At 45.2% G+C, this 72089-nt stretch overlaps 2 protein-coding genes across 5 annotated transcripts in view; one reads left to right on the plus strand and one right to left on the minus strand.

Moving 5' to 3' along the window:
* Positions 1-4154, plus strand: part of STAR (steroidogenic acute regulatory protein) — a 17370-nt gene extending 13216 nt beyond the window's left edge. The window contains exons 6-7 of the mRNA XM_088480454.1: positions 156-249; positions 3383-4154. Of these exons, the coding sequence (XP_088336580.1) occupies positions 156-249; positions 3383-3496 (208 nt within the window). The 3' untranslated portion in view covers positions 3497-4154. The remainder of the gene's footprint in view (positions 1-155; positions 250-3382) is intronic.
* Positions 4155-15988: 11834 nt separating this feature from the next.
* ASH2L (ASH2 like, histone lysine methyltransferase complex subunit) lies at positions 15989-52645 on the minus strand. Of its 4 annotated transcripts, none has more exons than XM_088480385.1 (16): positions 52517-52645; positions 50934-51000; positions 44405-44547; positions 44223-44311; positions 34883-34977; positions 34310-34405; positions 33967-34062; positions 33650-33722; positions 28529-28619; positions 26458-26675; positions 24151-24318; positions 21196-21389; positions 20995-21087; positions 19175-19273; positions 17841-17900; positions 15989-17227 (listed from the first exon to the last, which is right to left on the minus strand). In XM_088480385.1, the coding sequence occupies exons 1-16, from the start codon at positions 52600-52602 to the stop codon at positions 17120-17122; spliced, it is 1776 nt and encodes a 591-aa protein (XP_088336511.1). In that variant the 5' UTR covers positions 52603-52645; the 3' UTR covers positions 15989-17119. The 4 variants fall into 4 exon arrangements, with proteins under 4 accessions (XP_088336511.1, XP_088336514.1, XP_088336512.1 ...); XM_088480388.1 differs by lacking the exon at positions 52517-52645 and adding an exon at positions 52453-52497; XM_088480386.1 differs by lacking the exon at positions 52517-52645 and adding an exon at positions 52264-52357.
* Between the last annotated feature and the right edge of the window lie 19444 nt (positions 52646-72089).

Consider the following 72089-nt stretch of genomic DNA (forward strand, 5'->3'; position numbering starts at 1 on the left):
ATCCTGCATCCTGGGACTTGTTTGTAGCCCAACAAAAGCTGGAGACACACAGGTTACCTGCTTATAGAGTAACAACATATTCCTCATCCTTATGTATTGCAAAACAAAATACTCAATAACCTTTAAATATTGCAACATATTTTGCTACATTACAGGGCAGAAAATGGACCCACTTGTATGGTTCTACACCCTGTGCTAGAAGACCCATCAAAAACCAAATTAACCTGGCTTCTCAGCATTGACCTGAAGGTATGTTCCATATACATTGCTATTACTATCTATTATACACACTAAATGGAAACATGTCCTGTGATTATAATGATTGTCACCTACACACAGCAGAGGGATCCATTGTCTGAGCTGAACCAGCAGCATGCAGCCTATCAAATTGATTCATACCACTGACATCACCAAGATACTGCCCGATTACAATTCATGGGTAGGGCTGCATTGCTTCCCGTTGGTTGCAAAATTCTTACACCTACTACTACCCACATCATCCAAAATAGCACCACATGTCCTCAGAAGTCACAAGTTTACCAAACATGCCCCGACATGCCAATCAGACTACCTGACATGACATCAGACTTCTCCACATGCACCCCAGATCTCCCAACATTCCTTGTACATGCTATTAGTCCTCCTCCCAATTTCATTATTTTTTCCTTTCTCTGCATTCATTATTCCGTTATTGCTGTCTCCCATCTTTTGTTCCCAATCACTGTTAGACTGGGATTGCGGTCACAGCAAACGTGCTCCCTGCCAATCAGTGACTGGTGCTTTGAACTACATGGTTCACCAGTTCGTAGACCGTAGTCAAGTAACGTGTTTTAATGACAGGTTATCCAATATGATCAAATGCAGATGGATCAAATCCATTTATGTTTATTTAAATGCAATACTTCAATCAATTTCAAACTGATCAATTTTGGATCGAAGTTTGTATATTTGTGCAATCCAATTATTGAGGAACCATCTTGATTACAAAAAGTAATTGCAATGTATATACACCCATAGACTATCAAAGTAATTGTACATACATTGTTGTTTCTATGCGAAGTTCGATGTTTGGTTTGGATAGATTTAGAAGCTAGTATTTTTCCATAAAGGAATAATCCACTTTAAATAAAATGTAAAATCTATTAGTCTAAAATTGAGTTACCTGAAGATTAGACCTGTAATTACATGTGCTAACTGTTTCTAAGGGCTGGCTGCTCTTCTAATGATGTCCCGTGGCATCATAGTGCTGATCCACAGTATGCGCCATCTCAGATAACCTGTCTGGGACTATGGATCATCAGGGCTATGTCACTGTGGGCAGAGAAGCTGGATTCATACACACTGGTGCTGGTTGCAGTGTCTGTGGCACCCAGAGACACAATAGAACAGCAGCATGCTATTAGGAAGGACCAAGGTTGGCTCTACAGAGAGAAGTTACAGCGAGGTCATGTTGGGATATAATCTTGCTTATACAGGATGAAGGGAGCCGCTACCAATCTTCAACCAATCAGCTTCTAGCTAGCATTTATCAAGTACATTCTATAATTCTATAAAATGACAGCTAGGAGCTGATTGGTTGCTATGGGAACATCTCCACTGTTTGGGTTTTAAACATCTGGCATATATATATATATATATATATATATATATATATATATATAATGTGTGTGTGTTTAAATGACTGGACAGACCTCACTGATATGGGGGTTTATGTTATTCCAGTAGCCAGAGAACTAGGTCAATCAGGGAGCCCAGTACTTGCACATTCAGCCAGTGGTGCGATGATGTAGGAGATGGGGACAGTTAGGGTTAGGCTGCAGTAGGGGAGGGTTAGGCAGCAGTAGGGAAGGTGGGGAAGGGTTAGGATACTTACCTGCATGCGTCAGGATTTCCACCGTCAGGGATTATGCTGCCGGGATTCTGACTTCTGTCATTATCAGCACTGGGATCTCATACCCAACCCGCGTATGCTGCCAATGCAGAGATGTGCACAGCCCGGCGTACGGGCAGATATATGCTATGTTTGCAGGTTTGTTTTTTTACTGTAATTTAATTTACACAGATTTTGCTACCAACTCTGCATCAGTTCTGCATCAGTTCTATATATCTATAGTTGGTCTAGTGAGAAAATATATGTAGAGCCTGGGCTATGGTTTATGCACCACCAAGAACTCGTGTTTATATCTGTCATTGCCAGGAAATGTAAATATTTTGGTAACATTGTCAGGCGGAGATCAATAATGAAATAATTCAGCATATCACAATACATATAGCAGCTTGCTGGAGTAATGCCACGTATCCACTAGACGATATAATGAACAATTGAATGATAACGATATAGTTATTGTTCAATCATTCATTATATCGTTCAGTGGATATGCCGTCAACGACCAGTGATACGCGTTCCCGCTGGTTGACGACGTCACTCATCGCCCGTACTTGCAGGGCAACCTGACGATATTGTCAGGGCATGAGGGAGGGTGATGTCACTGAACGATATATCGTTCAGTGTGGGTGGTCAATGTCGTTAAGGACATGGAGCACACCACTGCCGGGGACACACTACACGATATCGCTCATGGAGCGAATCGTGCAGTTGATATGCTTCTTAAGTCCCAATACTTGAAGGAGGACTTCTAATTGAAATCACCAGGTGTATGTTCAGCAACACTCCTAATTCACATATATTGTGAATAAATGATGTTCCTTAACTGCTACTCTTTGGCAACATACCTATAGACTTCATATCTATATCTTAAGAAGGTCACTTACTCCAGAGAAACTTTCATGTAGAGAATATTTAAAATGGAGTCATCCAACCAGCAGCCTGCAGGGCAAAGGCAACTCTTCAACCAATTTCTTTCCTACCATTCTGAAATCTCCAAAGTCTGAATAATGACGTTAGCAGCTACATATGTGCGCTTTCAGTGCGCACACAGAGGGGTTTCTGAGTACCCAGAAACCACCCCTGACAGGCTCGAGAGCAGGCACCATGTTTTTAAGCAAGTCCACCTCACTGCAAAATACTGCGATTCGTGGGTCTGTCAGGAGGCGGAGCCAATATGACATGATTCCATTAGAATCACGACATTTGGCTCCGCCCCTACTAATTGACCTGCAAATCGCTGCATTTTGCCGCAAGGGGGAAAAGCCTAATGACATGATGCAAGGTAAGCGTGTATATATGGATGTATGTGTTTGTATATATGTGTTTGTATATATATATGTGTGTGTAAACCCCCCTGTAAAAAGCCTGCGTTTGCTCCTGACTTTCTAGAGCTTAATACATCTGCCCCACTGTGTGGTGAGTGTTTACACACTTGCCGTGTGTTTGTGCCTTATCTTCATATTTAATGTAATCATTTTTGTGTCTCTCTCGCAGGGGTGGCTGCCAAAGTCTATCATCAACCAAGTCCTGTCCCAGATACAAGTGGATTTTGCTAAACATCTCCGTAGCCGAATCACCATGTCCTCACCCAGCCTCTCACTCTGCTAACCTTCCATCTTCTACATATTCGTCATGTTCCTGACCTACGACAGCTGCTCCGAGATCCTAAATGTTGCTGCATAAAACAATTAGCAGTGTAGCATTTAAGGAATATTGTTTGACAAAGTGTTATGAGCCTCTGAAAGATATACCCAACTTGTATTGCTGACATTGATAAAAGTCATGTAAGATTTCAATATAATGAACATTTTGGCAGAAACATTGTCCTGTCCTCTACACAGCCATTTTGTGTGCTGATCCCTATGCAATCTATCCATTTCCTAGTGACCAGCAAAATGCATGCAGTACCGCTTTCTAGTGTCTTGGAAAGCTGGGTACACACCTGAAATATATATCTGCAGATGATGGTTGTTCATACACACTGAACAACCATCACTGTCATCTGGCTGGGGGCCACGTTGGCCCCCCTCCCCAGCGGCCTGTGCAGCAGTGTACGGGTGGTCGTCTGACTGCCCATACACACAGCATGACAGATATATATGCCAACTGCATGGCTGATATATCGGCCAAAAAGCGTAACCAGCGCATTAGGCTACATTCTATTGAATCTAATTTAACTCTGCAAAATGAAGGGGGGTGTGTGTGTAATGACACGATTCGCGCTGAATCACGCCATCATAGCCAGAATGTCGGTAAGTATGGTGTTAGGGTTGGCACCTAGTAATTATGATTTTTTTTCTTGTATATTTACTAAAGTGCGAGTTTTTAGTGGAGATGTTGCCCATAGCAACTAATCAGATTCTACTTAACATTTAACTAGCACCTTCTAGAAAATAATAGCTACAATCTGATTGGTTGCTATGGGCAACATCTCCACTTCTAAAAACCCACACTCTAGTAAATATACCCCTTAAGATCTGTGGTAAAAGTTATTTTGTATTCCTCATCTACAGAATTACTTTTTGCGTTTACTTAAATTTAAAATCTTCAACAATGACCATTCTTCCATTTACATGAAGTAGAAAAGCAAATATAAATCTTTTCTAGGTTTTATTATATGTAGTGGTTAGAAGTCTCTTTAACAAATTATGGTTATAAGAAAGGTTTCTCTATATAAAATAGTGCACATTTTTTGCATAGTAAACTGGCTGGAATCACCATTAAATTTGACTCCATGCCATCTATGACTTATAAACAGTGGAACAGCCATTTTGAAAATGCAGTCTTATAAATTGGCTATGAACAAGACACAGCACTGAGTCACAATTGATGTCACTTGTTTCTGGTTAAAGAATACTCTGTATTCTCATATATCATTAGATTCTAGTGAATTAATTGGCTGCATTTTTTTAAATATTAATTCAGCCACAAAATGGCTGCCTTGCTTTGTGTAGGTGTTTGGTACAGCTTTATGTAACCTGCATACATGGAAATAACAGACTTACTCATTTCAGGAAAATATATTGCAATGTGTAATAGAATTATACATTTTACTTACTTGGTTATAAAATACTGTCCAATTTGTGAGTTACATCAATGTATGTCAACTGTTGTAATGTTATATGGGTGCCACTCTGATAATTTTGAGTGCATAAAATGTGTGCCTCAATTATAACTGTGGTTTAAATTCCCTATTATACTAGAAAACTATGTATTAAGCAAAATCTATTCTTCAAGCCTGTGCTAAATTTTCCTTTTTGCTGTAACTAACTAGAAAACCTTCTTTTTCTGAAAGTCTAATATTGCACTATGCAGCGACCGGAAGAAACACCGTCCTCCAAATGATGTCTGTAAATTGGTGCTGTGGTCACATAGGGGCAGAGAGAGATAAAGTACCAATTAATCAGCCCCACACTCAGCAACGTATTTATAATGGGTGCACACACATCGCACCCATATTTTTAATACTTAGCTTTTTGGAGTCCCATGTCGGCTCGGTAAAAAAATTACCTGTAAAACGCCTGCTGCGGCCATTTTCCCGGAGTTTTCTGCATGCGCAGTAGGGAAATTGTTAGGAATATGGCCGCTGCGTCCAGTGTCCTTCCCATGCTCAGTTGGCTCTTGCCCAGAGTCTACTGCTGCACTCAGTGCACTGCCAGCCGCTGGGGACAGAGGAGGGACCCCTTCCTCAATACGCCCCTGACCACACTGTCATTTTTCAAACACAACCTGTGAAATGACAGAAGCTGATTGGTTGGTACTTTATCTCCACTTTATATCTCTCCAAACTTTAATAAATACCCCCCTTATCTTGATAGCAAAAAAAATAATAATTGGTGTAATGCAAAGGTAACTGCTGACTCTGTATGTTTTAAGTGATATTTGAAATGTACTTGTGGCTTACACACAGCGAATGTAGCCATTTTCGGCACTGAACTAACAGCCTATGCTTTAACAATTTAACACAACTGGTGAGGCATGAGCTACTTATTACTTCATGCCTCAGTGATGGCACGGATTCATGAATAGTGTTTCAGTCCACAAAACGCCTACCCCGTGAGCAGGTGATATGAGGAAATAGACTAATAAAATGTACCCATGAACTACCAAGAATAACCCAGGGTGAAAAGATTAAGAACAAGCAGCCATATCATCCGCCTGAAGTGCCACATACAGAGATGTTCCATCATAGTATATATGTTAATATTGTTGTGTTGTGATACCTCCCACCCTCAGCATGATGAATAGTACTTCCCATTACTATGGATACCTGTGGCTAGGGATATGTAACAATGCACAGGCTGGCCCCAGGAAGTTGCTGTATTCCATCATATATGCCTACACATCACACATCTCTCACTAACGTGATCAGGTAACAGTAAATATACTGCAAATATATAGTTTATAGTACATACAGCAAGGAAGACCGGTGACACTTCTGGTATCTGAGGTGGAAGGAGACAGCAATATATTTGATGCTATTTGCAGGTAGGATTTGTGTATCCCCAATGAATGTGTCCTTTATGCATTCATATTAAAACATTTGTACTTTGTGTGTGTACCTGTAACATGCACACAGTGAAGTTGGATGATTTTATGGGATACGCTGATATTTATAGCCCCATTTCCTCCCTCAGCTGGTGTACCAGAAGACTGCTCTTCTCTATATCAGTTATCTCTATGCAAATGAGGCCCAATATGTAGATCATCTTGTCCCTTGCCACCTGTGCTGTGGTGATAATGAATCTATTTCTGTTATCTTGGATGTCCTCTCCCTCCCCCCCCAAGTAAAAAAATTACGCTGCTCTGTCCACCAGCCACCACAGGCTGTCGCCAACACAATAGACCCATACTCTTCACATTCACTGCCCAAATGTTATCCTTGCCTTTATCCACAAATTCCACCTTAAGCTAAATCCTGTGACATACATCTAAAGACACTGCAAAAACTTCAAGCAGTTCCTCCTTACTTGTCTTCTGACCAGACTTTCACCCGAATGCAGCGGCCAGACTAACTTACCTCACAAAGGGGGGAAATGTATTAAGCTCTGGAAAGTCATAAAATGCCATCCACTCAGCCCCTAACTGTCATGTTACAGGCTGTGTTTGAAACATGAGTTAGGAGCTGAATGGTTAGTACTTTATCACTCTCCAATTGATCACTTTACAGAGCTTCATATATCTGCCCCAAAACGTTCTCCTACTGCTGCAGTCAGTCCATACATTGGTTGGTTGTAGCAAATCCAATAGAAAATACTTCTAACAAAGCTATTAACAACCCTTCACCACTATACATGTTACCATCCATATCTCCCAATTTGATTTCTCTGTTCATCCCAACATTCCCAGTTACAGCAGCTAGGGCGTGGGTGAGATCCAGGTTCTTTCAGTTTTATCAATCACTAAACCTTTCTAATCTCCCCAGGCTGTTGCCACAGCTGTAATAGTCCACAAAAGACTTCTATTTATTCTCCTACTAAGTTCAAACCAACATTGTTGCAGGACTGGATCAAATAGCACCAATAAGAACCTTCTCACATTGCAATCTGGCTGGTCCAAAATGCAATAGGTAACTCTTAACCTAATGTTTCAAATGAGTATTTTCCTATAGATTGGTAATAGGGCCCTCTTACCTTTTTGTCTGTCCGATAATACCCAGGGTGTTTTATAACTTTTCTTCCCAATTGTAAAGTATCTATCTCAGGAACACTTGACATGAACGAAGAAATGATCAGTCACATGGATCCGCTATATGGAAACTAGTGACATAAATTGTAGTCGATCTGCCAGAGTAATGTAGGCTTTAAAACTAGTTTAATTCACTAGATAAAGGACTCTTGACCAATTATATTTTTATATTTTCCTAGTTCTACTTTTTTATTTAAATTATTTATTGCTACCCAGTGTTATTATATTTTATTTAATATTTATGATCAAGCTGAAATAACCTGTGTAACTTATTTATATATTTAATTTTATGGGTGATGGAACTTTGCTCAGTAAGGATGTGGAATGTCAGTGCACAATAGTAATGATGTATGGCTACACCCGCTCATCTGCATCTCATTACAATATGATGTAAAGACAGGAGTACATGCATACTCTTCAATAATGTCCCTTCTATTTGTTCAATACAAGGGACATTTTAAAGTGGATCAGTTGCCTACACACAGTGGAGGACGCCATTTTATGGTCTAAATCAGTTGCCATAAGACTGTAGTCAACCTATTGATAAATGCAAAATCTTGGTTCAGTTGACAAAATGGCAGTGTCCACGTATTTATAATATATACACACAATGAAAGGATTTCCCTGTAGGAGGCATATCAGGGTCAGCAGTTATAATGGCATCAATATATGGGATTTGTATAAAACGTGTTCCGATCAGATTTCTCCAGCCTGGAACAATGTACGTCGGACTGAGATGATCACTAGCGGTAGCTGCATGAAGGTTTCTTACTTCACTTGTGCTGTAATAAAGTTTCTAATTACAATTTCTGTCTGCCCTTTATTGTGAAATGAAAAACGTGTTGTAAACCCCCTTTAGGGGTGTTACACAGACTACATATAATGAGCGTGTTAGCAGGAGCCTCTGCTCTGGGTTTCTCATGATTAAACAGTACCAGCTTCCTAGCCCCCTATTCTTCAAAGGAAGCCCAAAACAGTGTCAAATGTAAGGGGGCATCTGACCGGAATGCTGCAATTCATAAGATGGTTTATTATCTTACCATTACCTCATTTTCTCTAACCCCAGTATAATATCTGTGTGTGTTCATCACCCTGACCCTCATTTGGCTTCAAACTCCATCAACAGGAATATATTTACAAAAATATGTTTGAACCACCAAGCCACATCAAGACGTCTCTATTCTGGAAGGCCCTAACGCTACGTATAATAGCACCAACTTTGGTTCATATATTTGCATACTGTTAGGCTACATGATAATAGCACTTACATTAATGTATCTAATTTGAGAGCCAACTCACCTGGAGGAACCCCAAGGTACTCCCGCTGGCACTACAAGAACGAGCACACCCATTTTATATTACTGTTATGAGAGGCATGGATGGGACCAGCATTTGGAGAGTGTGCTGGTTCCTGTAGTGCTATTGGGAGGATTTTGGGGGTTCCTCCAAGCGAGTTTGCTTTCAGTTTAGATAGGCTACATGTTAATAGCACATACATTAATATAACAGTACGCAATTGTATGACCCATAGTGGGTGCTATTACCACATAGCGTTAGGGACCACCAGAACACAGAAGCATTGACGTGGCCTGGTGGCTAAAACATATCTTTGCAAATATATGCAAACTGATCTCTGCATTTAGATTATCATGTGGTGTTCAAGTCTCATTGCTGGTCATTTGTAGAGTGCTGGGGGGAACATTTCTCCTTTTTCTGGTCTAGATTAATCTCTCCCTTTTCATGCACCTGTGAAGGGCCATTAAATTGATTTGAACAACCACCATTTTATATCACAGACCCAGAGAATATGCAGCAAAGCATGAGGATGTCATACAACTAGGAACAGAAAACTGTAGTAGATAACCCATGGCATGTACATTACAGGTGATAGATCTGTGTCCCCCAATAGTGAAAAGATATAATCGTACAATAATAAATTGCCTCCTCTCCTTCAGGCACTTGAGGGACACAGATTTCTCTGAGCATTACACTAAGAAAAGGAAAGAACAGGATACAAAAGCAGTATAAACCTTCTGCTACCATAACTAGGGAAAACCTACTGACCAGTAATACAGTCAGTCAGGAGATAAGAGGCAGCATGTTGGCCAGTGGATAATCTTGCATTACAAGCACCTGAGCCATCACACAGTGGATTGGCAAGGAAGAGGAAGCTTCCTTTGAACTATCTGCAGGACCTGGAGGAATGGTGCCGCTTTCCAAGGCTCCATGACATCCACGTGTGTAGCCTGGATTCCTACTCTGATAAAAGCTAAAAATAAATGTCAGCAGAAAGGCAAATATGTAGGCACAGCACTACTGCCTTCTACAGCTACATAAAGATAACAAGTAAATATGAGCCTTTTGTAAGACTTGCCAGAGGAAAGATCATCTTCAAGGACAACATGGGTAGATAACATACCGAGCATAGGATAACCAGAAACAAGACATTAACCCCAACATTACTGTAGGTGCAGTGACTGACCCTGGGGCACAGTTGCCTGGACAAAGTGGAACTGTTAAGCAGGAAACCAGCTTATTTCTATCTACTTGTTTCACTCATTTTTTTGTTAAAAAGACAACATAGGTGGTAGTGGAGCAGAGGGAAGAGCAGACAACTACTATTCTAAAAACATCCTACTGCCATTAAAAAATGTGTATTTTTATAGTGTAAGTGACATCATATTCTATAATGAGAGCATGCAAAGGGGAATAAGCCAATAGGACTAAACTGGGTGTTTGGAGGCAGATACAAGAATGTGTGCTTCCATAAAGCCAAACAAGAGTGCAAATGCTCCACAAAGAGGAAATAAAAGAAACCTTGATGAAAAACAAAAACAGGACTCCATAGGGTAATGGTGGGTACACACCGGGCGATATTACTGAGCGACTGCACGATTACATCGTAATCGTGCAATCGCTCAGTGATCATGCACAAATCATGCACTATAATGACGGAAACTAGCAGCGATGCGCGCTCCTGCTGGTTGTTTCCGACATTGTCCATCGCCTGAACATGCAGCACAATCTGTCGATAAAAGTGTAGGCACTACAGGGGATCAGGAATGGCTGTACGATTACGATGTCGTAATCGTACTGTTTTTCCTGATCGCCCAGTGTGTACGCACCAGATTTATGCTTCTTGCTCCTTACCCTATGGAGTCCAGTATAGGGATCTGAGCCTGGTGCCTGAGCCAGGTTTATGCTTACTGCTCCTTACCCTATGGTCAGTGACCGCCTGATCACCAGGATCAGATCCCTATACCGGACTCCATAGGGTAAGGAGCAATAAGCATAAACCTGAGGTCAGTGACAGTCTGATCACCAGGCTCAGGCTGAGATCCCTATGCAGGAGGCAATACTGTTTAGCTACATCACACTTTTTTTTTTTTTTCAAATATGTTTTTATTTGGGTTCTCAAACATTTTAGTTATACATGTTATAACATTGGAACATTGATACAATAACGTTTATTGATATAGAAAATACATAATTTATTACGTATGAGAAATATTACATATTTATATTATTTATTGTTGATCAAAAATAATAAAGTTAAATAATATAGAAAAAGGGAACCAAACAAACAAAAAAAAAAAAAAGGGGGGGGGGGGTTCGGGGAGATCGTCTGCAGTCCTCATCCACAATTCGCAATCAAGTATTTCAATTAAGTTGAATAGCAGGTTCTAACTGAAACACTCTAGTTTCATACCATAAAGCATTTATGAATTTGTTGTTTAATCATAATATTCAGATTGTTAATAAAGGATTCCCAAATCTCAACGACTTTTTCTATTCTTTGTTCTTTGTGTAATGATGTTTCCATCCAATCCATTTTAAAAGTGTTAAAAAGTTTATCTTTGAGCATTTGTATGGTTGGGGAGGGGGATGTATCCATTGCTGGAGAATGCATTTCCTCGCCACGGCCGAGAGTATCAAGAGTAGTTTTCGACATCCCAATGTAATTCTAGAACCTGTTGTTAAAATTCCAAAAATAGCCCATTCTGGGGTCAATGGTAGATAATTTATTAACTCTGAGATTGCAAATTGTTTTATTTGGTACCAGAATCTTTTGATAGAAATACAATCCCATAGACAGTGATAGAGAAGCTTCAGTGCTAGTGCATTTTGGGCAGTTGGAGGAAGAAGAGACCAATTAAATGGCTACAAGATGGAGATCCATAACCCCTGTAAAATAATTTGAAAAACATTTCTTGGTATGTGATTGTATTAAGAATTCTGTTAGAATATAACAGTGCCTTTAGAATTTTTGATTCGCTAAGATCCGGGAAGTGTTTCTGCCAGCGAGTTATACCGGTTTCATAATAACCGCAGTAATAAGGAGTTGTCAGTATTTTATAGAATAAGGAAATGGCTCCTTTAGAAATTTCTGGGTTTGAAGAGCCGTGTCTAACCGATTTGTCCAGTCCATGGGAGATAAATAGGAAATTACTTTATTTATATAATGTTGTGCCTGCATAAAGGCTAGATTATGAACTTGTATAAAAGGAAATTTAATATGTGCTTGAGAAAAAGGAAGCACTTGATATGTGTCTGGATTTGTAAGCTGGTGAATTTTATTTAAACTGTTAGTATCCCATAAATTAAAAGGGGAGGCCGCCATTCCATTCTGAAAATTTACATTTCCCAGTAGCGGAAGAAACAAAGGCCCTCATTCAGAGCCGTACGCTCTGAGCAGAGCGCACGCTCTGAATGAGGGCCGTCCTCCATAACTATGGAGCGTCCTCCTGGATGCTCGTATAGCTGTGGGTCACCACCCACAGCCTATACGAGCGTGCAGTTTGATGGCCGCGATGGTCTTGACCATCGCGACCATCGAAACTGCGAGCCGGAGCCTGCGGTTGAGGTTTTCAACCGCAAGGCCCGGAGTGATTTTGGCTCTATCAGAGCCAAAATCACTCCCACTGACATCACTAGTGATGTCAGTGGGCCGGCTTCTGACGGTAGGCGTTCCCTTAGGAACGCCCCCGTCAGGGAGGCACGCCCACCAAAGGGGGCGTGCTGTCAATCAACATCGACAGCACGCCCCCTTTGATCAGACACAACGAGCGAAGGAAAGTCCTTCGCTCGTCGCGTCTGGCGCATGCGCACGACGGCGCTCCCTCCGTCGTGCGCATGCTCAGTGCAGAACATCGACCCACTTGCGAGCGGACAGCCGCTCGCGAGTGGGTCTGAATCAGGCCCAAAGAGTAAAGCTGCATACACACACAACGATTTTTTTAATGATTATCGTTAAACGATAATCGTTTGCAAAAATCGTTCACTTTCTGAGTCAAACGATGAACGATTATCGTTCATGCGCGTTCACGTTTGTAGTTCAGTCAGACTTGTCAACTCAACGATTTTCATTAAGGGAATATGCAAAAATCGTTTGTAGTTCATAAAAATCGTTCATGACATTTAGTAAATGAACAACTTTAGTAAACGATTTTAGTTAATTTATTCAAGGGAAAAAAATCGTTTACTAAAATCGTTCATTAAAAAAATCGTTGTGTGTGTATGCAGCTTAAGAGGTATTTAGTTTCCACTTGTTGCGAACAGTATGCCAAACCGACCATACCGACATCAGTAGGGGATTATTTAATACATCTTTAGAGATTTCAGATTTGTTTAAATGTAAGAAACTAATTAGTTCAGTATTTTCAAGAAAGGATCTCTCTATTGAGTAATTAGAATAGATACTGGAGTGTGATATCCAGTCTTTTATCTGTCTACAAACCGCTGCTTGATTGTATATTTCCATATTTGGAAAATGTATTCCCCCCTCCGATTTATCTCCTTGCAACAATTGTAGACTAATGCGAGGTCTCTTATTTTTCCATATAAATTGTCTAAAAGCCACATCAATCCTTTTAATATCCGCTTTAGTTAATACTATTGGTAATACCTGTATAGGCTATAATAGTTTTGGGAAGGTAATAATTTTTATAAGGTTTGCTCTACCTAGATAAGATAATTGTAGATATTGCCATTCTTCCAATTCTTTAATAGCTTTGTCTATAACATATTTAATATTGAAAGAATATAGATTGTAAATATTTTTGGGTAGTCTAATACCAAAGTATGGGATATCGGTATCTGCCCATTGTAGTCTGCCTAAATCTAAGCTATGTTTGGTAACGGAATTGTTTAAGGCCATTATTGTGGATTTAGAGTAATTAATGGTAAAGCCTAAAAATGTTGCCAAAATCATCTAATTTTGAGAGAAGAGGAGCCAGACTGTCACATTGATTTGAGATGAAAAACATAAGGTCGTCAGCAAAAGCTGAAACTTTGACTTCTGTTTGTCCCAAAGGAATACCTTTAAGAAGGGGCCAGGACTGTAACACTCAGCAGTGGTTCCAATGCCAGGTTGAATAGCATAGGGGATAATGGACATCCTTGACGTGTTCCTCTGTACATTTCAATAGACTCTAGCTACTGTACATCACATTTTAACTACGTTTTCATTAACATTTACAGTCAGGTGCATAAATATTGGTACATTGACAGAATTTTCATATTTTGGCCTCTATTCACCACCACAATGGCTTTGAAATGAAACAAACAAGATGTGCTTTAACTGCAGACTTTCAGATTTAATTTGAGGGTAATTACATCCAAATCAGGTGAACGGTGTAGGAATTACAACGGTTTCTATATGTGTAAGTAACGGGACAAACTAAACAATCCTAAATTTAAACTTTCACTTTTTAATATTTTGTTGCAAATCCTTTGCAGGCAATTACAGCCTGAAGTTTGTAACACATAGACATCACCAGACTCTGGGTTTCATCCCTGGTGATGCTCTGCCAGGCCTCTACTGCAAATGTCCAGTCCTCATGCACCTTATGTTTTTAGGACTTTCCTTTGAAGAATGCAGAGGTAACTTGTCTACTTGGCTAGTTAGGTTATTAGATCACCTGTTTTCACAGAGTGTATTCCTGAACTGTTGATGAAGGGGGTGAGGACCAGATATGGGAAACAATATTATTCATTCCCAGGAGGAGAAACGCACCACAGAGGGAAGGAGATAAACCAGAGGTTCCCAAACACGGTCCTCAAGGCCCCCTAACAGTTCAGGTTTTAGAGAGATCCATGGTTGAGCACAGGTGACTTAATTAGTACCTCAGTTAATTTGAATTAACCACCTATACTCAACCATGGATCTCTCTAAAACCTGAACTGTTGGGGAGCCTTGAGGACCGCATTTGGGAACCGCTGGGATAAGCCAATCCTAAAATAATACCATACACAGCAATGGTGGCAGATAATACAGATATAAAAAAAGAATAAAACTCTTCGGAATTAACAGCGAAGATCAGGCACAGCCCGGAAAATACTGTGCCAGGCAGTGGAAGGGGTGAAGGTGGCATAGGTGGAGCAGGAGTTGTTTATAAGTTGCCCTGTCTCCTGTTAATGGAGCTTAACCTCAGAGTAATGCACATGGGCCCTGATATCCCCAGAGTAGTGCTGCCCGTGTGCCCATCTATCCTTGGAGTAATGCCTTTGTGACCAGATATCCTCAGAGAAATGCTGCAAGTGTGCCCAGCTATCCTCAGAGTAACATTGCCCTTGTGCCCAGCTATCCTCAGAGTACTGCCTGCATGACCAGATACCCTCCGAGTACTGCCTGTGTGACCAGATGCCCTCCGAGTACTGCCTGCATGACCGGATACCATCAAGTACTGCCTGCATGACCGGATACCATCAAGTACTGCCTGCATGACCGGATACCATCAAGTACTGCCTGCATGACCAGATGTCCTCAGAGTAATGCCTGCGTGACCAGATAGCCTCAGTAATGCCTGCGTGACCAGATACCCTCAGAGTACTGCCTGCGTGACCAGATACCATCAATCAAGTACTGCCTGCGTGACCAGATACCATCAATCAAGTACTGCCTGCGTGACCAGATACCCTCAGAGTACTGCATGTGTGACCAGATGTCCTCAGAGTAATGCCTGCGTGACCAGCTAGCAGGAGACAAGCTGTTGTCGCACATATCAACAAACAAGATTCTGAGATTTATTCTACACCAGTGTAAACATGAATGTAATCTTCTATGGGCAACACTAACTTTTTCCTCTCTGCCAGTTTCACAAATGTGACAGATTGTGTCCTAATCCCAAACGCCTCCAGTTGTCTTATGTAAATAGGCCCTAGCAGGGAATGGTATTTTGCAAGCAAAAGGGATCTTCCCAATGGAGGGGGGACTCCTGCCCATCTGTTAGTACAGAGAAGAGGAAGGGGTAAACCTGCAGAAAGACATGACTCTCAGACACATAAAAGGGAATGCAGTGATCCAGTATGGGGTCAATGTAGAGTATTTGGGAAGAACAGGTTGCAGAGTGATGATGATCACTGTTGGGGACCTGCTAGTATTCTGTACTTCTCTACAAATAAACATACATGTTTGTAAATAATATTTTTTATTTTTTACTTAAAAACAAATATCCTTACATCTGACAGAACACCAGACTCAGCGGCACACACACACAGTCTGGGAGGAAGTACAGAAGACCTTGTGGCGTTTAGGTACGGTACCTTACAGCCCTTCATCTGGGGCAGAGTTTGCTTAGAGAAATGAATATCTGGAATACTGATAACAGCAAGGTGTGTGCAACAATCACACCGGCTGGAGGCAAAATGCTGTAATATAGGGATTTGCTTAATGAACCATCAACACCTCTGGGATCCCATTAGCACAGTCACTTTGTAACTGGAATGCATCCTGGGAGCAGTCCTGAAAGAACACTGCTCCTAATTGGGCTATGTGACTGTTACAAGAAGGTATACACATTGTCATCTAATGGTAATTAAATGTGCCATTTGTAAGACCATTACAAACCAGTACTTTAAGCAACTCCTCACAATAATGACAGGTGTTATTGTGTATTCAGTTCAGGTCTCCCTCCACACTATCCCAATATGGCCGCTCTTAGGATAGTACTAGTCCATGTGTATGGATGCAAGTATGGGGTAGTGGCACGTTTTCGGAATGCCATATAATGTACTGGCCATGGAAGGGAAAATTCCTACATATAAAAGGGTTGTTTTGTCCAATGAATACACCTTGGTAATTAGTGACAGCACTGCCCGACCCCAGGAAAGGAAAAGGCAAAGCAGGATTATTCCTAACCCTCTGCATATAGTGGAACCCTGAGAAATGGGAAAGCCTACGTCATTCCCACAGGATCACAGACTGCATACCCACAGTGAGGAATGGGCTGTTACAGTACACCCATCACCCTCCTCTCCAGTCAGTCATTTCAGTGATCTTTATGGGGGAAAGAAAATGGAGGACAAGATAATAAAAATAACACATAGGGATATATGTAATAGCCGGCAGCCAGCAGGCATCGGTGAGTCCTGTGCGAGACTGCCCAATGTTTTAAAGTAGAAGTCATTTACAAGGCAAAAATCAACCTGGTCTTGCTTCTTACTTTAAAACATTGTGCAGTCTCGCAGGGAACTCGCTGATGCCTGCAGTCTGCATTCTATTACATATTCCCCATAGACTTTGTTTTTGTACAATCAAAACGGTTATGGTTCCCACGGAGGACTCTTTCTGCCATCAACCTCTGTTTCCACATGATAGAGGGCATCTGCTAATGTGTGCTCCACAACGGCTTTCCATGCCATGTCACTCATCTGTGGGCAAAATAAAGACGGTTAGTTATGTATGTTTTTAGGTCTGCAACATTATAGGCTAAATACACAAAATCTATAAATCCTTCTCATGAATAGGAGATGATTCATGTTTCAGCCCTTTACAGAGCTGGGCATAGAGACTTCTGGCCCTTACCAGGGCTGTGCTCCTGCACTCTCTGACAGGGAGCGTCTCTGTCTTTACAGACTTTATTGTGGTCACTGCACAGTCTGATAGTTTCTGAGTCTGATGTCACTTGTTTCACAATAGATCTCGGTTTTCTCATCACAGCAACAACTCTAGGGGGTATATTTACTAAGGTGCATGTTTTTAGAAGTGGAGATGTTGCCCATAGCAACCAGATTCTACTTAACATTTATCTAGCACCTTCTAGAAGATAATACCTAGAATCTGATTGGTTGCTATGGGCAACATCTCCACTCCCACACTTTAGTAAATATACCCCATGTACTTGATAACCTTCAAATTTAAAAGGGACCACACTGATCTAGGCTATTAAACAGCAGAGTATACTAATAAACTAATATGTATAGGACTAAGCTACTGAATCTAGAAGCCCCCAGCAAGTACAGATATTACTGAATGAATACTTACCGGATGGAAAGACACATCCTTTGGAGGGTATCTGAATTGGGGTCCAAAATTTATAGAAACCTAGAACAAGGATGAAGCAATTATACAATGATCCAGACCTTTTATCATCATGTCTGTTGTAAAAGGTACATTTCTGCTAAAATGGACTTAGAAGATACTTAAATACCTTTCCTACTTACACAAGTTGCAATCCAACAGATTGCAGAATAATCGTTTCCAGCTTTCCAGACACAAACAACATAACTGGATCGCAATGAAAACCACCAATATAAGCCACGGTACCCCTACAAAGATAGTCAGTGACCATGTGTCAACAACCCATCTTCTCCTCTGTCCGGTTGGATCTTCCATTAATCATTTAGGGCTGGGCCACACGCTGCATGGACAAGTTTTCCAAGAAAAAAAGCCCCAAATCACGGCATAACTCAATCTCGGACGTCAGCACCGAGTGTACAAGCGTCTGGCGCATAGCAATACCCTGGCACTCCTCAAAGTCAGTATCAAATGTGTCTTTATATGCACAAGACTGATCATGTGGCAGAAAACAAAAACAACAAACATGCAAAAGTGATCCATAAAGCAGCGATGGATGGACAGCAGGGAAACCCCAGGCGGAGAGCCTTCATCTGCCCCGGTCTGATTTCATCTATACTAGAAGTCATAGAACTAAGGGCCTGATTCAGAGCCACTCGTTCGTTCCGAGCGATGTTTGCACAACTGCGCATGCGCACGGATCGTAATACGCATGCGATAACCAGTCAGTGCGGCCGAAAATCGTTTGTTCGCTAAATAGCGAATGCCTGCTATTTTGAGTGACAGGAGGAGGCGTATGTGGGTGGTAACAGGGGAAGGTGCTTGAAAACGGGGAGTGGAGATCCGAACGCAGGCGTGGTTAAAGGTCAAAACGGGCATTTTATGGGTGTGCATAATTAATACAGCAGCGTCATTGACCACGTCACTGGGTTGTTTTATAGTCAGAACTGCTCGCAAGATTGCGGTAGGAAAAACCAACCACAAGAATAGCGAGCAGTTCATACGCTGGTCGATGTACTCGATTAATCTAATAAAAAGCGGACATGACGTAGGATGCAAGCGGCCAGGGGGCGTAGTTTACCAAAAAACGACCGCAAGTTTTGCTCGCTCGTTCAGACATAGAGGCGTGGACAGACCGCAAAGAGCGAACGGTTCATTTGAATAGCCACCCCTTTTTTCTGAACGAGCGAGCGCAAATAGTGTCCGGCTCTGAATGAGGTCCTAAGAACAAAGCTAAATGTCATAGGAGCAGCAGGATCCACATCGCCCGACAACACACAGACTGTGACGTATACACTTACAGTGCAGCACTTGTAGAGAGATATTGCAGGGTAATATACACCTTCAAAAACATCTTTATAGGCCACTCCTTGACTGACGCCATTCTTATAGAATATAATCTGCAGTTAGAAAGAACAAGCAAACATTAATGCAGTGGCTGTGTACTTACACCACATGATGTAAGGATTTCACAGAACAGGACCAGGCAACTAAAGCTAGGTACACACTGAGACGAAGTCGGCACAATAAGTAATTTCCGGCCGAATCGGGACAAAATATCGACCGCATCGCTCAGTGTGTTCGGCCAATAGTCGCTCCCATGCGGTCGCATGCAGTATCGCCCGGTTAGCTGTGCTGCACGTCCAAACCCCATGCGGCCCTGTTGCAGATAATGAAGGACTGAACGATGGATTGTTCCGTTGTTCATTACCTTGTTCTGTTGTGTACCCAGTGATCCGATACATCAGCCCGTCGGGTCGACATATCGGCTGGGTTCACATCGCTCAGTGTGTACCAGCTTTACACTTTAATTAATGGAAGTTCTCCAGGAGAAAGATGTATGTATAAAACATTACAAGTGGCAGGGTCTCTCATCTCCTATCCCACTGTACCCTATGCAGTTAATGTTTCCACTACTGACCTGCTCAGATTAATTCACCTGTGCATGAAACAGGAAATGCTGAACACATGAGATGCTGGGAGTACACAAGATTGGGAGTTAAAAAGGTGCGTGATATGTATTACCGCCGGACGCATGGAAATCCCGATCGTCCTAAAGGTAAGTTTACTAAACTAACCCCCCTAACCCTCCTTAGGGGTGCCTATCCCTAACCTCCCCCCCTGTACCTAAACCTAACCCCCCCTTCCCCGCTGCCTAAACCTAAGTCCCCCGAGGGGGTGCCTAACCCGAACCTCCCCCCGGGGGGGTGCCTAACCCTAACCTCCCCCCAGGGGGGGGGGGGGGGTGCCTAATCCTAAGTCCCCCCCCGGGAGCCCTAAACCTAACCCCCGCTGCTGTCCACTGCGGCGCCCGGCATCCGCTCGATCGGGATGCCGGGCTCCAGACGTCGGGCAAACGACAGGCGTCTAGATTTAGACACCTGTCATTCGTCCCTAGTCGGGATAAAGCAGTCTGGAAGCCGGCGGTCGGCATTTAGACCGTCGGGTTCCAGACTACATCCCGTTAAAAAGCGCCGACAAGGAATACTGTTTTTTTACAATGACATACTATATGTAATAGGCAACACAATTTAAAAAAAGTGTATTAATTCCACTTTATGTCAGCAACATAATGCTACACTTCCCCACATCACCAGTTTACCTGTGTTATAAAAAGATGGCCTTTTTTTTTTTTTTTTAATTGCTGGTCTATAGTAACAAAACACCCAATCAAATGGAAGGATAACTCCCTATTATACAATACCTATAAATGAAGATAGCTGCTGAAGAAACACTTCCGTTTTATCATTGCAAACCCAAAAAATACATTTTGTAGGGGCTTTTGGGATTCCCAGTAGCAGTTTTCAGTCTGTATTTAGTAGGGGGAACAGCGCCCCACAGTGGTATCACAGATCTGTGGCAATGACTATAAAATGCCAGTCCCAGACTATACTACTTTATCAGCAATAATCACTCTCCATGGCATCACCAGCCCTAGTGACTGAGTGCAACAAGCTAACATCTGCAGAAAAGAGAACACAAAATGACAGGTTGGGAGGTGGGGCAGTGTAACAGCCCTATGGTGTAGCAGTGATTGTCTCCCTAATATATTTCAAGGAAACCATTTGTGTGAAATATGGAATTATCCTATGGGCCTTTTAGGCAATATCCTGTAACTCACCTCACTGCTAGGCGTCTGCTTCAAATTCTTTTCGGCTTTATCTACAAAATCTTTTTCTTCAAAGTACAGGTAACTCTTAAACTTGATCAGTGCCTTAGAGAGAGAACACAGGACAGCGGATATTGTGTTTAGGGATGAACCAGTCACATATTCTATCCGGTGGTCGGTAACAATGTAATGCTCTCAGCATACATCACCTACCTTATCTTTATATGTGTCTGGCAGCGCCTGTGCAGTCTCCGTTTCATCCGGCAAGCTGATATAAAATCCCAGCGTGTCGCCCTGCCCATAGGATTCGGAATAGTGTTTACCAATGGACTGGTGAAATTTGGTCCCCTTCTTGCTCCGCCATGAGTAGCTGAACTTGTCATAACCCAGTGGAGCCTGGAGATTACCTAAATGTACAAGCAGAGGTCACTTCTGATCGCAGGTGTCACGTCTAAACTAAATGACCGTATGTACTAACAGGGAAGTGTGTGAAATATGAAGTGAGAAGGAATGAAAACGTCACTGGGAGCTATGAAACAAAACAACTTCTTAACCTTTTTTGGGAGCTTAGAAAAAACCATCGGAAGTAATAAAACAGCCAGCAATCAGCCTTAGGCTCCTTACCCACAGCTTTACTAGTATTCTTAGTTCTTATAAAAGCACGTAAGCTGATATAGGAATACAACCAATAACCCCATACCCACTAGCATGTGCACTTATGGTCAGATATGTCTGTGATATGACAATGTTTTCTTGATGCTGTCTGCTCCATTAACTTACATTCACATCATCTAAGCGCACTGATGTCAAAGAACTGTCTGTCATTTACTAGGGAGACACTCCATTGCATGCAATGTTGCAGGGTAAGGAGACGGTGTATATTTGAGGGAATTAAAAACTTGATATCCACAGAAAGAAAACCAATCATCCCTTCTGCCTACAATGAGCACAATGTTACAGTATCAGAGCAGAGTGTAAATAGAAGCCATTATACAAATAATCAGCTAAAGCGTTTCATAGACCAAGTCCTATGCGCTAGGGTAGTGAGTGCTCTGTGTCACTGGTGTAGCCGAGCCCTGTGCTGACGCCAAGGTAACACTCCTGTTTACTAGACTTTGTTACAAACTGAGTATTGAGTACCAGCCTCAATGGAAATATCTAAACCCGGGGTTCAAAATAAAAGAACAGCCAAAGTGTAACAAGTGTTCCCTAAAATAATAGTTTTAATCTGCAGCACGGGACATAAATTCTAGGGGATATATTTGATAAAGTGCAGTTTGTTCTAAGTGGAGTAGTTGCACATAGCAACAAATCAGATATTAGCTATTATTTTTTAAAAGGTGCTATATAAATGATAAGTAGAATCTGATTGGTTGCTATGGGCAACAACTCAACTTCTATACACCCGCACTTTAGTTCATGTACCCCTAGGTTTCAATAATATAACTGTACTAAGCACAACACAGCTGCCCAGAAACAAATAATTGGAGAGACAGGCAATATGCTAGCACACAGTGGCTACACCACGGCTACAGGACATTGCTAATCTAGCGGGCAATAACAGCTGCAACTGCCCGATGCATTTTATGCCAGTAGATGCTGGATTCTTATGGCAATGGTAGCACAGCATGATGCTACAGCTAAATATTGGCGAAATACAGAATAAAAGAGATATTCCTTTAAAGTGCTGTGTGGTTCTCTTTTCTTCTGTACAGTATAGTCTCAGGATATAAATTTCAGTCTAAAAAAAAAAAAAAAAAAAAATCCCTTAAAGTGAACACATTACATTGTAACTCTGTGTAAGGCTGGGTACACAACGGAACGATATTGGGCCGAATTGGCCAAATCGGAACGACAAATTGGGCATATTGTGCAGTGTATATGCCCAATTTGCGGGTTCCCGCGATCGCATGCGATATCGCGTGATTGGCCGTGCTGCACAGTCAATCGCACTTGAGGCTATACATATTGATGAAGGACGGAACAGTGACTGTTCCGTCGTTCATTAAATCTTTGAAGTGTGTACCGGCAATCATGCGATGTCCAGGGTGAAGGCAAATCCCCATGAACATCGGCACGATGCTGGTCGTTTAGGTGTGTACCCAGCCTAAGTCTCAAGGTGATGCAACAATATGTTCTCATACATGCATGTTGCGCATGCACTTATAGCCAACACCTCCAACAACCCAAATTAAATGGCCCCAACTAGATAGGCTTGAAAAAGCCCTCTATCATAAATTGGTGCTCTTCCAAAGCGCTGTGTCGTTCTCTCTGTAAGCTGGATGTTCTCAAAATATAAATTGCATAAAAAAAATGCATGCATGTCCGACTGACAATGTCGCTGAAGACGTGCCGGAGCGTGCATTGAATGCGACATAACTGGCACACACTGTCCGATGTGGGCAATAGGTCATCCGTTCCGCCGGATCGTACGACATATCGTCTAGTGCACGGGTAGCCAACCTTGGTCCTCGAGAGCTACCAACAGTGCATGTTTTCCAGGTCTCCTCACAGAATCACAAGTAAAAAATTAGCTCCAGCTGTGGATCTTTTAAAATGTGTCAGTGAGCAATGAGTACACCTGTGCACCAGCTAGGTAGTCTGGAAAACGTGAACTGTTAGTAGCTCTCGAGGACCAAGGTTGGCTACCACTGTGTACCCGGCATTACCCTCCTGTGGCCCAAGTCCAGTATCCTGAAAATGTCGAAAACATAACTGTTGGCACTGTGGTGTCATTCACCCGCCAGGTGAAACAGTGTTAGGATCATGCGCAGACTGGCCGTCACTGCCAACAGCTCATCGCTGGCAGCGAAGGGCTGCCAGCAACAGAGCAGAGGCTTCCGCCAAGGGGGACATCGCTGGACCTCGCCAGAGAGTTAAGTAATGTTAAATATGAGCAACGTATTTGTTAGTATCACTGTGATATTAAACAAAATCTTCCGCTGGTAATAAGGTTCGTTATTAAATGGGTCCCTTAATTCTTGGCAGCTTTGACTCCAAGATGTAAAACGTCAATGATATTAAAAGCAAAACATACTTTGTTTTTCTTTTAATATTAATAAGGGTTTAAATTTTTGCAGTGAAAGGTGACACTTCGTACTTTGTGCTTTAATACAAGTTTACCAACATTACATCCCACATAAGGTGGTTACCCAGAAAACACCTTACCTAAAGCTTGAGACCAGCCCAGCCTGGCAGCCGTATCAGTGGGCATTTCATCAATAAATATCTCAAAATACCAGGCCCCTTTCCTCACACCATGGGATGCCCTCACCATGGAATACCCCTTCTCTCCCAAAACAGTGAGACGGTCGTCAGAGATCTTTAACTGAGGAGCTAAAGAGACAATTGGTTATGCGACTATACAAACTTATACAACGTGAAGATCATAAATTGTCGGGGATAAAAGAAGAAAGTAGAAAGAAGAGGAAGAGGGGGAGGAAGGAAGGGGAGGAAGAGGGAGAGGGGGAAGAGAGGGAGAGGAGGAGGAGAAAGTGGTACAGGACAGCAAATCTGGGAGGAGGAGGTGCAGGACAGCAAATCTGGGAGGAGGAGGAGAGCAAATCTGGGAGAAGGAGGAGGAGAGCAAATCTGGGAGAAGGAGGAGGAGAGCAAATCTGGGAGAAGGAGAAGGAGGAGGACAGCAAATCTGGGAGGAGGAGGAGGAGGAGGACAGCAAATCTGGGAGGAGTAGGAGGAGAGCAAATCTGGGAGGAGGAGGAGAGCAAATCTGGGAGGAGGAGGAGGAGGACAGCAAATCTGGAGGGGGGAGGAGGAGGAGGAGGAGGACAGCAAATCTGGAGGGGGGAGGAGTAGGAGGAGGAGGACAGCAAATCTGGAGGGGGGAGGAGTAGGAGGAGGACAGCAAATCTGGGGGAGGGGGAGAAGGAGGAGGAGGAGTAGGACAGCAAATCTGGGGGAGGGGGAGGAGGAGGAGGAGTAGGACAGCAAATCTGGGGGAGGGGGAGGAGGAGGAGGAGGAGGAGTAGGACAGCAAATCTGGGGGAGGGGGAGGAGGAGGAGTAGGACAGCAAATCTGGGGGAGGGGGAGGAGTAGGACAGCAAATCTGGGGGAGGAGGAGGAGTAGGACAGCAAATCTGGGGGAGGGGGAGGAGTAGGACAGCAAATCTGGGGGAGGGGGAGGAGGAGGAGTAGGACAGCAAATCTGGGGGAGGGGGAGGAGGAGGACAGCAAATCTGGGGGGGGAGGAGGAGGAGGACAGCAAATCTGGGGGGGGAGGAGGAGGAGGACAGCAAATCTGGGGGGAGGAGGAGGAGGACAGCAAATCTGGGGGGAGGAGGAGGAGGACAGCAAATCTGGGGGGAGGAGGAGGAGGACAACAAATCTGGGGGGAGGAGGAGGAGGAGGACAACAAATCTGGGGGGAGGAGGAGGAGGAGGACAACAAATCTGGGGGGAGGAGGAGGAGGAGGACAGCAAATCTGGGGGGAGGAGGAGGACAGCAAATCTGGGGGGAGGAGGAGGACAGCAAATCTGGGGGGAGGAGGAGGACAGCAAATCTGGGGGGAGGAGGAGGACAGCAAATCTGGGGGGAGGAGGAGGACAGCAAATCTGGGGGGAGGAGGAGGACAGCAAATCTGGGGGGAGGAGGAGGACAGCAAATCTGGGGGGAGGAGGAGGACAGCAAATCTGGGGGGAGGAGGAGGACAGCAAATCTGGGGGGAGGAGGAGGACAGCAAATCTGGGGGGAGGAGGAGGACAGCAAATCTGGGGGGAGGAGGAGGACAGCAAATCTGGGGGGAGGAGGAGGACAGCAAATCTGGGGGGAGGAGGAGGACAGCAAATCTGGGGGGAGGAGGAGGACAGCAAATCTGGGGGGAGGAGGAGGACAGCAAATCTGGGGGGAGGAGGAGGACAGCAAATCTGGGGGGAGGAGGAGGACAGCAAATCTGGGGGGAGGAGGAGGACAGCAAATCTGGGGGGAGGAGGAGGACAGCAAATCTGGGGGGAGGAGGAGGAGGAGGACAGCAAATCTGGGAGGAGGACAGCAAATCTGGGAGGAGGAGGAGGAGGAGGAGGAAGGCAAATCTGGGAGGAGGATGAGGACAGCAAATCTGGGAGGAGGAGGGCAGGTCAGCAAATCTGTAACTAATAGCAGGAGGAGGAAGAGGAGGAGGAGAGGGGCAGGACAGCAAATCTGGGAGGAGGAGGGCAGGACAGCAATCTGGGAGGAGGAGAGGGGCAGGACAGCAAATCTAACTATAAGCAGCAGGAGGAGGAGAGGGGCAGGTCAGCAAATCTGTAACTAATAGCAGGAGGAGGAGAGGGGCAGGACAGCAAATCTGATATTAATAGAAATGGATAACAAATCGGTTACTAACAGCAGGAGGAGGAAAGGGGCAGGACATCAGAGCCAACAACATTCAGTAACGAGTGCAAAACTGAATCATGCAGCATAAAGCAATAGAAATTCTTATTTATTCTACCCCCATATACACCAGAAAAGCTCCTCACCGCGGTCGTGCAGGGCGAGCAGCACCCTCTCATATAGACAAGCTCGATACAGGTCCCCCGGGATTGGTTTTCCAGCCCAGCAGTCCAACTCCAGTTTCTCAGGGTCGGGTGCATGCGGATCAGGCTCTGCGAGGATGTATCTGTACCCGTCCTTGTTGAATGGGTGCTCTAGTGGATAACCATGAGGAGGAAGGCGCTGTGCTGCAAACAGCGGATCACTGTAAAAAAAGGGTCACAATACTAACACACATTTCATAATATTAGAGACCTGGGGGTATATTCACTAAAGGTCGATTTTATTCGATTAAAAATCAATGAACATCGAAATTGTGTTTCTGGGGCAAAATCGTGTATTTTCGATTTGGTTTTTTAAGTATTAGTAAGTGTGATTTAGCCCCAGAAACACAACATCGATTTTAAATTGAAAATAGAACTTTAGTACAAATACCCCCTCTAGAGCCTCAGGCGTGTCTGTATTCTGCAAGGTGTGTTGATCTGCGCAATATTTGGATACTGGGAAAACCCCCATGTACATGTGCTTTTCCTCAATACTGAGAACTTATGCAGTATGAATCCATGTTTTAGTACATTAAATGACTAAGAACCTCATGAGGCAGTGCACAAATGTGCACGGCTGAACGCCAATTCCTGATGGTCGGGAATCTGCACAGGCACCAGACCCGTACTGCACATGTGCAGTACGGGTCCTGCGTGATCGCACGCAGTGCGGCAGCAGACTGTCAGTGATTGGCATTCGGCAGCTGTTTGTTGGCAGGGAAACTTCAGTTTCCCAAAACAGAGGCGTGTCACCGGCGTTGGGTGGGGAGGGAAGAGGCCAGGAACTCCGTCAACTGACGGAGATTTCCAGGCCTCTTTGATGTATACGTGCCATCTGGCTTGCGTGATCCCATGGGTAACTCAGCTGGCTGATGTTATTTCAAATTATCCGATACCAAGTCCTTGAACGCAGCTCGGATAAGTTATGCATGCAGGAGGTGTGACGTCCCCTGCTGCATTACTATAAAGGTGCTATCGCAGCTGCTAACATGTTAGCAGCTGCGATAGCATTTGCGACCAGAGCTGAATCACCTCCTAAATCCTCTACTGCATTTGCTACCAGTTATGCACCCTCTAGTGCCCATTTACTCAATGCTAAATTCTCGTGCACAAACTCATGATCAAATCTATATTAACCCCTTCACTTCCGAAGGTTTCATCAGTCCGGTGCGGAGCCTATCCATTGTGTGCGCTCGTCATATTCAAACATCAATATTGCAAAATTATTATGCAGTACTCACAAATTCTACTTTGTTTTTCTTCAGGAGACTTTGCAATTGCTGAAAATACCTGTCTTATTGCTCCGTCTAACACGTGAAACATAATTTAACCAAAGCATCCAAAACTTGACTATAGACTATATGTGAACTAAAAGTCAATGTGATTTTTTTAATTTTCTTATAAGCATCTACTTTGTGGTTCTTGCATCAACATTGACCCACCTTTCCAAAAAGAAGGTTTAGGATTTAACAACAAAATCTGCACATGGAAAACAACAAAATCTGCACATGGAAAATGAATAGAAAATAATACATGATCATATACTACCTGTCTTAACGTCAAACGCTTAGAATGTGCAGAAATAATACTATTGTCTAACAAGGCCTTCCCATTTTATAAATGAGAATCTACTGCATTAAAAGAGGGAACCTCTGTTGCCATTTCACACAAGATATGATCTTCTCCATCAGGAGAGCTGTCCTTTGCCATTTTAAATAGCATTTATAGGTACATACCGGTGATATTATCGTCAGTATGTACCAGATAAGAGATGGAATGTACCGCATCGCGGTTGCAATGCTTAGTTACATCCCATCCATTAACTAAAACAGATTTCCTATCTCCATAGACACCCATTGGACAATGACTGGGTCACTTGATACTCATTTGGCATTCCATACTCATTGGTTCCCCAAAAAAGACTAGAAGGCAAGAATCTGTATCAGGATATTCCTTGTACACATCAAGTGTACACTTCTCTCTAAACACCCAGGAACCCACATAGAGCCTGTACCTGCGGGTTCTTTTGGCAGTGCTGGTGGATCCTCCATCTTGTTGCTTGCGCTTGGCTCCTCTACCTTTGGCAGAGCTGGCTGCCGCTGACCCTAAAAACAGACAACCAATGATTAGACGTAAAAGGAAACCAATATGGATAAGCTGCATTGTCAGCCAACACAGCAATATTAAGGATCAGTGTATGGAATATGCCTCCAGAGAAGACTTGGGGATTGGTGGGCACAGGTTCACTGACAGGCCAACTGGGTTGGATGTTACTTAGAGGAAAGGTGGGCAACCATTGGGTTGCGACCGCAAGAATATCCAGAATGTTTAGGACAGTATTCCAGGTATGGGCTTATTTTTTTTTTTTACAAACATACGGCCATATCCAATTAGCTGCGATAACTGCTTTTTCCCTGATAAGTTCTCGAAAATGAAAACTTTTCATGGAAGAATGGTTATCGCGAAATACTATTAACAGATTATTGCAAATTACTTTTCATCCATCTCTGAGTAGGTGAAAAGTTGTGTAAAATCCCAAATCTTGGGTAAAAATGTCAGGATTTGGTGCAGAATCCCTTGGGCACCCCCATTAATGACTAATTAGGCAAAAAAAATGTTTTCATTAGTTTAATTTAGCCAAAAATTATGTCATTTTTGAGGTGAAAAAAATAAATAAAAAGTTTTGGAAAATGGGTTTAACTACTTAACGGACGTGGTCACATCAGATGCGAACGCAGCCAACTGTCCTTCAGCTGATAAGGTGCGTCTGCACCGCCCTGCTGTGTTTTTGAAAGGAAATCTGTTCTACACATGTGCAGAACAGATCTCCTCTGACTCCCTGGACTCACCTGCAGACCCAGTGATTTCTGACCGAGTTTGCCAGAAAAAGAAGACTTATGTTCTTACCTGTTAAGTATTTTTGTTCGACTCCATAGGGGGCACAGGAATGACACTGAATACAGCCTGGAGAGGAGAGTCTGGGCACCAAATAGTTAATGAAATTACCCCAAAACCCAGGATTCTTTCCTCTATACCCAGCCCCCAGCCAGAGGCAGTCAGTTTAGTTTGCAAGCCGATGGCAGGAGCAAGGCAGAGAAGGATGGGCGGCATACAGAACCATACACACCATAGAAAGTACAGCCGAACCGGTCACTAAGGAAACACTGCATGGCAGGCAGGTGCGTCAGGGAGGGCGCCCTGTGCCCCCTATGGAGTCGAAGAAAAAGACTTAACAGGTAATAACATATGTCTTCTTTTCTTCTTCCTCCATTAGGGGGCACAGGGATGACACTAGGACGTCCCAAACCTCTCCTCTATGGGTGGGGGACGCTCCTGAGCTGCAGTAAACACAGAACGCACAAAAGGCGGCAAAAACTCAAAAGTATCGAAAGCATAAAACCTGATGAAGGTATGAGCAGATGACCATGTGGCAGCCTTATAGAGCTGTTCAGCAGAAGCCCCACAGGGTGCTGCCCAAGAACTCACCACGGCAGGGGTAGGAAGGTTCGCCAAGGAGTAAGCTTGGCAAATGGTGAACCGGAGCCAGCGGACATAGGTCTGCTTTTGCTGTACGTTTTTTCTAGCCCATTTGTATATGTGTTTCCATGGTGTTGGGCACTTTGCATGACCGCGCCCCCTGGAGGGTGCCAGCACGTCGGCGCTGCACTGCTTTTGATGACGTCATCGGCACCCAACAGGGAGCGTGTGGAGGAGTGCTGCACAAGGGTGAGTAGGTATTTAAGTATAATATTTTGTTAGATATATGTGATGTCTTGAAAAAAGAGGTACCTCCACTGAAACGTTGACCAGTACAGCAGAGACGGTCTCTTCATTAGATATGTTACCTTGGAGTGCCGTCCATCGCTGCGTTTGTATTGTTACATAGGGACTGGCACCTGATTCAGCTGCTGCATAGTGAGGTTGAGTGCTGGACTAAGGACAAACATACACACATATATATATATATATATATATATATATATATACACACACATACATACATACATATACACACACACACACGTCCATAAATATTGGGACATTGACAGAATTTTCATATTTTGGCCTCTATTCACCACCACAATGGTTTTGAAATGAAACAAACAAGATGTGCTTTAACTGCAGACTTTCAGATTTAATTTGAGGGTAATTACATCCAAATCTGGTGAACGGTGTAGGAATTACAACAGTTTCAATATGTGCCACCCACTTTTTAAGGGGCCAAAAGTAATGGGACTATCAACTCAAAAGCTATTTCATGGACAGGTGTGGGCTATTCCCTCGTTATTTCATTATCAATTAAGCAAGTAAAAGGTCTGGCGTTGATTCTAGGTGTGACATTTGCATTTGGAATCAGTTGCTGTCAACTCTCAATATGAGATCCAAAGAGCTGTCACTATCAGTGAAGCAAGCCATCATTAGGCTGAAAAATCAAAACAAGCCCATCAGAGAGATAGCAAAATGGCCAAATCAATTGTTTGGAACATTCTTAAAAAGAAAGAACGCACCGGAGAGCTCAGCAACACCAAAAGACCCGGAAGACAACTGTGGTGGATGACAAAAAAATTATTTCCCTGGTGAAGAAAAACCCCTTCACAACAGTTGGCCAAATCAAGAACACTCTCCAGGAGGTAGGTGTATATGTGTCAAAGTCAACAATCAAGAGAAGACTTCACAAGAGTGAATATAGAAGGTTCACCACAAGATGTAAACCATTGGTGAGCCACAAAAACAAGACGACCAGATTACAGTTTGCCAAACAACATCTAAAAAAGCCATTACAGTTCTGTAACAACATCCTATGGACAGATGAGTCAAAGATCAACTTGTACCAGAGTGATGGGAAGAGAAGAGAAGGAAAGGAACATACCACCTCATCAGTGAAGCATGGTGGTGGTAGTGTCATGGCGTGGGCATGTATGGCTGCCAATGGAACTGGTTCCCTTGTATTTATTGATGTGACTGCTGATAAAAGCAGTAGAATGAATTCTGAAGTGTTTCGGCCAATATTATATGCTCATATTCAGTCAAATGCTTCAGAACTCATTCGACGGCGATTCACAGTGCAGATGGACAATGACCCGAAGCATACTGCAAAAGCAACCAAAGAGTTTTTTAAGGCTAGAAAGTGGAATGTTATGCAATGGCCAAGTCAATCCCCTGACCTGAATCCGATTGAGCATGCATTTCACTTGATGAAGACAAAACTGAAGGAAAATGCCCCAAGAACAAGCAGGAACTGAAGACATTTGCAGTAGAGGCCTGGCAGAGCATCACCAGGGATGAAACCCAGCGTCTGGTGATGTCTATGCGTTCCAGACCAGGCTGTAATTGCCTGCAAAGGATTTGCAACAAAGTATTAAAAAGTGAAAGTTAGATTTAGGATTGTTTAGTTTGTCCCATTACTTTTGGCCCCTTAAAAAGTGGGAGGCACATATAGAAACCGTTGTAATTCCTACACCGTTCACCTGATTTGGATGTAATTACCCTCAAATTAAATCTGAAAGTCTGCAGTTAAATCACATCTTGTCTGTTTCATTTCAAAATCATTGTGGTGGTGAATAGAGGCCAAAATATGAAGAGTGTGTGTGTGTGTGTGTACACTGCTCACCTCTGCCAGGGATTTTACCCTAGTGGACAGTAACCACAGCAGATACAGGGACACAGGAAAAGTACAGTTGCTTACACACACACACACACACACACACACACACACACACACACACACACACACAATGCAGAATGTGGGCTAAGTAGCTCAACAAACCAGCCTAAAAAAGCAGGAAGGCGCAACAATCTAGCGCAGCTGCTGGGAGCAGGCTATGAGAGGAGACTGTCTGCCTCAGCGTTTGAGAGAAACAGGAAGTCACTGACCCAGTCGCCAGTGCTGTGGCTACCGGTGCTGGGGCGGTAGAGTGGCAGTGGGTGCGGTCCTATTGTGCGCCATACCCTGCCCACTCTTAGTAAAAAAACTAAAGTTTAACTTTTTTTTTAATAAATAAAATGTGAGGGGAACCATATAACACAGCCCCATCCCCCCCTCCCACCCGACGAAAATGGTGCCCAGCTCCCGCCGGCACCGAAGTCAAACTCTAATTTATTAACTATTTGGTGCCCAGACGCCTCTCTCGAGGCTATACACAGTGTCATCCCTGTGCCCCTTAGTGGAGGAAGAAGAGAAATAGTCAGTTAAGTGGTTAAAGAAGTGGGACAGGTACTTTTGGGGGCTGTATGGATGGGACAGGTGGTTTAAACATTGCAGGTGGCTGCACCAAGTGTATTTTTTTTTTTAAAGTTCCCTAAAATGATACAAAAATAATATATTAACGCATCCCTAGTTTAACTGCAGCATTTATTTTGTCCAAAAAAACCCCTTGCTTTCTATAATTTTTCACTGCATGTAACAGCCATTTGAGACAATTTAAATACCCTTTGATTATGTCCATTAACACTTCTAATTCCCCTATCTTAGTTTACCTTGTTTTGGGACACAGGCAGATTTCCCCATTTTCACCTGCACTTCTCGACGTTCAATGCAAAAACTAAATCGGGCAAATGCGTTATCGCGCATTTTGAAAAAGGACTGCCCGATAAATGGGAGCGTGCAAAAATGCGAAAAGCAACAAATTCTGACAAATGGTTGGAATTCTCTCCGGAGAGAACGTAACGTTATCACGGCTAATTGGATAAGGCCCATAGTACGGTTCCAGAGTCAGACTGTAGAAGGAGGTAGCCTATATGACCTCTTCTATGTGTAGGACACATTTACCCATCAGCAGAGAATTTACTGTCTCAAGATAAGGGGTAACCAAGTAAGAGCCTAAACTTTTCATATACATTATCAGAATACACAAACGCATAAGTCTCCAACTGACCATCTTAAAGGCAAGGAAGGCATGTAGCTCTGATGTAAGCTACGAGACAACCCATACTTCATAGGAGTATATTTACTAAAGCGCAGGATTTTAGAAGTGGAGATGTTGTCCATAGAAACCAAACAGATTCTACTTAACATTTATCTAACAACTTCTAGAAGATAATAGCTAGAACATGATTGGTTGCTATGGGCAACACCTCCACTTCTAATAACCTGCACTTTAGTAAATATACCCACATATATCAGAAGTCTCCTTACCATTTAAGGCACCTCCGGTGGACAACGCAGTGCTCTGCTTCAGGTCATAGGCTGGACCAATATTTCCCAAATCCTACAAAATAAAGATAAATCAGTAACACGCCAGACAGACCTATGGAAACATAAAACTGGGTAAATATGGAGGAGATAGTGCTCGGGAACGGACAGGATCTGTGTCTAACAACCCAAAAGTAGGAGAGACACTGTGGGGTGAAGGTGTGGGTTATGTATGCGATTGCACTACTATATGTACTGTAATAATTGTGTTTACTGGGTAGACGACCAATGGGGTATTGCTACACTTAAACCACTGTCACCTGGTCAAGGAGGCCAAATTTTGGATAATCTTCCTCGGGATCCTTGCTGCCCGGGTCCGGGTGCTCTTTCACTAAAAACACATCCCGCTCTTTAGTCTGAAATGAACAGGATGGAGATCAGCATATTGTGCATATTACCTGAACACCTGAAGTAATTACAACTTTCAGACCACATATCAATCATGAAAACTTCACTTATTGACTATGATTGATCTCCACATACAGAAATACACATCTCCAGTGCTAAATAGTCGGTCAATGACAGGATGTCGTGATGGCGTTATACAACACTAATACAGTGACTTTGCTTTTGTAAATGTTTTTACATTTATGTGACACTTACCATAGTCTTCACTATACTGTTTGGCCAGGACATTTTCCCTGGTCTTTGTCTTGTAGTCAGACTCTCCCAGTATTTATCAATAAATGGAATTATATCCTGCAGAACACAGAAGAGTATTATTCTCCGACTACAGCCTAACCTTATTCTACAACACCACAGTAACATCATGTTTATAAACAGATTGGGGTACAAGGCATACACAATAAAGTGTGGTGAATACTATAATTGGGAAGAATGCCAGTGGAACATCACTGATATCAAACACTTGTGGCCTCTACAGGCTTACTTGGCACCGGCCTTGCCACAGCCATTAGCAGTCGGTTAACACCTGATGGAAATGCCGGGCGAAAGCCGGCTGCCCTGATAAGCACTAAGCAGGGAGGGAGCAGCTAATCAACTATCAGAACTGAACAGACTGCTTTGTGAAATAAGGCCCAATATATTACCTAGTGCAGTGTTAAAGATTTCTAAAAGGTAATTATAGCCTCAAAACGGACAAGCTCTCCATCTTGTGTTTATTAAAGCAAACCTTATTTACAGAAATATAATACAACCCAGCAATTTAAAGGGTACCTTGTCTTTGGAAAACATAGTCTTCGGATGTTCCTCCTGGTTCCGAGAATGCCACGTAAGATTTGCTAAAGCAGTCAGACACATTTCCTTCAAATCTACAATATGAAGTATTAACAATTGAATATATTACAGTGCCTATTAGGGGTCAATTCAATTAGGTGCGAGTTGGGTCCTGCGAGCCGTTCTCACGCACTATGAATGTCATTCGCAATCCAATTCAAACTCGCATTGATTTTTCAGAGGAAATGCATGTTTTTTGTGCGTACCCCACTGAGCAGATGAAAAAGGTAGGGAAAGATCTTTATTTTAAAAAGGTACAAACGTCAGGACACAGGGCACTTGGAGGGGTTTAAATAGCATAATTTGGCCAATAAAGACCTTTTAAAGAACCTCCAGTACTTTCCTAATGGCCACTAACAGCTTTCCATATGTCCCAGTATCTCTGATCACTTTTTTGGGGTCCAGGATAGTTTCCCCTATTTTTCATACACTTCTCACAGTTCAATTTTTGTGAGCGTCGCACAACCTCCCTGTGAGTTCCACAAATTAGCATTTATAATTGAATTTCGCATTTTTTTCCCCAGGTGATTACATTCACGGGATGTACAGATGTATTAACATACATCTATCCTCTGTGCACTACAAGTCGCGTTACACAACGTGTGAGTGCATTGTGACTCGGTAGCGCTGAGCATCTTTTCGTGTGACTTTTTAACCTTCAAATTAGTTTTATTCGAACAGCAAATAGAATGCACAAGCTTCTGTTGATTAAAATGATATGCAGAATGCCTGTATTCTGTGTGCAACTGCGGGTGTCTCTGCATGCGAAGTGCTACATTACAGTAACGGCGGATGTGACACTAACGTAGCGCTTCCCATGCAGATACACCCGCAGATATTTTAATCAGCAGAAGCTGCTTGTGCGTTGCACCGACGTGCGAATAAGACGTATTTGAAGGTAAGAAGTCGCATGAAGAGACACTCAGTGCTACCAAGTCATGCCGTGGCGCGACTAGAAGGGCTGTTTAACACTCAAGGAGGTTAGATGTATGTGGACACCTCTGTATGCAAGTTTTCTGATGCAAACTTCGGGCAGTCCCAACAGTGATCAGGTGGCTGACCACCCGATATGCCTGTACCCCCCACCTGCATAGCGCTGTATGGGATCGTACATCGCTCCCCTAGATCAACTGAACATGCAGAAAGCTCTGGAGGAGCGATGTACGATACCACAGGAGCGCGCACTATCCGATATACCCACACACGGAACGATATAGCAGCAATATCGTTCCAATCCACCGGATCGGCTGCTATATTGCACCGTGTAAAGGGGAGGAGACTTTTTTGTCTTACCTGGTTAAGTCCTTTTCTTTCAGTTCCATTGGGGATACATGGACTACGCTGGGGTATAGGCAGGCAGTGGAGTCTGGGAACCAAACAGCTGATACCTCTACACCAAGAGTAAATGAAAAGAAAAAGTGCGGGAGCGCTACCGATGTGTGAAATGGATAGTAATATACAGAAGTGGCATTTAAAATGCATAATAAGACAATAAAAAAATACAGCAATATAGGAATAAAAACTGTTTGAAATATGATGAAATAGCTGTTAGCGGATATTGATAGACCGTCCCATCTCCATACGAGGTATCCGTAGGATCATGTATAATATAGTCTTAGATGGGTAAAGTTCCTGTATTAATATGAATGCCCAGAACTGTTAATAAAGCAGATATAACAATTTGGTTCCAGTGAAAGTGCTGGTAAATGAGTGAAACATGTGTAAAAGTAAATAACTCGGGTGGCTTACCCACTGTGTAAATAGAGTTCGTAAGCTGTCCGATAAAAGTAACTCCGTAAACTTACTCCCTCATTTCACCTTCCCGGTCGGGATCCACGATTGTGCACACAGCGGAGTTACTTTTATCGGACAGCTTACGAACTCTATTTACACAGTGGGTAAGCCACCCGAGTTAAGGTATTTACTTTTACAGCACGATTCACTCATTTACCAGCACTTTCACTGGAACCTTGTTATATCTGCTTTATGAACAACAGTTCTGGGCATTCATATTAGTACAGAAACTTTAACTGTTTAAGACTATATTATCCATATTATAGAATTTTACATGATCCTATGGATACCTCGTATGGAGATGGGACGGTCTATCAATATCTGCTAACAGCTATTTCAAACGATTTTTATTGCTAGATTACTGTATTTTTGATTGTCTTATGCATTTTCAATGTTTTTTATGAGTCATAAATTTTATTTTAGAAATATTGTATTTTCTGAATTTATGTCATTGATATATATTAAATGTGAGGATAATTTTTCACTCCTAAATAGCCACATCTGTTTATTACTATCCATTTCACACATCGGTAGCACACCCGCACTTTTTCATTTACCCTTGATTAGGTCTTTTGTGGTTTGCCTATCCCCTTAGTTGTGAGCTGCTTATAGATTGGTTTATTTCAGTTCTTTCTGGAGCGCCTATATTTGTTTGGTTCATATGAAGCCTCTACACGCCAACAGAACAGGCTCCTCCTCCCCATACCTCACCACTAGCCAGACGTGTAAAGTTGGCAAGCTCAAGGCAGGAGCGGGAAGAAGGAGAAGGAAGACTGGTGCATACAGAAAACATACACCTGAAGAGACAAGGGAACCAGAAACTGAGGAAAACCCTGCAAGCCAGGTGTGTCATGATGGGCACCCTGTGTCCCCTATGGAATTCGAAGAAAAGGAATTAACCAGGTAAGACATAAGGCTCATTTTCTTCTTCAAGGTCCATAGGGGACACGGGGACTACGCTGGGACATCCCAAAGCATCTTCCCTAAGGGAGGGGATGCTCCTGAGATGCACTGGGTACCCATCACCCAAAAGCCGCATCCACGGAGGCGAAGGTGTCAAAGGAATAAAAACGGATAAATGACAGAGCAGAAGATGCTGCCCTGCAAAGCTGCTTAACAGAGGCACCACAACGTGCTGCCTAAGAGGTACCAACCGACCTGGTGGACTGAGATTTCAATATGGCTGGGGTAGGAAGGTCCGCGTGGCGGATGGTTAAATGAAGCCATCTGGCCAACGGCTGCCTTGTAGCCGGCCAGCAGAAACAGAGGTTGAAAAGGGACTCAGACTTTCGGATATCCCTGGTGCGCTCTACATAGATCCGGAGGGCCCTCACAACACAACATCTAAAGAGTCCTCCTCTGCAGAAACCTCCGGGACTGAAAAGCACGGACCACAATCTCCCGATGGAGGTGAAATCTGGAAACTACCTTCGGATGGTAGCCCAGCTGAGTCCGAAGAAAGGCAAGGTCTGAGTGGAAGACCAGAAAAGGCAAGCGACACGAAAGCGTGCTTAAATCTGACACCCTCCGGGCCGAAGCAATAGCCAGAAGATAGTCTTACACGTGAACCAACAAAAGGTCCACCGAGTCCAAGGGCTCAAAGGGAGAAGACAATTTCTCTAAACACCAAGGGAAAGTCCCATGGAGCCAACCGGAGGAACAAATGGGGGCTGCAGGTGGAGCACTCCCTGAAAGATCCTGTCTTTGGAAGAGAACCAAAAAGGGCCGAAACCTGCACTTTCAAAAGATGAAAGGCAAAAACCCAAATCTAGAACCGCCTGTAGAAAGGAGAGAACTCGAGAAAGCCAAAAGGATCTGGGGTTAAGGGCCCTGTAGAACACCAGGTGAAGAACGTACGCCAAACCAGATGATAAATCCTAGCTGAGGAGGGTTTTTGTGCATTCAGCATGGTAAGAATGACTGACCGTGAAAACCCTCCTTTAGCTCTCAAGACGGATGTCTCAAGGGCCACCCCGTCAAAGTGAGACAAGTCAGGTCCAGGTGGAAGCACAGGCCCTGAGACAGAAGGTCTGACCGTAAAGGAAGACGCAGTGGAGAGGCACCGAAGATCTGCGTACCAAGCCCTCCACGGCCAATTGAGAGTTACCAGAATCATGGTGCCACCTTCCAACTTCAACTTGCGGAGAACCTGCAGAAGAAGAGAGATCAGGGGGGAATATGTACATTAGATGGAAGGTCCACCGAACCTCTCCCGGATCTCTGGTGTGACAGCAGTGCCTTGGTAACTTGTGGTTGTTCCGAGACGCCATCAAAATAATGTCCGGCAGGCCCCAGCGATGAACCAGAAGTTGATTGAAAGACGTCCGGATGAAGAGCCCACTCACCTCAGTGGACGTCCTGGCGGCTTAGAAAGTCCGCCTCCCAATTCTGGACTCCTGGAACAAAAACTGCCGACAGAGCTGGTAAATGACGCTCTACCCAGGGGAGAATGCCGCCTCAACTGCGAGTGCTGTCTTGATGGTTTATGTAAGCGATGGCGTTGCGTTGTCGGACTGTACCTGGACAGGGTGATGCCGGAGTAGCTGCTGTGCTTGACAGAGGACAGGATGTTGATTGGAAGGCGGCTCTCCTGATCTGTCCATCGACCCTGGAAGGACTGCTGGCAGGTCACTGCCCCCCACCCATGAAGACTTGCGTTCGTGGTGAGGAGGACCCACTCCTGAATCCAAAAGGGGTGACCCTTGTCTAAATGGAAGTTATGGAGCCACCACACGAGGGAGAGACAGACCTCGCAAGATAGGATGTCTGTAGTGTGATCTGGCGATGGGATCTGTTCCAGCGAGCCAGAATCTCCGACTGCAGTAGACGGGAGTGAAACTGAGACCAGTGAACCCAGGATCCGCATGGAGGCATGTATTGACACTCAAAGATAATGTAAAAACCTGCGAATCCTGTCCTACAGTTCCAGAATCTTGTCCGGGGGGAGGAAGACCCCTGGAGCATCTCCTGGGATAGAATCATGGAGTACTTCTTCCAATTGTGAGACGGGATGTGCTCTCTGAGCATATCCGGACATAGGGCCAGGATAAGATCGTCCAGGTAAGGAAGAATCCTGACACCTCTGCGCCGTGAGCTACCATGACCGTCATGACTTTCGTGAAAACACAAGGAGCCGTGGAAGAAACAAAAGGCAATGCCCGAAATTGGTAGTGTTCCTCCCGGACCACAAACCGGAGGAAGCGCTGGTGATTCAGCCGGATAGGAACATGTAAATAGGCATCCTGGATGTCCAAGGAGGCCATGAAATCCACTAGTACCAGCACCAGAATGATGGATCACAGAGACACCATGTGGAACCTGGGGACCCGTAGATACTTGTTGAGGGACTTGAGGATTGGTCGGAAGGAACCATTCAGCTTCTGAACCAAGAAGAGGTTGGCGTAGAAGCCAGAGCCCCTCTGAGCCAGGGGGACAGGAACAATTGCCTTGGAATCCTGCAGAGTGAATGGACTCACGCAGCTTTTGCCTTTCCCTGATCCCCTGGAAGACCTGTGGAAAAAAACCTTCCAGTCCGACGCTTCCGGAAAGCCAGAGCGTAGCCCTGCGAGACTACACCGCGTACCCAGGCGTCCATTGTGGTCGCCACCCAGGCATCAGAGAAAAGCAGGAGCTGGCCTCCCACACTGGGGTCCCTCAGGCAGAGGCCCGTCCCATCAATCGGCAGGCTTATCAGCTGGCTTAGCAGCCAGGCATCTGGTAGGCCAGGATAGCTTGCTTTTGGGCTTGGGAGGATGAACTCTGGAACCTAGAAGAGGACTGTGCTTTGCGAGCGAAAAGACGCTCACGCCCTAGGGGCTGTTGCAGAAGGCAGAAACTCTGTCATGGAAGCCATCACTATGGCTACGATCTTTTTGGATCAAAGAGAACATCACCGGAGTAAAGAAGAGCCTCAGGGACCTTCTTAGAGTATGTGTCAGGGTGCAAAGAGCGCAGCCAGAGGGCCCTTCAGGCCGACACCTTGTTGTTTAAGATAACCGTGTCTAGGGCCGCTTCGTCAAGATAGTAACCGGCCTGCTTAATATGTGCCAAAAGAGCCAATAACTGGTTCCCATTGGCACACGAAGAAAGGCCCTCTTCTAGGGCGTTTGCCCAAGAGCCAATTGCCTTGGCCACCCAAGCAGATGCAAGGGCCGGACTGGCGACAGCACCTGCATGAGAATAAATGACCCTAAGGAAAATTTCCAACTTCCTATCCGTTGGATCCTTAAAGAGGCCATATTAGGGATAGGCAATATGCGTGTCACCTGGGGGAGGAGACTCCCACGTGTTACGCAATACGCATGGAGACCTGAAACCACATGCTAGGAGTGGCCCAATTTCTTCAAGCTGTTCAGAAATATGAAAATTCTACCAAAACCCGTTTCGGATGCTTGCAAACCGGAGCCTTTGATCTAGAGGCTGGATCCTCATCCTCAATAGAAAAGGACTGATCTAACTGTCCTAACCAAGGCCACAACGTCCACCTGAGGTAGACACTCTTCCTGGGCAGAGGAGGTATCTTCCTCTGAAGCACCGGAAAAATCCTCCTCCTGGTCAGAGAAGATCTCAGAGTCTGAAGCATAGCCCAAGTGGGTGGCAGAGCTTTCGCGTCTGGAAGTACAGTCCTTATCCAGCATCTACTGAAATGAGACGGACACCTGTGCTAAACCCTGCACTGACTAGGAGAAGGTGCTCATCCATGGGGGTTCCAGCGTGGGCAGCTGCATATGAGACTGTATAATAGGGGCAGGTTGAACCCCCAAGGTAGGGAGGACAGGTGCGGGGGCTGTAAGGCATCAACCAAATACAACATTACCTGCGACAGGTTGGCTGCCCCCACGCCGGTTCCTGTCTTCAAGCTATAGATGGAACCTCATGCCGAGTTCCTGTGCAGCACCAAATACAAAGACCATCCTGGACTACGTCCCGTGGGGTAAAACCAAGAACAACTTATATATTTACGCAGCAAAGGAGCCTCTACCTCCTTGGGGGTTTTGTTCTTAGAAGACATGGTACTGAATTGCAAGGTAAGTTCCACACACCAAGTTATATAAAATAGAGGTGTGCAATAAGAAACAGTGTAAAGGATGTAGGAGCCGGAAAAATGTAACAATGAGTGGGGCTTCGCAGAGGGGGAATAGAATGAACCCCTCACACAGTATACAATAAGATAAAATATAGAAAAACAGAATAGACAGGTAAGGAGTTTAGAAATGAGAACACACACACAGTCACATACAACACTTACAGAAATTTGAAAGTAGATAGTGCTCAACAATCCAAACCCCAGTCGGCTGGATAGAGCTAGACCTGTGGGGGAAGTATACAGGAGCCAACCTCTCTGGAGACTAACTGCAGGCAGCAGAGCTCAACAATGGCCGCTCAGAGTCTGCGACAGGGAGGAGAGGTTAAGGAGAAACCCAATGGTGGGAAGCCTCCATGAAGGATCACACCATGGGTCAGGGGAGGTACTAACGGGGAAAGCCTACCACCCCCTGCTGACATAGAGCTCCAGAGCAACAGCCGCCTACTCTGTACACCCCCCGCTGCCTGAGTGCCCTGGTGGTCTAGTGGGGTGCGGACGACCCAGCCACCCGCTGACAGCACCGTCGGTGGTCCCCAGCACCAGAGGCGAGAGCCGCGCCAAAACGGCTTCCTGTCTTGATCCCCCGGCGTCCGGCTGGAGTCCTCTGTGTGCTGATGAGGACCCAGCCGAGGTCGCTGACCCGCTCACCAGCCCCGGAGGTTGATGGAGCGGCAGCGGAGGCATTCTACATGACTGAATGAAACTGCTTCAGCAGCCCTGTGAAACGGGGCTCGCTCCTACCGAATCAAACTTAGACTGGCCTGCTTGGAAGCGGGGTATAGGGGAGAAGGAGCCTGGGCTACTGGAGTGTAAAGGTTTTAACCGTTTGGTGCCCAGACTCCATGGCTTGCCTATACCCCAGCGTAGTGCCTGTGTCCCCTATGGAGCATGAAGAAGAAATCCCCACATTACTAAAGTTTGTATTTATGAAACCCATTAGAGGATCTCAGAAACATTTGTACAGAATAGTCCCATGGAAGATACATAACCATTTTCCCCATTACTTATACTTCTATGGTAAAGGCAGGTGGGTGTGTGAGACTATCAATGGGAACATAACCTTCGAACTGTACTTCTAGATAAGCAAAATGGACACCCATTTGCTATAGAATTTTAGTAGATGGCATTGCATAATGGAGTTGTAGTCACTATGGGTCTAATTCTGAGTCAGACAGTGGCAATGTCAGACACAGCGAGATGTGTTTTTCATCTGTGCATGCATCTGAGTTGCAACGCACATGCATACCGATTTAGTTTGTACAGAGTCGTAGAGCAAATTTAGATGCACGGCAGCAGAAATGTAAGGGGTGTTCCTGGACGGTGACTGGGAGGTAACAGGGTGGTGGCTAAAAAGAGGCTGGAGATGTTGCGTCTTATAGGTGGGCCGCAAACGTGTCGCTGACACTCAGCCGCTCACATAGGAGGCCATATTCAGATGGAGAATCTGACCTGCCATAGAGCTGGTGTAAAAATCGATGGGGTGTCTACAGACTCTGCAAGTGGCCATCTCAGACACACACCAGAAAACTTTGCAGCAGCATTAGCATAATGCTGTCAAAATGCAAGTTCAGCGGCGACTGTGTAGAACTCAGAATCAGGCCCTCTCTCTGTAGCTGTCAATTAGCTTATTACCGAGTGTTGGAACAAAATTGTTTAGATGACTTGGGCCAAAGTCATTGGTGGGGGGGGGAGAATTCAATTGTTTTGTCGCGGCCGCAGCACCTGTTGTGCTGTTGAATTGCCGTGTCACAGGCACCTAGGATTTCTGCTCGCACCCTCCTGAGGTGGTGCAGAAATCCACCCAGGTTCGGGCATTTAAGCGCCCAAAATGGGTGCGACGTGCCATAAGTAATGGCCGTCCGTGGCACAACAAATTAATATCGCCCATCACTTTAGACGACAGCTGCTGGCGCATGTAAACAATTGAATTCCCCCCATTGAGTGAACAGTGCAATAAGTGCTTTACTTCAGTATGAGGCTGCAGTACAGTAATTCCATGTCCCTTGGCAAGAGAGATACATACAATAATAATGACATACCCAACTGTCCTTTACTGCCAGGAATAGTCCCAGATTTCACAAATGTTTGGCCCTGGAAATAACCCAAATTCCCAACATAGGTCCACTGAACAGTACAATACCTCTTATTTTGCATGCATTTTTCACTATATATTCTTAAAGCTATAAAAAGTAACCTTTAATGAAATGGGTATTCCAAACCCAATTTACCCATTACAACTATTGTTGATCTTTGCTGGAAGCACTGATATTTGTCATTTCCAATCATGTGAGGGCACTGGCTTGGCCTGGTGACGTCACATTTGTCCAGTGTATTGTGCATTTCATTAAAATGTATTTTATGGTCTCTACTGGTTTCTATTGGCCATTATTGGTCACTTACTGGCTTGCTTTCTCAGAAAGTAGGTGTTTCCACTGTGATGACACATATTACAATGGAAGCTGTAATTCGTCATAAAAGGAAGACAGGACCTAAAAACACAAAAATATCCATTATAAATGCATAATTCTAGCGGTCTATATTACTAATTTCACGAGAGGTTCCTGCAATACGGGGTCACCTACGTGGTATCTATCCCAAATGTTTCTGCTCCAAACCATTTCAAACAAAGGCTACACTGTAGTTCAATATCTCCTAGTTGGCGTCCATTTTCCTCATCCACGGAGCCAGGCTGAGTGTCCATGACTTCACCTTCCGCAGTGGAGTCCTGGAACAGACAAAAAGTTATTACAATCTTCACTAAGAACACAAGGCAAGAGGCATAACCCACATCTGAGTAACATGTCTAAAAGAATTCTAAAGAGTGGGAATACTTTCGTTCCCTTACATCCACTACTAACCAGTAGCTTACATGTGTGTACGCAGTGTTCAACACCACAACAAGACTGACTAATGAAGGCACAGCAAGCTAACTTAGCCAGTTTAACTGCAGGAGAACCAACTTGGGGTGTCTAAAAAGACCAGGATCCCAAAGTATACAAACTGCACTCACTCCCATATAGTACAGAAGTCAGCGACCCTCCCCCCCATTGCACATCAATTGAAATGATAGATCTGATGGTGTTGACGCGCTTTTATTATGTACCAATAGAAACAAGCTTATACTGTTCATGTCTCAGTACAAATGTGTCGCTCAAACTCCATGCCCCTAGCTTTGGGCACCAGGAAAACTCTTTTTCTGTAACCCTACTGTACATGCAAACAATTACTTATTTAATGTCATCTACAAATAATGGCAAAGCCTTTCTAGTTATTGAATTTGACTTTAAATATACCTAATGTAAACAACTTAGAGAAAATAAAAAAAAATATGAGATATGGTAAGAACTTACCCTTGTTATCTCTATTTCTACGAAGTCCATAAGGTTCCACAGGATACCTTGGGGTATAGGCGATGGCGGCAGACATCCAGGCACCACAGAGTTAAATTTTCAGCCTCCCAGGATGCACTGGGGTCCCTCTCCTATACCCCGCCCCCGAGCCTCAGGCCACTCAGTTTCGTAACAAGCCATAGGCCGGAGCAGGAGCAAAAAAGAGAGAGAAGACAGTCTGGAACACACAAGAATCACATTCTCACCAGAAGGAGACGGAGAAACCGGTGACCAGATCAAAGCCCATCTGCAGTACAGGTGCGACAGGGCGGGAGTCCTGTGGAACCCTATGGACTTCGTAGAAATAGAGATAACAAGGGTAAGTTCTTACCATAGCTCATATTTTCTACTTCAGGGTCCATAGGGTATCCACAGGATACCTTGGGGATGTCCCAAAGCAGTATCCTTTAAGGGTGGGGACGCTCCTGTGCTGTAAGGAGAATCCGCCACCGAAAGGAAGCATCCTGAGAGGCGAAGGTATCAAAAGCATAATACCTTACAAAAATATGGACAGATGACCACGTGGCTGCCAATCACCGCTGAGGCGCCACGTCGAGCTGCCCACGAAGGACCCACAGACCTAGTGGAAGAGCTTTAATAGAGGATGGAACAGGAAGACATGTGAATCCATCCTGCCAAAGTTAGCGTAGTGGCAGGCCAACCCTTTGTATGGAAATCAGAAAGGACAAAACAGAGAGTCTGATTTCCTAAATGGACTGGTACGGTCAACTTAAATTCTTAGCGCCCGTACCACAGCCAAATAGGCCTCACCAGCAGACAGGACTGGGGAAGTAAAGGCAAGCACTGCCCTGTTCCTAGGAAAGATGAGAAAAAGGGAGGTCTACATGACAGAGCCTCCCATTCTGAGATCCTACTGGCCAAATTAAGAGCCAGAAGGAATACAGTCCTAGCCGTAAGCCATTTGAAATCCACTGAGCCCAATGGATCAAATGGCGGTCCTCAGAGAGCCCTAAGGACCACAGCCAAATCCCAAGGAGCCACAGGTGGAACAAAGGGATGCTGAATATAACATACACCCTGCACAAAGGTGCGGACATCAGGAAGAGTAGCAATCCTACACTGAAACCATACTAACAGGGCAGAAACCTGCACCTTCAGGTAAGCAAGGCGAAGACCGTTATCTAAGCCCACCTCTAGGAAAGCCAACCTCTGGATATCTGGAATACCCGAGGAGCCTAGCCTCTAGGGCGACACCTAATGGTAAATTCTTGCAGATAAAAACTTCCGAGCTCTTAGCATGGACAGAGCCCCTGTTAACTATAGAGCTGGAAAAAATCCTAGACCTTAAGAGGGCAGTCTCCACCGCCACACCATCAAGGACAGACAACCCAGGTCTGGGTATCAGCCAGGATCCTGAGACAACAGGTCCGGGCGTAGAGGCAACAGCTTCGGAGTGTTAATTGAGAGGCTCCGAAGATCTGAGTAATAGTGCCATCTGGCCTACGCTGGAGCTATCAGCAGGAGCGTGCCTCCTTCTTGCTATTACTGGAGGAAGAAGGGATAACGGAGGGACGAGGTACACAACTTGGAAGGTCCACTGGACCTACCTACGTCTATCAGAAGAGTCTCATCTCTGAAAGGCTCCACTTGTTCACCAGAAGATTGAACACCTCCTGATAAAGAGGACATTTCCCTGAATGCACGTCTTGACGGCTGAGAAAGCCTGCTTTCCATCTGAGGATTCCTGAATGAACACTGCCGATGACGGCAGGGATATAGCCTTCCACCCAAGCCAGAATTCGGGACACCACTGTTAGTGTCGCCTGACTTCGGGAACCTCCTAGGTGGCTTACATAAGCCATCATGATGGCGTTGTCAGACTGTACCTGCACGGTATTTCCGTGGAGGACCTGTCCTGCATGCTGGAGAACCTTGAATACTGCTCAGAGTTCTCAGATGTTTATGGGAAGCGCAAAAACTACTGGTGTCCACCTGCCCTGGAACAAGTGTGGACCCGTCACTGCTTCCCAGCCACGGATACTGGCGTCCGTCGTCAGAAGGACCCTGTCCGCAATCCCAAAGGGGGTGCCCCTTGTTTAGGTGAGCTTTCTGCAGCCACCAGGCCAGAGAGAGACAAACCTCCGGGGAAAGTCTATTGACTTTATCCTATGGGGCAACCCATCCCATCCGGAGAGGATCAAGTTCTTTAGAGTGAAGTTGGATACTCCACCATGTCGAACAGCGACATCCTGGAACCCAGGAACCACATTGCCAAGTGAATAGACACTCGGCGACTCTGCATTACAGGCAAAGGTACGCAGTTGCCTGCAGAGATCTTTTCCTCAATCACAAAGATCCTCAGATGTTGGGATATGGAGCATCCTCTGTGAAAAATCAGAGAGGACCATTTCCAGTTTATCAGTCAGCCCTAACATAGCAACACAGATATTGTCCGTTGCATATGGCACTGAAGTATCTCTGGAGACCGTGGTAACAACAGGAGGTCACTCGGATAGGGTAACAAGCGGACCCCCTGCATCCGCAGGTGGGTTGCCATAACTACCATGACCCTGGTAAACCGTGAGGCGCGGAGGCCAGACCAAGGGGCAATGCCAGAAACTGGAAACGCTTATCGACCACTGCAAACCTGAGGAAAACACTGGTGTGCTAAGAAAAGAGGGATATTCAGGTAGTCACCCTGAATATATCCGACACCACAAAATTCCCAGGCTCCATTGAATGATGGAATGCAGGGTCCCCCTCCCGAACCGAGGAACCCTTAAGAATTTGTTGAAGGAGTCGAGGTTGAGAATGTCCTGGTAAGCCCCATTGGGTGTCTGTACCAGAAAGAGGATGGAGTAATACCTCGTTCCCCTTTGGGGCAACGGAATAGGTACTATAACTCCTGCCTGGAGCATAGAGTGTAACACCCTCAAAAATTACAGGGCCTTGTCCTGAATTGACAGAAGACCTGTAACGAAAAACCGTCTGGGAGGCTTTTACCGGGAAGAGAGGACATACCTTCAAGAAAATACTTCTCTTACCCCAGTGTCCGTGGTGGTCAGACACCAGCACTGGGCGAACTGGAGAAGCCGGCCTCCAACTCTGGGGGCTCCCGAGAGGAGGCCCGTCCCGTGAGGCTGAAGGCTTATAGTCCAACTTGGGAGTAGGACGTCTTGTACTCCAAGCCTGTTCTTATGGCTGAGCAGATTTCCTGGCTACTGACTGTCTTGGAAAGCTGTATTTTAGACTTACCCTGGCCTCACAGGGCCGAAAAGACAAAGTCCCAGACCCTGATGGGACTGTAGCCGATGGCAGACACGCAGACGTAGCTGCTGCCTGCAGGGCCACAATTGCGTCCAGACGAGGGCCAAACAGGACTTGTCCCGTAAAAGGCAAAGCATTCCAAATGGAATCTGCGTCCGCTTTCCAAGAGCGCAACCACAGGGAGCGGCAAGCCGCTACTGCTGCCGAGGAGATTCTGGAAAGGAGTAGGCTATATGTAAGACCGTCTCATTATGAACGTGGCAAAGTCTCTGAGAATTTGCCACTATCCACCTGCTCTGCTGGAGAGTCAGTGTGCAGAGATCCAGTTACCTACTCAGTGTTCCATGGCTCTGGCCCCCCAGCACACGGCCATAGCCGGCCTGGAAGCCCCTCCATCAAGGGAATATTGGATTTTAGATATATTTGCACCTTGCAATCTGGAACCTCCTTCAAAGAGGACCTGGAGGGCATGGGCAATGTAGCACTCCTCACTAGGCGTGTAACATGAGAATCTACCCGTAAAGGTAACTCCCATTCGGAAATATAATTATCCGCAAAAGGGGTATGCAAAAGGTCAACCGTTTTTGAGGCTGGAACCGCTTACCTGGAATTTCCACGCCTCCTCCAAATGATCCACCTGACCAGATAGAGGAATTACAGTGGCAACACCCTTATCCTTAAAGAAGGCATATTTGGATTTAGCCACGGGGGATATGTAATAACCAAAGCCGCACGGACTGCCCGTAGAAGGCCAGGTATATAGACTTTAGACCCAGACTACGGCTCCTTTGCACTAAGGGTCTCGTGTCTGAAAAAGTCAATAATGTCACAGTCATCAGACGTCATGTCTTTACCCGTCTGAGACCCGAAAGGCCGTTTAGAAGGCCGAAATGGTGACTCCCCCTGTAAAACGTCCATCAGGTGCTATACCATTTGGACAATAAATTCACCCCCACAGGCTCCTGCGAGACCTGGGGGGGCGAAAAGCAGGATACACTGGGGTACCATCAACTGTCCAGGGACCCCTGCATGTGATGAGACCACCACAGGCTGCGATAACCCCTATGGGGAAACGCAGGGGGCGTTGCCCACAAAGGCTGTAAGCATCTTAGCCAGCCGAGGGCGGTCCCCTTTTTTTTTTTTTTGTGCAGGCACAGTGACAGAAATGGGGCGTGATATATAATACAACATGCCCTCCATAAACCCTCAGCGTCTACATATCCCTCCGCTAACTGCACATGATATCAGTACATTATAGCTGGAAGAGGATATCCTCGTTCACTTTCCGACATGAGGAGTGTGAACGGAGCGTATGTGACCTCCCACACAGAAAAACCACGTTTACTGTGAGGTAATAAACACCCTGCGACACCGCAACGCAAGGGCTGTAGCAGAAGAACAGGTATAGGAAAAGGCTGACAGTCAGAAATGAAAGTACAGGCAAACAGCGCTAGCATTTAAGTCACATACAATGCACAGATAACATCCTGCATTACAAGCACTGCGATCAACTACACAGACCAGAGCCTGGTAGGAAACAGTGCTGCATACACTGACCTTAATTGAAGGAGAGGTATGCGGGGGACCCGGACCGCAATGGCATCTGTATCAGCTTCCAGCAGCGTTTGCCATCCCCAGCACATGTAGTGAGAAAATGGCCACCGAGGAGCGCTGACACAGCCCGCTCAGACCGCTGTGGAATGGCACTGTGCAGCGGGGGAGACGCCGGCTGTGAGACAGGGAAGGCGTTCTCCCCTGGCGTGCTATTAACCCCTGGAACGCCGCGCTGTACCGCACATGCTGCGGCCCGCTGTCCCTGGTGGTCTAGTGGAAGGCGCAGGATCAGTACCAGGCCCCACGCGCAGCCGGTCCCCAGGGAGCCCCCTGCCTGGGGAACAAACAGGACTGTGTTACCGGCGGGTGCCCACCGCGGGACCCCGCCGCTTACCTTGTTCCCCGTGCATCCGGCCACAGTCCAGGTAGCCGGGGATCACCGCTAGCTGTGACCCCAGCTACCTACCAGCATCCCCGGATTGGTACCGGCGTTCTGGTACCGGCGGGGTGTAGGAGTGACAGCATGGACGTCAATACTGACTGTCCTAAGCTGGAGCACTCTAGTTGTGCAGCCACAGCTGCAAAGAAATATTCAGGGGCCTTAAAAAGACCCCCCTCTGTACGGTGCGACTGGTCCGGCCAGGCACCTACGAAAACTGAGTGGCCTGAAGCTCGGGGTATAGGAGAGGGACCCCAGTGCATCCTGGGAGGCTGAAAATGTAACTCTGTGGTGCCTGGATGTCTGCCGCCATCGCCTATACCCCAAGGTATCCTGTGGATACCCTATGGACCCTGAAGTAGAAAAAAAGAAATAAGGTTGTACAATGAGGATCAGACACAAATAGGGGAAAGGTGATATTCTCTAGAGAACCTTAAACCTAGGTGTATATGGCCACAGAACTTCTAATAACCTTAATAATCCACTATGTACATTACATACCAAAGCGTCCTTTTCGTTGGAAGACTCTGTATCCAGCCCAGCTGCAGAACTCAATTGAATGGAGTCACTGTAATTAAATATTGTGTAATATGGACTTTTGTGTACAAATAATAGAATCACAACCAACAGTAAAATTATATTTGTATTTTCTAAGCGTTGATGGAATTTAATTTTATAAACCGATGAGGTGGTAATAAAACATCTTTATTTGCTGAAACTGGTGAGCGCCCTCTAATTTGCACAGATGGACAGATGCAATATAAATCTGCTGGTACACACAGTGGATTGGTGCTTGATTTTATTTTGTAAACCATACCAGTACACAAAGTCTGATTTGTTGCTACAGGTTACATCCTCAGCTTTGCAGGGAGCAGCTGGCCATACACTATACGATAATTGTTCAGATCAGCCAATGAAACGCCTGTTCTGACCAATTATCGTTTAGTGTATGTACATAAATAATATTCGTTCAGTCTGAAAATGGCTGACAAGTGGTCAGAATTGCGTGATTGGATTATTAAATCTGTCTGATGCCCCTGACCATCGATCAGCCATTTCCATACTCTTGCAGTGTATGTAGGTGTGCTGATCACGGCTCCTCCCTGGTCATCTGCACTTTTGCGCATTCTATAGCCAACATTACCTGTGGACCAGGTGAATGATTGTTTTGAACCATTAAGCTATGCAAAATGGGTGGCCCAATATATAGTGGAGAATATGCTACTTAAGATTAACGGCTTTAGTCTTGAGATCATCCAATGCCACAGAAGAAACTTGTAACACAAGCACACTACAAAGTTGGTAGCAAATCAAGCTATACTGCAAAACACCACGGTGGAAATGTAATAGCCTGCGTCTTGCAGGCATCAGTGAGTCTACGGCAAGTCTTAAAAATGTTTTGAATTGGCAATCATATAAATGCAAAACCAACAGATCAAGAGATGCCCGGGACCAGGTAAGTAAATCGCTGCTGCAACATCAGGATTTTTCGATCTATGCTATTAATACATCATGTCCCCAAAATCAATTAAAGAAAAAAAAAAGAAAACACTGTATCGGGCATGAAAAATGGATAGATGCCCATTCCTATACTAAAGCATAGCGAGAGATCGGTCTGTGACTGTGATTAGCAGACAGTGACCTGCAGGCTCACTCAGCAAGAGATAGGAGGGCAGATGTCCTATGCATGGAGTAGCAGCAACTCGCAAACATCTGTCATATAAAGGAGACACGTTACTACTGGCCCTCCAGCTGCTGGGGGAAGGCATGATGGGACTTGTAGCAACTTATATAGTGAACATAAAGCTGCGTCTCCCCAACATGCCATTACCAGCCAGAGAGACATGAGCATGCACGTCATGCTGGCACTTGTGGTTCTTGCACAGAAGATATAGTGCCACTGGCATCATGCATGTATCACAGGAAACACGTGTGTGTATGAGAGGAGTACACGGAAACCGCCCACACCCTCCCCCGTGACCCGCTCACTGGTAACGCCCGCACCGGCGCTGCTGCTCACCCCGCAGAGACCACGTGTGCAAACACCCCTCCCTCTCTACCAACGGACCACTCTTTGCGCTCACCTGCTCCGGTTATCCCCGCCTCCTCCCGGGCTAGAGCCAGGGCCGCCTCCTCCTCCTTCTCCTCCCACCTCCGCACCCGACGCCATCTTGATACACAAAAACACGTGACCGCAGCCGTGGGAGGAGTCAGAGGCGGGGCTCGGCCGAGGCTGCGCGAACTCCGAGTGCGCACGTCCTTGGCCATCTTGGGTAAGGGCGGGTTGGGGGCGGTGCTGCCTAATCCTCTATATTACTACACTACTGCTGCTGCTGGGGAGAGAGCGAGAGCGGGAAAATGTAGGCCGAGGTCACATGATACAGCGTGGCCCCTCCCCCTCACCGCTGCTATATGTTTGTGCCTGCGCGCGCCGCCGCGTCACTCAGTGTAGCGCTGTTACTGTGTCGCAGACTCGAGTGGGCTCAGGCCGGGGGCGCTTTGCTGAATTTGTAATTTACAAAACAAAAAATTGCAATGGTTATGTAGGCAGGGCGGCTTTTTGCTAACACCTTCCACAGAGCGATATTCTGTGTGCACCTGGAGAATGTAATTAGAAAATAACTGTTTTTATTTTGTGACGAGATTAAACACGCAGACATGGCGGCTATGGGAAAGCAGCTGAGGGGGTTTAGGTCCAAACGGTTCATGTGGTTGCTGTATGTTAGTAAGATGGCAGCAAAATGAGAGCACCAGGAAATAACGTATAATAGAGGCTCCACTGTCACTGCTCCACGTACACTGCCATCACCCAGCTAGACAATATGAGTAAGTCTCTATATCTCTGTCACAACAACCCCAACCCCTGAGCTTTTTGGTTTACATCAGTTTTGATGTTGGCTACTTGACTTAAGGCCCCCATACACTGTGAGATTCAAAGTTGGTAAGATGAGTTGTACGATTGCCCTTGAAATTCTTCCCATTTTCATAAGATGTGGTCAAATGGTGTACGATTGATGGTTACGATCATGGGATAAGATGCATAGAAGTGTATCACATCATACACGATCAGTTAAGCTCTCTGCAAAACCATCTGATCTGCGATCCAACTACAGGACGGCGGGGACGCTCATCGGGGTTGCAGAACACACAAAATACACCCATTTTCATGCGTACAACCTGTTGTAACTGGCCATATCGTGTAAAAAATTGTCCCGTGTATGGGCACCTTAATGGTGCATACACACGGTCAGATCTGTCAGATGATCGACTTTACCAACGATTTCAGACGGTATTAAAATTAATGAAATCGTCAAACTCTTGACTGCAAGCACATCAGATGTCAGATACAATCGGGAACACGCATCATTCATCGTTGCAGGCCCACATGTCAGATTTACTTTCAGATAGGAATGAACGATTTTTCAAATTGTTATTGTTCATATCTGACAACAAATCTGACAGTGTGTATGCACCATAAACTGTAGGATAAGTTTTGTGGATTTAAAAAAAATTAATACGGACTAGCATATGTAGACAAAAATACAAGTCTTTACATAATATAATATCATTGGTCCATTTTATACTATTAGCGTATACCCCGAACCCTGCTACTAATATTTATTCAGGCCTGACATAGCTATAGGATGCACGAATAAAGCAACTTTTTTCCCCTGGCCTTATAATAGTAGACGTGACACATAGGTCCTCTCTGCATACTAAACTAGTGTGAATGTAGGAGATCAGGACCAGCTGGGGTTATAGTGGGCTTTGCCCTCATGGTGAGTGACATTTAAGCGTTAAGCATGTGAATGACCTATGCGTACAATAAAAGTGTCAAATGCTAGAAATTGTTTTGTGCTTGTGAAGCATACTAATAGGGGTATTCAATATGGGAGCGATAACATCGTTTTTGCGTTAATATCGCAATTATGACGTAATTATCGCAGGTTTTAGTTTTACACCCTATTCAATTTCAAAGACTTATCGCAGTTTTGAAAAGTCTTTGATAAACCGGTGATAACTTTTCACCATTGAATAGGTGTCGAAAAAAAGTGCAGAATTGGGGTTTAGGGGTGCAGGCTTAAAAAAAAATAGCCTGCACCCCTGGGAATGACATTTAAAAAACTGTCAAAAAAAGTTTAAAAAAAAAATAGGGACACCCCAAAAAATTAATTAAAAAATTGGGGTGAAAAAAAAAAAATGGGGAAAAAATGATTAACAATAGGGAAATAGGTTCAGGGCTATTCTGCATGTATGCAGCAGGTGTTTTCTAGAATAGATTTATAGCGGCAGGTGCACAAATGCAGAATTTTTAAAAACGTACTTTAGGGACATCAAAATATGCTAGTACCCATTTTCATATACCCCAAATTTGATGGGACCACTTAAAAAAACGAAAAAAAAAACCTAAGTGCTCTTCTGCATCACTTCGTCAATGTCGGGGAAAAAACACCTGCTGCGGCTATTTAAATCCCTGACTTTCAATTAAAGGCTAAAACGGGGGTACCCATAGTGATTCCCCATGTTTTTACTACTTTAGGGGGGTCTTACAAATTTTTTAAGGAAACATTCGTAACTTTACGCAAATCCAACTTCGGAGGCTCCCGTTTTCGTTAATTTTATATTGAATACGGGGATAAGAGGGCACGCGCCCCATACTTTAACGCAGGTAAAAACTCTGATATGAAATGTTAACTTCGACAGTGAAGTTAACGTTTCATATTGAATACCCCTCTAAGTGTGCATTATGCTTCAGATGAGGGAATGCATTTTTTTTTAATGAATTTGCAGTTTTAAATTGTAGGTAGCCCATATTTCTGATCCCTGGTCCTTTCTGCTCAGCCATGTCAGCTACATTGCTGTGGCAGACATGGACCCTGGGCCCCAGATCACATACGTAGGTTGACCAGATGCACTTAGGGGAAAAAGAGGACATAAAATTTTAAGTAATTTAAAACTAATTCAATGCACAAAATGTAATAGTAATAATAGTGTGAATAGAATCATGTAAGTTATTTAATGTTTAATATAACTTTTTCATCTTAAAACACTTTATACACACAAAACAAATCATGACTTAAGGTCGGTACACACTAGACCAGGGGTGGCCAACCAGTCAGAGGGAAAGAGCCCAAAAATATCTGTAGGTATGTCAAAGAGAAAAGATCATGCGTGCGCCAAAAGGTGCACTTGCCAAAAAAGGCATGGCCAGCTAGGCCATGCCCTTGGTATGATTTTTGTAGGAGCATGTAAAAGCGTATGCACACAATCACTGGAGGGATCTATTAAAGTGAAAGAAAAAGCCATAACAATACAAAAAACATTGACAAAAACATCTACATAAAATATACTGAAACAAGCCAGATCCACATAAAATACACTGAAAAAGCCAGATCCACATAAAATACACTGAAAAAGCCACATTCACAAAAAATACATTGAAAATCAAACATTTCCATAATACAATCCAGCCCCCTCCATGTGTCACTCCAAGTTGAGCTCCGCCTCCTGTTTGCAGCATGACATCACCACGTCGCCCATACATGCATCCAGAGCGGAGCAGACTGCTGCAACATAAAACGAGCCTCCTCTGAACAGCTGCGCGATTATCAAAGGAGGCAGTCGGGAGCCGCAAGTGGCTCAAGAGCCACAGGTTGGCCACCGCTGCACTAGACGTTGTCTAGTGTGTAACGATCTCATTAGCGATGCGTCCTGGCGGGGTGCCAGCATCGGCAAGTTCATACATACTTGCCAATGCCGGGAGCGACGGCGCGAGAGTCGGGGCCATACTGTATTCGGTAGCATGGCCCCCACTAACGACGTTGCCCGTGTCCGACGGGCGATATTGCTGTCGATGCGCGGGAGCGCACAGCGTTAGTTACATTGGGGGTACACATTAGACGATGTTACCGACATGTAGTCGACAACAGATCGGACGCCATATCATCTAGTGTGTACCCGGCGATACTTTTCAGATGATCCTATTTCTACTTCAGGGTCCATAGGGTATCCACAGGATACCTTGGGGTATAGGTGTGACGTCAGTCGCAGGGCACCAAAGAGTTAAGCTTTCAGCCTCCCAGGATGCACTAGGTCCCCCTCCTATACCCCGCCCCCAGGCCAAGGCACCTCAGTTTAGTTTGGTGCCCGGCCGGAGTCGGGTGCACCTGTTGGAGTGGGGGCTAGAAGAGCCCCTGAAGCTTATTCTTCATGCAGCTGTGGCTGCACAACTGGATGAACAGCATGGACAGTCAGTCCTGACGTCCATGCTGTCTTCCCTACACCCCGCCGGTACCAGAACGCCGGTACTGATCCGGGGATGCTGGTGGGCGTCTGGGGTCACAGCTAGCGGTGACCCCAGATGCTCCGGACCATGGCCGGATTCAAGGGGGACAGAGGTAAGCAGCGGGGTCCCGCGGTGGGTCCCCGCTGATCACATGGTCCTAAGTCCCCAGGCAGGGGGCTCCCTGGGGACTGGCTGCAGCGTGGAGCCAGGCGACCAACCTGCGCTTCCACTACCCCCTGGGACAGCGGACCGCAGCAGAGCGGTAGCGCTGCGGCGTCCCAGGGGTTAAATGCATGCCAGGGGAGCGCGCCTTCCCTGTCTCACAGCCGGCGCCTCCCCCGCTGCACACAGCCCTCTCTGCACTGTGCTGACTGGTCCTGTGTCAGCGCTCCTCCCCCAGGCCAGCTTCTCTCTGCTCCTCGGCGGCCATCTTCTCTGCAACGCATGGTGAACGCTGCTGGAAGCGCTGGAAGGAAGCATCGTGGTCTGGGTCCCCCCGCATACCTCTCCTCCGCTGTGGCTCAGGTCTGTGTATGCAGCGCTGTGTCCTACCAGGCCCTGTGTCTGTGTAGTTGAGTGATCAGCGCTGTTAGTGCAGGAATTGTTATTTCTCTGCATTGTATGTGACTGTGCTAGCGCTGCCTGTAACTATTCTTCACTAAACTGTCAGCTTTATTACTGTCCCTGTTCTTTCTGCTAAAGCCCTTGCGGTGCGGTGCTGCAGGGTGGTCTCTCGCCTATTTAATACTTAATTGGTGAGAGAGGTCACATACGTGGTGCCATCATGTCTGAAAGTGATTTTCCCCTCCGGCTACAGTGTACCACGTGCAAAGTACCGTTAGCGGAGGGGGAGGGTAGCGCGGAGGGCCTTTGCCGGCAGTGTTGTCCATGGCGCGGCCTATTACGGTTACAGCACCGGTACAGGAGCCGCCCTGGGCTTGTTTCGCTCAGGCGTTAACAGCTTTAGTGGGCCAGTTAGCTCCGCAGCCCGCGTTTACTCCGATGGGTTTGTCCCAGCAGTCTGTGGTGTCGTCACCCATGCAGGGGTTCCCACGACAATTGGTGGTACCCCACAGTCTCCCTATTTCCCCGCTCCCGGGTTCTCAGGAGCCAGCGTGGGTTAACTCCCTGACGAGTTCTTTACAGCACTTGTCGGATGTATTGCAAGGGGAGTCTGTGATGCGGCCTCATAAAAGGCCGGTGGCGTCTCTGTCCGCTCCTTATGAGGATGACGAAGGGACGTCTGATGATGGGGAGATTCTGGATCCTTACGATCAGGAACCTTTCCATACTAAGGACGCTGATGCTAAGTCCAAAGTATATATTCCTGGACTTATTCGGGCGGTCCGCACAGCCTTGGTGATTGAGGACGAAGTTCCCCCAGCGGCTAAATCTAAGTATGCCTTTTTCAAAGATGTGAAGGGCGATGCCACAGTCTTTCCTCTTTCGGGTCAGTTGGTGGACCATTTAGAGGAGGCGTGGAAACAACCTGGCAAAAGATACCAGCCGCAGAGACGCCTGGCGGTGGCTTATCCGTTCGCGGATAATTATTTTGCTAAGTGTGAATCCCCTCCACAGGTGGATTCTCACGTGACCCGTCTTGTCCGTAGTGCCACATTGCCGATGCCATCCATGTCCTCCCTTAAGGATGCTACGGACCGCAAGGTAGAAATCTGCCTGAAGTCCGCTTATTCCCTTGCAGGGGGGGCAGCACGGCCGGCTATGGCCATTTGCTGGGTTGCCAGAGCGATGGAGCGCTGGGCGGATTCATTAGAGGCTTCTTTTGAATCCGACTGTCCGGCCGAACAAGCGGAGTTGATTGGCAATCTCCGTGATTCGGCCACCTACATCAACGAGGCGGCTCTAGACATTAGTACTCTGGTGTCTAGAATTTCTTCAGCAGCGGTAGCTGCTCGTCGCACCTTGTGGCTGCGATCCTGGAAGGCGGACGCAGATCCAAGAAAGGTCTGGAAGCGTTGCCGTTTACCGGAGAAGTTCTCTTCGGTCCGGATCTGGATAAGATTGTGGCCACGCTGGCGGCAGCCAAATCTGCTTGTCTCCCGTCGGCCGCTGCTCCTTCTGGTTCTGGACCATCGTCCTTTCGGTCATCTAGGGCCCAGGGCAGGCCCAAACCACAGTCGTTTCCTCGACAGGCTGGCCCTAAGAAATCGGTCAAGCCCCGGAAACAGGCATGGAGTACCAGACGTCCGGCCCCCAAGCCAGATGACAAGCCTGCGGCCTGACGGTCCGGGTCTCCCTTTGGGGGATCCCAGGGTGGGAGGCCGCCTGCTGCAGTTCTCCCGGTGTTGGTCGTTCACTACGACAGACACTTGGGTTCTGGAGGTGGTCTCTCACGGGTACGCCCTCTCCTTCCGGCACAGACCCCCGGCTCGATTCTTCACCACGGGTCTACCATCAGACCGGAACAAGGCTACGGAGCTGCGGAAGGTATTGCACACTATGCTCCAGGCTGGAGTTATAGTGCCTGTTCCATTCTCCCAGAGGGGCCAGGGTTTCTATTCAAATCTATTTTTGGTACAGAAACCCAATGGGTCATATCGTCCGATTCTCAACCTCAAAGCACTCAACAAGTCTTTGCGGGTCCCGAAGTTTCGGATGGAGACCCTACGGTCCATCATTCTGGCGCTGGAACCTGGGGACTACATGGTGTCATTGGACATACAGGACGCTATGGCGGTCATGGCGGCTTCTCTGCGGCTGCAAGGAGTCCGCATGTTGCCGTACTTGGACGACCTGTTATTGGTGGCAGGATCTCCAGAGCTCCTGTTACACCACTTGGACCTGACCATTGCACTGCTGCAACGGCACGGCTGGCTAATTAACTGGCAGAAGTCCACTCTAATCCCGTCTCGGAGGATTCTGCATCTTGGAGCCTTATTGGACTCGGGACAGCAAAGGATCTTCGTGACGGAGGACAAGATCTCTGCTTTACAGTCAAGGGTGCGCAGTTGTCTGCACAGCCGCCGGGTGTCCTTACACTCGGCGATGAGGTTACTGGGCTCCATGGTGTCGGTGTTCGACATGGTGGAATACGCCCAGTTTCACTCTAGACCTCTGCAGCACCTGATCCTGTCCAAGTGGAACGGGCTGCCTCAGTCTCTGAAGTTCCAGACGATTGTGCTCACCCCGGAGGTTCGCCTGTCCCTTGCGTGGTGGTTAAAGATGACCCACCTCAACAAGGGACGTCCGTTCTGGGTTCCAAATTGGGTCCTGTTGACAACGGACGCCAGTCTTCGAGGCTGGGGAGCAGTTTCGGGTCCACACTTGTTCCAGGGCAGGTGGACACCGACAGAAGCGGAGCTTCCAATAAATATCTTGGAATTCCGTGCGGTCTTCAATGCTCTCCTGCAGGCACAGCGGTTTCTCCAGGGTCACCCGGTGCAGGTCCAGTCGGACAATGCTACCACCGTGGCCTACATAAACAGGCAAGGAGGAACTCGCAGTCGGGCGGCTCTCGTAGAGGTCTCTCGGATCCTGGTTTGGGCGGAGCGCAATCTTCCGGCCATATCAGCGGTCTTCATCCCGGGAGTGCTAAATTGGGAGGCGGACTTTCTAAGTCGCCAGGACGTTCATCCAGGGGAATGGTCTCTGCACCCGGACGTTTTTCAACTACTGGTGGACAGGTGGGGTCTTCCAGAAATCGACCTCATGGCGTCCCGGCACAACAACAAGTTGCCGGTGTACGGGTCTCGCACAAGAGACGAAGGGGCGTCTCTGGTGGATGCTCTGTCCGTCCGGTGGACGTTCAGGTTCGCATACCTGTTCCCTCCGGTCTCCCTTCTTCCACGGGTAATCAGGAAATTCAAACAGGAAGGAGGGACGCTCCTGTTGATAGCTCCCGCGTGGCCCAGACGGCACTGGTTCTCAGACCTTCAGGGTCTGTCCGTGGACAGTCCTCTGCGGTTGCCGCTACGACCGGACCTTCTGTCTCAGGGTCCTTGTCTTCACCCGGACCTGACTCGGCTGTCTTTGGCGGCGTGGCTGTTGAGACGGCCATGCTGAGGTCCTGGGGGTTTGCCAGCTCTATGCTGTGTACCATGTTACGAGCTCGGAAACCGTCTTCCGCGAGGATATACCATCGCGTGTGGCATACGTTCTTCCAGTGGTGTCGACCGAGAGGTTATGCACCGCGGGAGTTTCGTCTGTCTCGGATTCTCGCCTTCCTGCAAGCGGGACTAGATCATGGGCTTCGCCTTGCTTCTTTGAAGGTACAGGTTTCGGCCCTATCTGTCTGGTTTCACCGTAGGATTGCTACAATCCCGGATGTGCGCACCTTTATGCAAGGTGTTCTCCGTATTCAGCCGCCCTTTGTTCCACCTGTGGCGCCTTGGGATTTGGCTGTGGTCCTGAGGACTCTCCAAGGACCGCCGTTTGAACCACTGGGCTCAGTGGATATTAAATGGCTAACAGCTAAGACTGTTTTCCTTCTGGCCGTTGCTTCAGCCAGACGTGTTTCTGAGTTAGGGGCTCTTTCTTGTAGACCCCCTTTCTTGGTTTTTTTTCATGGGAACAGGGCAGTGCTCCGCACTCGGCCCGAGTTTCTCCCCAAAGTTGTTTCCCAGTTTCAGGTTAACGAGGAAATAGTTGTTCCGGCCTTTAACTCACCGGGTCTTTCCGTGGGTGAGGCCTCTTTGGATGTTGTGCGGGCCTTAAGGACTTATGTGGACCGCACTTCTTTGTTTAGGAAGTCGGACGCTTTGTTGTCCTCTATGGCTTCTGTAAAAAGGGTTGGCCTGCTTCAAAGCAAACTTTGGCAGCCTGGATCCGTATGGCTATTTCTGAAGCTTATCTTCATGAAGGCCTACCGGTCCCTCCTTCTCTGAAGGCTCATTCCACTAGGTCTGTGGGTCCTTCGTGGGCAGCTTGACGTGGTGCCTCGGCAGTTCAGATCTGCAAGGCTGCTACGTGGTCTTCTGTCCATACCTTCGTGAGGTATTACAGGTTTGACACCTTCGCCTCTCAGGATGCTTCCTTCGGGCGGCGGATTCTCCTTTCTGCACAGGAGCGTCCCCACCCTTAAAGGATACTGCTTTGGGACATCCCCAAGGTATCCTGTGGATACCCTATGGACCTTGAAGTAGAAAATATGAGATATGGTAAGAACTTACCCTTGTTATCTCTATTTCTACGAAGTCCATAGGGTTCCACAGGACTCCCGCCCTGTCGCACCTGTGCTGCAGATGGGCTTTGCTCTGGTCACCGGTTTTCCGTCTCCCTCTGGTGAGAATGTGATTCTTGTATGTGTCCAGATCTTTGTTCTCTCTCTTCCTTCTCCTCCTCCGGCCTATGGCTTGGTAACTAACTGAGGTGCCTTGGCCTGGGGGCGGGGTATAGGAGGGGGACCTAGTGCATCCTGGGAGGCTGAAAGCTTAACTCTTTGGTGCCCTGCGACTGACGTCACACCTATACCCCAAGGTATCCTGTGGAACCCTATGGACTTCGTAGAAATAGAGATAACAAGGGTAAGTTCTTACCATATCTCATATTTTAGTTAACTAATAGTGGTGTATTTAAAAGTTATAAAGATTCAAATATGAGTAATCTTTAAAGCTCTACTGGACCATCAGTAGATCTTTTATTATAGATAGTTATCGTAAACCTCTTTCGTCTGTCCATCGAGCTGATGATATTAGTGAAAATGCTAATTTTACATTAGTGTAATGCCGCAGAATACAAAAATAAACTATTTTTAAAAGTTCTGAATGGCATTCACTAGACCTACTTAATTTATAATACATAGTACATTTCTGACTGCATTTTAAGGTACTGAAATGTGGCTCAGCACTGCTTTGTATCTTAAACTCCTAGAGATTACAAAACTGATCAAAGCATTTAACATCATCAATGTAAAATGCTTTTTTTAGCAAATACATTTCACTTTTCTTTTCACTATCACCGTATTCAACCTTGGTTTTTTAAATACAACATTCTGAAGCAATTGAACTCATCAAACATCACAATTAATTTCTTTAAATACTCATAGCAATTTTCATATACAGACATCGCTTCCTCTAATGAACTTATCTGATTCTTCACAAAACCCATACATTTTGTGCTTTTTCCAAAATGTGGAGCACCAGTGTACAGGAACTACTGCACTTGCCACATTTGCCAAATGTTTAGCGATTTTTTGTATCTTGAGATCGGAATGTTTGAGTAAGAGAGAAGCCAGAAATCCGGCCCTCTGGGGACCTGGTACCCCAGTATTTGTGTCGATAAATCAATGATCTTTTCCCAAAAAGTTATTAGGGAACAGTCCCACCAAATGTGTATCAGACTACCGGTATCCTTACCTCAGCGCCAGCACATAGGAGACACTGAAGGAAAAAATTTATGGAGCATTACAGGACATCTATACCATCTAGTTAGAAGCTTATATTGAGTCTCCAGAATCTCTAGGCTGCCCGAACACACTGACATAATTTGACATGCTTTGTCCCAATTTATTTGGATACCATGGTGCGCTAGATCACTCTCCCAGGCTGAGCAGAAGGAAGGGATATCTAGGAATTGTCCCTGTAATAATATTTTGTAAATTGCTGATATAGCATATGTAGGTTCAGAGGGGTGGGAGCACATATGTTCAAATGTTGTAAGGTCTCTGTTTATCAGAGGTAACCCCCCTGTGATGTATCAAAATGTCGGACCTGGAGGAAGAACCAATGGTCCCTATTTGGAATACCTGTGTATGAACAGATGTCACTGAAGGCTCTAAAAGCGCCATCAGCGATTAAGTGTTTCAATCTAGTAATTCCTGCTTCCTTCGATCAAAATTTATTTTTATTAGACACCCCAGGAGGGAAGAGAGGGTTATCGATGATAGGGGTAAGTGGGAAGATCTCAGAAGAGATATCCTGCTAGCACGTAATTTCTTCCATACTAGAAAAGTAGGGCCTACTGTCCGGTGCTGTGAGCTTATAATTTTAGAACACCAGGGTACGCTTTGCAAATTTAGGTTAGCTGAGGCTGTCTCTAAATTTAACAACTGTCGCTGCCCAGGGCCTCTAGTCCAATCCAGGACTCTCTGTATGACCATCTCTTGGTAATAAGTCGAGACCATAGGTAATTGTCCTCCTTGCTTTTTTTTGTCTAAAGAGATGGAGATGTTTGAACCTAGGTCTCTTTCCCCCCCATACAAAATCTCAAATAATTTTATGAGATTCTTGTAGAAATTTAGGAGGGATCTTCAAGGGGACTGCCTGAAAAAGATAGAGGAGCCTAGGGAGCACATTCATTTTGATAATATTCATGTGCCCTAGCCAAGAGAATTTCTCTGCCTGAGCCACTGCATTGCCTCCTTTCTAATTTTGTTTAATACTGTAATATGATTCACGGTGGACGTATTTTGAAGGTTTTTTGGAATATAAATACCCAAATATTTGATATGAGAAAAATGCCAGGAGACGGGGAAAGCAGAAGTTAAAGCCGAGACCATTTCCTCAGAGCAAGTTACATTCATCGCCGACTATTTGGTATAATTAATTAAAAAATTTGAGAGCAGACCGAAACGTGTAAATTCTTCAATTAAACTAGGTAATGAAATCACTGAATTGGTTACAAGTGCGAGTAAGTCGTCAGCAAACAAGGCCAACCCATAGTCCCTACCACCTACCTTCAGTCCTGTAATATTCTGACTTTTCCTGTTGCCCCTTGCCAAGGCCTCCATACATAGTACAAACACCATTGGTGAAAGAGAGCAGTCCTAGCGTGTACCGTTAGTTATCGTTACGGGATCCGTCAAAATCCAATTCTAATCTGTGCCGAAGGTGCTTGGTACAAGGCCAGGATCTTCTGTAAAAAGGTCTCACCTAAACCCAATCTACGCAAAACTGCCTCCATAACAGCCCAGTCTACTCGTTTAAAAGCCTTTTCAGCATCAGTGGAAAGAAATAGCATAGGGGTTTTGGAGATCTGAGCATGAGCAATAATATCAATGACTTTTGTGGTATTGTCCCTCGCCTCTCTAACAGGGACAAAACCCACTTGGTCAGAATTGATAACGCTTGGGAGCAATGGTCCTAATCGATTCGCCAAGAGCTTGGTGTAGAGTTTCATATCAACATTTAATAAGGATGTGGGCCTATAGCTCGCCGGTAAGCACGGGTCCTTCCCTTCCTTTGGGATAACAGTAATGTGGGCACTTAAGCTGGCCATACACCTGCACGATTTCGGGCCGATTGCCCGATTTTCGATGAGTCATATGATGGATCTTATGAAAATCGTGAATTTTTTTAGTAAGATACGATCCGGAGCGCGCTCCCGCAGCTCCTTAAATTGGATCTTATGATCAGATGTGCAGCTGATATGTTCTATCCTATCGTGTGCAGATCGTGACGTTTATTTTGTTCATGTGATCCATCGTGCCGCAATTCAAGTAATTTCAATGACTGTTTCCCTAATGAGCGTGTGAGGCACACGATCAATCGTACGACTGATCGTGTGTTTTGAAATACAACAAACATGCCGCCGGTACTGCCAGGGTGCTCCGGGGAGTCGGATGGTGAATCGGATCTGATGTTGGTCGTGCAGGTGTATAGCCAGCATTAGTGATTGGCTGGACAAAGGCATTTGCTTAGAGATCACATTGCACGCTTTTAATAGAAGAGGGATGAGTTTATACTTGTATACTTTATAGTATGATGTGGGGAACCCATCAAGACCTGGGCTCTTACCAGTAGGTGAGGATTTAAGGGCCACTAGTAGTTCCTCCTCTGTAAAAGGCTCATCTAATGCTTGGGTCACTGCCTCTGGCAGAGTGGGATATTTTACTTAGTCTAACAATTCCCGAATTGCCTGTGTATGGGCTGTGAGTTCAGAAGTTAAGCGGTTCAAAGTCAAATTGTATAGTATGAGTGGAAAACTCTGGTTATTGCTGTGTCTGTGACACAAACTGTGCAAGTCTTCGCTTTAATTTTGGATATGTATGTGAGCAATCTTTGAGCTGGAAGTGCCCGTGCCAGCAGCTTTCCAGGTTTGTTACCCATCTATGGTACTTGTGTCTACAGCATTGAAATGAATGCCGAGTCTTGGCATTTAATAAACTATTGAGAGAAGCTCTCCCGGTCTGAAGCTCCACATAGGTGTCAAGGGCAAGCATATGTTTATGTGCCAACTCAAGAGTTTTTATCTGTGAAAGCAAGGAGTTCCTACACTCAACCTTATGTTTCTTAAGAAATGACCCCATCTGGATACACTTGCCCCTTATAACACATTTGTGTGCGTCCCAAATGGAAACCGGTGATGCGTCCGAGGACGTGTTCAAGGTGATGTAATCATCTATTGCTTCAGTGAGTTGTGTATGACAAGTCATGTCTCTAAGAAATTGCTCATTGAATTGCCATCGCCAATGGCGGAGAGGAGGATCTCGTAAGATCAGAGAAAGTGTAATAGGGGCGTGGTCCGAGTCTGCTATTTGTCCTATAGTCGCATCTAGGAGAATATTAAGAGCAGAGTGGCCCAAACAGAGATAATCTATTCGGGAATAAGAATTGTGAGGTGGTGAATAAAAGGTGTAATCCCTTTCTGAGGGATGTAGTGGCCTCCAGGTGTCTACCAATTGAACTTACTGGAGAATCGAACGGAATCGTCTGAGATCCTTGAAAGGGGCCCTAGGAGTACCCGTAGAAGTATCTATGTGGGGCTCTAATGCCCAATTAAAGTCTCTCCCGACCACTAGAAATCCTTCAATATGTGATTCTATTAATTCTAAAGCCTCCTGTAGAAAACGTGTCTGTCTCTGGTTAGGCAAATACAGATTAACGAAGGTAAATTTTTGATGAGCAATAGTGGTTTTGACCAATTACCCCCTCCCGTCACCCAATAGAAATCTCTGTTGTGTTTTCAAGTCTAAGGTGTTTACAGAATAAAATTGCTACACCTCTGGCTTTGGCTCCTGTGAAGTTATTAAAAAAACCCAGGGGAAAGTGTCGGGAACACAAATTCGGAGCAACTCTATTGAAGTGGGTCTCTTGTAAAAATGCAATGTCGACCCTATCTACAGTATATGCAGTGTGTGTAGCAATCGTGATCGTTTTTCTGGAACACTGAGGCCCTTTACATTATTAGAAAATAGTGTTAACTTAGCCATTGTAAGATTACAAATGAAAAAAGATTTTCAATGATGAATAGCTTCTCAGCCTCATGCCATGAAGTGTGATCTTTTCTGATATTCATTACTGGTATAGAGTATGCTCTGTAAAAGAAAAAAGAGAGGGAAAAACACAGGGGAAGACAAACACATATTGTATGAAGAACAATGAAAATAGAGAACAAAAATACTCTGCAAAATAAGCCATGGAATCCCAATATGGACCCATGATCACCTTATTTACAGCAGAGAAAGGGGCATAAGAGGGTACTGATAGCAGTAGTCCTTATTTAACGAAGCCTAAAAAAATGGCCGAAAAACTGTACCTAAAATGCTAACAGATAAAGTATATAACAATATTGTCTTTTAAAAAAGAAATGTGCTGAACACGAAGAAAATCCAGTCATCTCGATCCGACATATAATATGAGAACTCAAGATGCTAAACAATTAAAGGACTTTCAGAATAATAAGGTAAGGACATATAAGTAAATTAGGAATTGGAATAGTCCTGTATTATAGCAATGAGAAGGATACAGGAAAATATCTTGACTCAATCTCAGGTATTATTAGGAGTTGTGTCGGATCTTTGACGGGGTCGTCTAGAATTACGAGCCGTATTCCACTGTTCCCTTCGTGGAAAAGGTAACACACCCTAGTCCAAAGGGTCCAACCAATTTGGAAGTGTACGGGTCGATAGTTCCAAAGCGGAGCAGAATTTTTGGACATCCTCGTATTTTTGCAACGTATATGATGTCCCCTCGTGATTAACTTGGATGCTTAGGGGAAATCCCCATCGGAAACGAATATCACTTTTTTTTCAGTTCCTCAGTGAGGGTACGGAGAAGACGTCTCTGCTGAAGTGTTTGACATGATAAGTCTTGAAATATCGCGCGTGACGTGAACCATGTACAATGAGATATCGGAAGATATTCTGCTTCAGCATCAGTCTACAATACATTTTATGCCCTCCAATAACAATAATTAATGAAAAGGGTGTACATAATTACATTGCAATACATCATATTACAGAAACATGATTGGTGGACACATTTGAGGGGCGTTCTGGGGAGTGAGCAAATCTTGCAAGTCCAGGGGAAAATTACAGTGTTATGTGACAATAAATGCAGAGTCTTCACTTTAGGTGGTATAAAGTAGTTCATTATAGTTCATAAGAGTCTCTAGTCAACCGGTTCATTGTCCATCTTGATTTCGGTTGGTATGATTATCTAATCTTTATTAGAGGTCCGTAATGAGTCTTTTATTAGGATAAGTTTCTATTTTCTCTCCATTACTCATAGCCATCTGCCAACGTGTCCAAACAAGTCGATAGTTCGATATTAAATAGAAGTATTTCTTCTTATAAAGTTAACTCTTGCGAGGTCTCGTGGTCACTGCAATAATTAGCTAAAGAGAGTTTAATGTATTCACATAAATGCACAATCACTGAAGCAGTACAGAAGTATTTTTAACTTTAACATTCTATAAGTTGAAGATCTTGTTGTATATCTTGGCGGGTTGGTAGTGACTTAAGATGGGTCAGGATTTCGACTACATCTCCACTCCCCGGACGAGACTGAGGTGTCAAAGCAGGGGCATGTGTCTCAGGGGTTGAGTGTCCTTCCGAGCTGCCGGAAGCCATGGATGGAGAGGTTGGGTGAGGTGGGGTAAGGCCAGAGGTGATAGCACCAAATAGAGATTGCAAAGCCTCTGACTGCGAGGGTTTAGAAGTAGTAGCGGCGGGCTTCCTAGACGTACCATGTCTCCCCATGAGTCAGAGTTCAAGGATTCAGAGAGAGACCCGTGCGGCGTTGTTATGCTACAGGTTTAGGCATCAATTACTTGTGTGTCACATCACATGATCCCCTCCATTTGTGTGGCGGGATCAAGGCATGGTAGCCATGTACATATATTTAGCACATATATCAACAAGTACACCTGTCATCAATGTTGGAAACTGGCACCAGCAAATTTCAAGGTATAAGGGTTGAGGTGTAGATCAGTATTCTTAAAAATAAGGCTTGTGTTACAAATTATTGAAGTAGCGAAAACAGCCCACTGGAGGGCACGCCAATATCAAAAATTATATATGTTTAGTAATATAGAAAAAAGAGGAGTGTAAAATGGCTTCTTGTCAGTGATGCCTAAAAGAGCAAAACTCTGAGTATTATAAGCAGTTCTCTTCAACAAGTAAATTGAGGCTGTGAATATTAATTCTCCTTATTACTCAGAATAAGTCTCCAGGGCAGGTGAGTATGGAGAGGTAAAATGGCGGTTGTCACCCTCGTGGATTCTGAACGCTGCCCCCCTACCCAGGAGAATACAAGTGCCTCACTGTCCGGACCTTCAATCTAGACTTTCTGAGCAAGCAATGTACAGCTAGTAACCCGGCGGGCACAGAAGAATCAGTAGGAGGGAGGTCCCACTGCCGTCAGCCGAAGAGGAGAACCAGCAGTCGCAGCCGCGAGCACCTGCACCTCCGCTACTTACAGTGCGCTGTTCACTCTCCGGGTGTAGCAGCTAAGGCCCTGATTCAGAGCCGGACGCTCTGACCAGAGCGCTCGCTCTGAATCAAGGCCCACCTCCATTAATATGGAGCGTCCTCCTGGACGCTCGTATAGCTGTGGGTCACCACCCACAGCATATACGAGCGTGCAGGATGATGGTCGCGATGGTCTTGACCATCGCAACCATCGAAACTGGGAGCAAAAGCCTGCGGTTGAGTTTTTCAACCGCAAGGCCAGGAGTGATTTTGGCTCTATCAGAGCCAAAATCACTCCCACTGACATCACTAGTGATGTCAGTGGGGCCGGCTTCAGACGGTAGGCGTCCCCTTGGGAACGCCTCCGTCTGGCAGGCACGCCCACCAAAGGGGGCGTGCTGTCAGTCAACATCGACAGCACGCCCCCTTTGATGAGACACTCCGAGCGAAGGAAAGTCCTTCGCTCGTCGCGTCTCGCGCATGCGCACGACGGAGCTCCCTCCGTCATGCGCAGTGCGGACCATCGACCCACTTGCGAGCGGACAGCCGCTCGCGAGTGGGTCTGAATGAGGGCCTAAGATCTCAGACGCGTCATCAGCCAGTCCTGGGGGGGAGGAAAATACTCCAGGCTGGGGATACATGCAGTGAAATAGGCCTCAATCCGCAGGGTTCCAGTGCCAGTAGGGGGGTCACAGCTCTTCTAATGTGCGCTGTATAGAGCTTTTTTACAGGTAGGTGCCCCGGAGCTTGTGAGGAATATGCCTGACACCAATGCTGCTCAGGCCACGCCCCCCATGAGAAGCAGATTATATACGGTCATACATGAAAAGCCACATAGGCTGAGCTGATAGGAATTGCCACAGCAATATTGGATAGCATTACAAAGCTGGGGAAGGCCTGTTTAAATTCTAATATCAAGATTTTTGTAACAACTTCAGAAGCAAAGTGCTGAATTTATACTTCCAGTTCTTCATTTCCATAGTCTTTTAAATCAGCAGGTAAAGCTGGATAATGTTTGAAATTTATAACAACATCAAACCTGATCAGTAGACCCAGGGTCTCCTCTGGCATGTCATTTTAGGTTTCCAATGACAGCATTAGCAAACTGATGCTTGATATTGTCAGTACAGTAAAAGGGCTTCCTTGTCAAGGTCCTCACTGGTAACATAAATAATATATATAATTAGCCTTTTGTAGTTTGCTATATCACAGAATTAATTACAGATGATGCCAAAGACTGCGGATTTTCTCCTGTTTCTGCCAGAGTTTTCATCACTTGTGAGACACGGTAATGTTGCTGATATCCCGTTAGGAAACGTGATACCACTCAGTTTCTGTTAGGAATACAATTTTCTTTAATTCAAATTGTATGTAATTTAGTGTGAAAGATGATAAGCAATTAACAAATGACAGAACCACTGCAGCATGTCATAGTACTCTTTAACTGAAAAAGACACTTAATTACCTGCAGCTCTAACAGGGACCAAAATTTTGTTTCTGCAACGCGTTCCTTGGCCATCCAATAAACTGATCTTAATTGTATTTCTTCAGTGTCATCAGTATTTGAGTGCTGTTTTCAGCAGTATGTATAAAGACTTGTTCTCAAACAATTGAAATTGCTGTCAAATGTCCAGATGCACAGTCTATACCTTCAGCATTTACATGTCTCTGTAAAGCACTATGTTGCAAATTCTTAGAGCCACTTGTAAATTCATTATATTTGCTTTATAACAAGTTGCACAGAACATTTAACCATCTTTGCATTCTTTTTTTTCGATCTTAAAATTTTATTAAGAAATCAGGAAAAAGCATACCTGAATAATAAAGGGATATCACAATAAAAAAGTAAATATCAAAACTAGGGATGTGCAGGCTCGGATAGGTTCGAGTTTGCACGTGGAGTTCGGATTTTTCCCTCCAAAAAAACGGAACTCAGAACGAGGCAAAACGTCATCTTACATGGACGAACATCATCATTCCTGGACAAAAGACCAGGAATGATGATGTTCGTCCATGTAAGATGACGTTTTGCCTCGTTCTGAGTTCCGTTTTTTTGGAGGGAAAAATCCGAACTCCACGTGCAAACTCGAACCTATCCGAGCCTGCACATCCCTAATCAAAACTAATTATGAGCATACTGCACATAAACAAAGAATAACATGCTAGATAATGAAACATAGCATAACATAGGGTGGCTTCATAGTAATAAACTTTATCCCGTAAAAGAAAATTAAAATATATAAATAAATAAAGGATAGAGGTAGTGAATAGGAAGACTCTTTGTAGGAAGTAAACAAGTAAAATAATGAAAAAGGGGGGAGGTGATTAGAGAGTCACAATATGCAACTGCACATAATTAATTGTAAGAAATCCTCAAGAATCAAGGTGGCAAAAAGAAAAAACAGAAACAAAAGCAAATAGAGATGAGAAAAAAAAGGGAGGTTAAAAGAAAATTTACAGAAGACATAAAGCTAGAAATGGTGGAGCAGGCTGGGGGAGACAACTAAAGGATTCCCTGAGGCAATAGAGGGAAGGGAGAGGAAGGACAACAGAGAGAGAAAATAGAAGGAGTTGGAAAGAAGAGTTCAGGAAAGACCAGGGATGGGCACATTTTGAGACCTATACCATGGTAACCAAACTGTGTGAAACCTATCCAACATGTTATTTTGGAGGCCTGTTATATACTCCATTTTGGCCACAAACCAGATATGGTTGAGGAGCTGTTGGCGGGTCGGAGAGTGTGGTCTCTTTTATGATCTAGCAATCTCATATTTAGCAGCGC

The sequence above is a fragment of the Taudactylus pleione genome, unplaced genomic scaffold (genome assembly GCF_031769625.1).
Source record: "Taudactylus pleione unplaced genomic scaffold, aTauple2 ptg000253l, whole genome shotgun sequence".
NCBI classification, from domain to species: Eukaryota; Metazoa; Chordata; class Amphibia; order Anura; family Myobatrachidae; genus Taudactylus; species Taudactylus pleione.

Excerpts from the sequence above, each read along its gene's own strand:
- ASH2L (XM_088480385.1), bottom strand. The coding sequence starts at position 52,602 with ATGGCGTCGGGTGCGGAGGTGGGAGGAGAAGGAGGAGGAGGCGGCCCT. Across the intron at positions 34,406-34,882 it reads CTATGTTTTCCAAAGACAAG|GATATAATTCCATTTATTGA; the intron begins GTACCCTTTAAA and ends TGTGTTCTGCAG. Across the intron at positions 28,620-33,649 it reads CACCGGAGGTGCCTTAAATG|GGTCAGCGGCAGCCAGCTCT; the intron begins GTAAGGAGACTT and ends GTCTGTTTTTAG.